Source organism: Lathyrus oleraceus, chromosome 7, assembly GCF_024323335.1.
Source record: "Lathyrus oleraceus cultivar Zhongwan6 chromosome 7, CAAS_Psat_ZW6_1.0, whole genome shotgun sequence".
In the NCBI taxonomy this organism is placed as follows: domain Eukaryota; kingdom Viridiplantae; phylum Streptophyta; class Magnoliopsida; order Fabales; family Fabaceae; genus Lathyrus; species Lathyrus oleraceus.
The window spans coordinates 241,841,892-241,913,980 of record NC_066585.1 but is presented as its reverse complement, the minus strand read 5'-3'; the positions used below and the strand labels follow the sequence as shown (position 1 = coordinate 241,913,980).

Sequence of the window (72,089 nt, the reverse complement as noted above, 5' to 3'; positions counted from 1 at the left end):
GCTCGCCTAGCGAGCAAGCTAGTTTGGGCCATTTTCTGGATTGGGCCCGTTGTGAGCTGGGCTTTTGTTCCTTTAAGATCAGTGCCTTGCAGAATAAGTCGGAGTGCCTTGAAAAATGCCTTGTAATATCAACGGGCAAATTTTGGGGTATGACAGCTGCCCCTGTTCCATATTCTTGAACCGAAAGAGTAGAATGGTATGTGCACCATTCGTGGTCTGGAGGTGGAAGATTATTGAACACTAAAATGCCCCAAAAATTTGCACTTGTTCGTCAGAAGTTATTCCTGATGGAGATGGGCTTAAAGATGCCATCCGGGAAGTTCGATGATGGAAACTTCAGAGTGCGTCGTACATTAGACAATATCTGAAGCCATGGATGTCATACCGGGTCATACGCTAGACCGTATAGTGAGTTATCCATTAGGCTGTTGACTTCGCTGGGGAGTCAGGGTGTGCTACACGCTGCTGGGGATAAAGGATCAGAATGGATCGTACACTAGATCGTATCTGAATTGCAGAATGAAACGTCTACTAGGCTGCCTCTGGAGGGGTAAAGATCAGAATGGGTCGTGCGCTAGATCGTATCTGAATAACCGAATGAATCCTCCATTAAGCGGGTGATTTCACTGGGGATAGAAGATCAGACCGGATCGTATGCTAGATCGTATCTGAGTTGAAGATCCAAATGGGTCTTATGCTAGACCGTATTGGAGTTGCAGGATGAGCCGTCCGTTAGGCTGTGTCTGATGATGAAAGGGGGTAGTCGTACGCTAGACTACACTTCAGAAATGTACCGTACATTAGGTAGCATCTGAGGAGACGAAGGTCTAACTGGGTCGTACATTAGACTGTATCTGAGCAGAATGAGCCGTCCATTAGGCTGAATCTGATGATAAACGGGGGTAGTCATATGCTAGACTACACTTCAGAAATGTACCGTACACTAGGTAGCATCTGAGGAGATGAAGGTCTAACTGGGTCGTACATTAGACTGTATCTGAGCAGAATGAGCCGTCCATTAGGCTGAATCTGATGATAAACGGGGGTAGTCATATGCTAGACTACACTTCAGAAATGTACCGTACACTAGGTAGCATCTGAGGAGATGAAGGTCTAACTGGGTCGTACATTAGACTGCATCTGAGCAGAATGAGCCGTCCATTAGGCTGAATCTGATGATAAACGGGGGTAGTCATATGCTAGACTACACTTCAGAAATGTACCGTACACTAGGTAGCATCTGAGGAGATGAAGGTCTAACTGGGTCGTACATTAGACCGTATCTGAGCAGAATGAGCCGTCCATTAGGCTGAATCTGATGATAAAAGGGGGTAGTCATATGCTAGACTACACTTCAGAAATGTACCGTACACTAGGTAGCATCTGAGGAGATGAAGGTCTAACTGGGTCATACATTAGACCGTATCTGAGTTGTTGAAGGTCAGAATGGATCATACATTAGATCGTCTCTGAGTTGAATGAGTCATATGTTGAGCTGAATCAGAATGAACCGTGCGCTAGGCTATATCTGATAGTATTTGTGTATGCTGTATTTGCGATAAATGTCTGGGATGGGCTTATAGATGCCATCGTTAGGAGGGTGTCAGAATGAATGTTGACATGGAGCATATCTGAAAGATGTATCTGAAGAAGAAAGTAGTCGTATGCTAGACTACACCTCGGAATGTGCCGTACGCTAGGTAGTATCAGAGGATTTGAAGGTCAGAATGGATCATACATTAGATCGTCTCTGAGTTGAAGGGGTCACATGTTAAGCTGAATCAGAATGAACCGTGCGCTAGGCTATATCTGATAGTATTTGTTGTGTTTGCAGCAACTGTCTTGAATGTAATCAATAGGAGTATCTGTTTGACTGGATCTTTACTTTGACTGTATCAGGAGGACGATTAACCTGAAAAATAAAGTCAGCTTCATGCTATGTCATGATGCATGAGATGTTTTATGTTTCTGAAACTAAATGCGAACAATGTATGCAGGCGTATGCTGTGAAATGATGTAATGAGTGAATTATGCGTCTGAAATAAATGCGAACATTGTATGCATGTATATGTTATGCAATGATGTAATGAATGCACTATGTGTCTGAAACGTTCTTCCAGGGGACTCTACTGGGGAAATAAATCTCAGTCTTCTGGTTGGAGATATTTGTATTGATGACCCTGTCTCAGCTGGGGGCATTTGATTTCTGTCTGATGGCAGGGATATTTAACAGAGCCTGGCCGGGGATAGAAGAGATGACCAATTCGTCTAGTGATGCCCATTTCTTCTGGGGAATAACTGGCTTAGCCGGGGAATAGAATTGGCATCAGATTCATTGGAAAGCCTGGTTAGACCTTCTCCTCGATCCTGAAGTCCTTTAGTAATTGTCATTGCTATTTTATGCATGTATTTTGATAAACATTGATCATATTCAAATGCATATATCGATTCAAGTTAAATCAATGGACGTTTACGCAAACAAAACAGAGAAAGTAAAACAAAAGCATCTTTTTGGAAATGAAATTGTATTGATTTTGAAAGAGGGCCTATAAATAGGCAACTTGAGTACAAGGAGACAGAAATCCTAGTAAGAGGAAATTGTCAGGCAAACAAAGAGAAAGCTATGCAGAAAAAAGTCCTATCGATTCTAATTCCACTACTGTCATTATGTCTTCAAGCCTCTCATCTCCTGCTGTCGGATAGAAGTGATTAGCTTGTACAGTCCTTTGAACTTGGGTGAAGCTGACTGGGAACAGGACATAGTCATACGCTTTAATCCCTAATTTTTGCTTGGACCGCCTTTTCAGGTTTTCAGTCCACCAGGATACCCTTTTTTGCCCAAGCCGCCTTTTCAGGTTTTCGACTTGCCGGGTGTACATTTTTTATATGTTTATCCCTAATTTTTGCCTAGGTACGTCGACCTAGCGGGTCTCTTTTACGCGTAGTATTTTTTAACTATGTCTGCGTTAACAGGATGCGGGGAATCTTCGCCGTCCATTGTAGCAAGTATCATGGCTCCACCAGAGAATGCCTTCTTAACTACAAATGGCCCTTCGTATGTGGGAGTCCATTTGCCCCTGGGATCACCTTGTGGTAGAATGATACGCTTGATCACCAAGTCGCCAATTTGATATACCTGTCTCTTGACCTCTTTGTTAAATGCCTGGGTCATGCGCTTCTGATATATCTGCCCATGACAAACAGCCGCAAGTCTCTCTTCATCAATCAAATTTATCTGATCGAGTCGAGTTTGAATCCATTCATCCGCATCTAAGTCTGCATCTTTCATAACTCTTAGAGAGGGCATCTGAATTTCCACTGGTAAAACGGCTTCCGTTCCATAGGCTAAAGAGAAGGGAGTTGCCCCTGTCGAGGTGCGCACTGAAGTGCGATAACCATGGAGAGCAAAGGGTAACCTCTCATACCAGTCTTTGTATGTTACTGCTATCTTTTGTATGAGCTTCTGGACATTGTTAGCAGCCTCCACGGCGCCGTTCATCCTTGGCCGGTACGGAGAAGAGTTATGGTTTTTTATTTTGAACTGCGTGCAGAGTTCAGTTTAGTACCCTTATCAGTGATAACTCTTTCAGGAGACAACAGGTTTCTCGAATAGACATTTGATAGAATCCATCTTAGAAGTCAATAAAGTGGTATGATTCAACATATACTGTCTTAGTCGGCGAGCAGCCCAAGCCAAAGCACAGCAAGCTTTCTCGAGCTGTGAGTATCTTGTTTCGCAGTCGGTACCTCTTGCTAAGGCAGTAAATGGCATGCTCTTTTCGACCAGACTCGTCATGTTGCCCCAGCACACCCTATTGAATTTTCTAACACAGTCAAATACATGATTAGAGGTCTTCCTTCAACTGGTAGCATCAGAATTGGAGGTTCTTGGAGATACTTCTTGATTTTGTCAAAAGCTTCTCGGCATTCATCATTCCATACCATCTCTTGATTTTTTCTCAGTAATTTGAAGATGGGTTTGCAGGTAGCAGTCAAGTGTGGGATGAATCGGGCAATGTAACTCAAGTGTCCCAAGAAACCTCTGACTTCTTTCTTGTCTATTTCAGTACCCAGATTTACAATTTCAATTGATTCCTCATGCGGCTGTATAGTCTTTTCTTCTTGCAGTAGTCTGGCAAGTTCTCCAGGGACTTCACAATCTTCCTCACTTCCATCTTCGGCTTGGTAGATCGGATTTTCAAAGTCATAATGAACAGTAGCAGAGTTATTACCAACAGGATCCAGAGTGGATATGGATCGGCAAATTGTTATGTGAGTGTGTGCAAGAAAACATAGCTTGTTTGAAAAAAAGACAGGAAAGATAAAGAGCGCAATATTTGAATGCAAAAAGTCCATTGATTTATTGAATATGAATATGCTTATGAAATGACAAACCCTTGAAAAATTAGCTATTATGCCCCGGGTATAGACACAATGCTTTGAAACACAAAAATAGCAATAACAATTACTCCTGACTAAAGGAAATCGGGATAGTGTCTTCAGCCTTCCAATTATTGAGTCCGTCACCAATTATTGGGAAAATCCAGCTATCCAAGTTGCAATTGCTATCAGCATCTTCTACAACATTGACAGTCTCGTCATGGTTAGGCAGAGGAGCAGTGATGACCTTAGGAGTCTCAGGCGGATCCAATTCAAATTCTCCGGCGTCGATCATATCCTGAATTTTATTCTTCAACGACCAACAATCATTTGTATTATGCCCGGGGCTGTCGGAGTGATACGCACACCTGGCGTTGGGATTATAACTAGGAGAAGTAGTGTTGGGTTTTGCAGGAGGATCTCTGAGGGTAATTAAATTTGCTTTTAGCATACCCTACAGTGCTTGTGCTAAAGTCATATTGATCTTCGTAAACTGCCTTCTTCCCGGGTTAATGTGCCTCACAGATTTCTTGTCTTTTTTCTTCTCGAGCAAGAGAGCCTTCAGTTCTTCCTGCCCCTTGGATAAGTTCAAGATCATCTCCTGGAGTTGAGCATTCTGAGCATGGAGATCTTTGACAGTTTGTTCAAGGTCCATTTTTCTGCTTGGAGGAAAACCGTGAGAACATTGATCCCTTTAGAGTACCTGTTATGCAATGTTACGTTATGCTATGCGATGTATGAAATGTTTTCAAGGACTTCTGGAATTTAACTTTGCATAAACTACCAAAAAAGGAAATTTGTTTTTTTTTTTTTTTTTTTTTTTTTTTTTTTTACGAAATAGAGCAAAGTTAAATCCCTAAGTCCTCGAAATGGTTAGTACAATGCCATGATGTTATGATGTCATGATGTTAAGTAAATAACAAGCACAAGCAAGTCACACAACAATCATTCCTAAGTTTTAAGGCTTGCATGAGTTCCATAGGTAAGTACCCTCCCCACTGAAGTTTGGTTGGTTCAACCTGTCCTAGAATAGTAACCGGGTTCTAGAAGGATCTCAGATCATCGACCTTTCTTTAAGTCCACTTCAGTGCAACGCCAAGTGGTTGACCAAAGCTTCCCTAAAGTCCAATCTCAAAGAGTGTAGTATCGAGTCTCAACCAACCCCAGTCGGAACCGAAGTCAGTTATCTCACTACTTTCTAATGGCTAGGATGAGTCAATTAGGGTTCTAAAGGTCTGGTTAATGCTTTGATGACACCACACGAATGCCAAATTTTTTCTCAAGTAAACATAAGGAACATCAGGACATCCAAAGTGTCACATTAACCGTAGCCATCATTTTAACCACTCCAGTATACGCCGGATAGTCGCGATGATCTATTGCTACTTACCTAAGGTACACTAGATCCGGGTGTAGGATCTTTCACTCAAAAATACCCTTAAAAGAAGGAACAGTTTAAAACATAAATGATTTTTAAGGTGATCTCTCTTTGTAATTCTCCCCAGCAGAGTCGCCAGTTCTGTCATACGGTGAACTGACTTTGATGTGTTTTTAATCGCAATGTCGCGGTTAGCAAGAGTCGCCACCGACTTTTCTTTTATCCCATAAGGAAAGGTGGAAAAGAACAGGAAAGACCTTAATTTAAATTCTTAGGTTCGGGAGGTACATTATACAAAGGGAAGGTGTTAGCACCCTTTGTATCCATGGTTATCCATGGGCTCTTAATTGCTCAATCATTTATGTTTTTCTAGTTTGAAAAAGTGTTTGAGGAATGTGTAGGAAATGTTTTGAAAAGGAGAATTTAACTTTGTAATGATTCTTGTATGAATGTATACAAAGTGGTTATCTCGTTTAGTTTTGAAAATAGTTTAGAAAAATATAACTCGGCAATGATTCTAGTACGAATGTATGCCAAGTGGTGATTTTCTAAGATGTTTTGAAATGTGTGAGGTGTGAAAAGTATTTTAGGTTATGAATGAGCAATTAAGGGTTATACCTATCCGAGGTCTTTCCGGGCATTTCCTATCCTTATGAGGGTAAAACTGTCCTTACTATTGAGAAATAAGTAGTTTTATCCTTTGGATGTAAAAGGGTCATCGTAGGGTCATCGATTGGTCATTGAAGGCAACAGTTGTGAGGATACCTTAGCATTCGAAGGGACTATCATCATTTAATCGTAGGCTATACCGAAGGGTCATCGAGGGACAAAGGCAACATTCGAGGGACTATGATGATTTAACCGAAGGGTCTTTGCTAAGGGTATCCCCACATTCGCGGGACATGACCGTAATACCGAAATCGTGGGGTAACAAAGAGAGGTCCAAGATCACTTATTTAAAGGCAAAGTTTTACAATTAATTAGATGGCCGTAATCGATTAAGTAATTAGGTCCACATTAAAGTCGATGAAATCAATACATTAAAGTAAGCTAGGTAATTGAGGATGAAACTCCACATTAAAATTAAGTAATTCAGAATCCATCTCCATAAGGGTATCCCACACCTAAAATGGAATACCTAGCCGGCCGTTTCCTCGGGAATAGGTAACCTTTACACAATTCAGCACACGGGTTAGAGCATCAAAGTAAAGTACAATTGAAAATTGCACTACAACACAACAGTCATAATCTCAGGCCAAATGATGCAGAATTATAATAAGTCTTGGTTAGATAGACATAAGGCATAATAGAAAAGAAACAAAGCAGCCACTGTCCCGTTCGCCTCTGCTTCGCCTGGCGAAGGCTCAGCGAATGCTCGCTACAGGCTCGCTTAGCGATGTGCTAGCGAGCGGCCACGGGTTTGGAGTTTGACAGCAGCATGACCTCCGAAAACCTGAACTTGTATGGCACTTGATTACAGGAATAGCATGGACAAACATTCATGATATTCAAGCATATTTAAATTCGCATGTGAAATCAAATTACATATTCGAAACTTCAATCATGATGCTTTATGTATATAGAGATTACCGATTAAAAGCATAAAACAATAGTGATGCGCAAACCTGCTTGCAACTAAGCTGCTATGTTGAAGAGACTGACCGCTTTTGGTATCGGATGGAGTTGGGCGGCGGTAGCTTCGGAACGGAGGAGTGGCCTCCAGGGTTTCTTCACTCGGAACTCTCTAAAGTAGCCTCCAGGGTTTTCGTGCCAGGGTTTCCGTCCGTCTTCCTCTCTGTCCCCTCCCTCGTCTTCCTTTTCGTTACTGAAGCTTGGCTATTTATAATGCTCTTGTTATGACCTAATGGGCTCAGAATGAAGCCCAAAAATTCTGACATTCGCAAGCTTCGCTAGGTGAAGGAGTTGCTCGCCTAGCGAGCAAGCTAGTTTGGGCTTTTACTGGATCTGATGCTTCGCTGGGGCGAGTGTCATAACGAGGGGTTCGCTAGGCGAAGGAATTGCTCGCCTAGCGAGCAAGCTAGTTTGGGCCATTTTCTGGATTGGGCCCGTTGTGAGCTGGGCTTTTGTTCCTTTAAGATCAGTGCCTTGCAGAATAAGTCGGAGTGCCTTGAAAAATGCCTTGTAATATCAACGGGCAAATTTTGGGGTATGACACTTTTCCAGGATTTTCCTTCAAATATCTCAGTATCCTAGAGACTGTCTCAAGATGTTCCTCGAAAGGAGAATGCATAAACTGACTCACTACACTAACTGAGAAAGTAATATCAGGTCGGGTATGTGACAAATAAATCAGTTTTCCAACCTATCTCTGATATCTCCCAGTATCAACAGAAACATTACCTTTTCCCCAAAGTTTAGCATTAGGATCCATAGGGGCATCTGCAGGACGACATCCATTCATTCATGTTTCTTTCAACAAGTCTATAATGTATTTCTGTTGTGAAACTACAATACCATTTTTTGACCGAGCAACCTCCATACCTAGAAAATATCTCATGAATCCCAAGTCCTTGATTTCAAAGTCTACTGCCAATTTCTATTTTACTCTTTCCATTTTCATTGTATCGTCTCCAGTAAGGACAATATCATCAACATAAACAATCAGGACAGTAACTTTCCCATCGTGGGAGAATTTTGTGAACAAGGTGTGATCAGCTTGTCCTTGGATGTACCCTTGTTTCTTCATGGGCTGAGTGAATTTTTCAAACCAAGCTCTAGGGGACTGCTTTAATCCATACAAAGACTTATTTAGTTTGCACACATTTGATCCAAAATTGTTTACAAAGCCAGGAGGAATGTCCATATATACTTTTTCTTCTAGATCGCCATTAAGAAATGAATTCTTAACATCTAACTGATGCAAAGGCCAATCCATGTTAACAGCAAGAGACAAAAGAATTCTGACAGTGTTCAATTTTGCAACAGGAGCAAATGTCTCTGAGTAATCTATACCATAGGTTTGAGTAAAACCTTTAGCCACCAAGTGAGCCTTGTACCTTTCAATTGACCCGTCTGAATTATACTTCACAGTAAACACCCATTTACATCCAACTATCTTCTTGTCATCTGGTAGTGACGCAACACTCCAAGTTTTGTTCTTTTCAAGAGCTTTCATCTCCTCAAGTACAACTTTCCTCCACTTTGGAATTTCTAGAGCAACCTATACACTTTTTAGAATTTCTACACTAGACAATTTTGAAGTGAAGGCAGACATAGATGAAGACAAATTTGAATATGATATAAATTAGACATGGGATGTTTAGTGCAAGATCTGACAGGTTTTCTGATGGCAACAAGACCATCTATATCAGGATACAAAATACGACTCTCAGAAATAGAGATAGACTTACCTTTTCTTATGTTAGGAAATTGATCATTCCTCGATTCAGATTCTTGGAAGTGTTGAGATGTGGACTGATCATTTCCTTTATGGTGCTTTTTCACAAAAACCTTTCCTTTCCAAGTCTTGTTTCCTAATTCAAATTTGTCTTGTTGAAGTGACTCATTATTTTGTGGCATTTCAATTAGATCATCATTATCATCGTTTTAAGGATTCTCATTGTTTTCTACAAGAGAAAATGTAGGCTCGAATTCACAAGGTTCCTTACTCATAACATGAGTAGGATCAGATAAAGAATCATGACCATTTTCTATTGGTGCAGGTGTAAAAATCTCATAATTTTTTGATACTGGCAAAGATAAGTTATTTAAAAAAATCATGTCCTCAATTTGAAATGAGTCTTTGTTTATCTCTCCCCCCCTTGAAGATGAGTGTCATAAAAGAAAGGTTTATTTTCAAAGAATGTAACATCCATAGTGACAAACATTTTCTTATTTTTTGGATCAAAACATTTATATCCTTTTTGGGTTGGGGAGTATCCAACAAAGACACATTTTATAGCATGTGGCTCAAGCTTTCTAACATTTTTATGTTCATGAACAAAGGTTGTACAACCAAAGATTTTTAAAGTCAAATCAGTTAAAACACGAGTACTAGGAAAACATTCTTTGAAGACATTAATAGGAGTATGAAAATTGAGAACTTTGGAGGACATTTTGTTAATTAAATATGCAGTTGTTAAAACAGCTTCGCCCCACAAATAAATTGGTACTTTATTTGAAAAAAGTAGAGCTCTAGAAACCTCTAGTAAATGTCTATTTTTCCTTTTGGCCACTCCATTTTGTTGAGGAGTATTAGGACATGAGCTTTGATGTACAATTCCATTTTTTAGAAAAAAATCATTCAGGATAGTGTTAAAATATCTTTGTCATTATCACTTCTAAAGACTTGGATATTTGTTTGAAATTGGTTATGCACCATTGAAAAAAAAAACTCTTTACAGCCTGACAAACATCTGATTTCCCCTTTAACAAATACACCCAACATACTCTTGTATGGTCATCTATAAATATGATAAACCATTTTTTGATAGAGAGTGTACTTGTACAGTTAGGGCCCCAAACATCACTATGAATAATAGAATTTTTTTTTGATGGTTTATAAGGTTGTATTGAAAACTGGGAACGATGATACTTTGCAAACTCAGATGCTTCACATTTAAACGAAGAAAAGTTTTTATTTTGAAATATCTTAGGAAACACGTGTTTTAAGTAACGAAAACTAGGATGACCTAATCTTAAATGCCATACCATAATGTTGTCATATTTATTATTCAAAACAGAAAAATACTTAAAGCAAGAACTTATTATTTTTTAAGGTAGTTGTGATGCAGATCCAATGTCAAGGTAGTAGAGTCCTCCACTCTCCTTAGCACTGCCAATCATCTTCCCCGAGTTCAAATCCTGAAAGACCTTGTGAGATCGGAAAAAATTAGTTTGACAATTTATATCTTGGGCTAATTTACTGACGAACATTAAATTACAAGATAAATTTGGAACATGGAGGACATTTTTAAGAGTTAGCATTGGAGACAACACAACCGACTCTTTACTTGCAATAGCTGAAAAAGAGCCATCTGCGATTTTTATTTTTTGATTACATGCACATGGACTATATGAAGAGAACATAGTAGATTCACCGGCCATGTGATCGGAGACACCTGAATCTACTATCCAAGTATGACTGAGACTGACATTAAGAAATGCAGACTTACCTTTTGTTGCTATAGAACAAGAAGGGGTTGGAGACTCAAGGAGTTTGTACAGTCTGTCTAGTTGCTCCGTAGTGAGTAGAAACTGAGACAGAGGAGGTTGTTGCCATTGATCAGAATTACTAGCCTAAAATGCACGACCACTTTTCTTCTTCCAGTTAGGAGGTTTTCCTTTGAGCTTCCAGCAAGTTTCACGTGTATGCCATTCGCGTTTTCAGTGATCACACCAAGGAACTTTGTCTGATCTTCTTCCCTCGTCAAGGTTCCTAGTTTGTACGCCGTTTCTGCGGCCACCTCCGTTTCTGTGGCTGACACCCGACTCAAGTTGCGGTTGTTCGCCATGGTTGGATCCAGTGTAGGCCTGTGATGGGGAAGGCCATATGTTGTTGTTATTTTCCATAAGAGGCTAAACGGGTATGTGAATCGGTTTGGGTAAGAAAGTGGGTCGAACAAAAATATGTTGAGGAAAACTTTATGGTAACCGCTAACCCAATGCTTTTACCTCAATACCAATAAGTTCAGGAAAGCTTTACGGTAACCCCTAACCCAGTGCTTTTGATATCATATTGGAAAAAAATAGGTAAAAGCTATTATATTTTATTCGTCAGCCTTAGACTGGTTTATATAGTGAGGATATAATTATTATAATTGATTTTCTCCTTAATGGAGAAGAAATAAAAATAAATGTAGTACCGGAAATAATATATTTTTCAACAAAGTTCATCCCATGTTGCCATGAAACTTTTCTTGAATTTACTTATGAAGTTGTTCTTCTGGAAGTTTTCCTTTTTGCCTCTGTCCTTCTGAAGATCAGGACAATCAGCTATGAAATGATCAGGCTTTTGACAGTTGAAGCAGCCTTTCTGATCATCCTTGTTATCTATGAAGCTTGTTCCTATGAAATCAAATCTTCTTCCAGAGAACCTCTTGTTCTTGTTGGCAAGATACTAAAATATTTTTATGTTGAAAGCGATTTCATCATCATCAAAATATTCATCAAAAGCTTCATTATGGGTGGATTGTTTATGCTCCCAAGTCTCAGAAGATTTATCAGACCTCCTAACAGATTTCAAATCCAGAGACTTTGATTTCTTGATTGGTTATTCATATCCATTGAGTTCTAACTCATGGGTTTGAAGATTACTTATCAGACTTTCAAGACTGATATTGTTCAAGTCTTTAGCTTCTTGAATAGTTGTCACATTTGGTATGTATCTGATAGGAAGACTCCTAAGAATCTTCTTGACATGATCAGAGATGGTGTAACTTTTTTTAAGAACTTGAAACCCAGACATAAGCACTTGAAATCTTGAGAACTTAGTTTCGATGTTTTTATCTTCTTTCGTTTTGAACGGATCATATTGATGAACCAGGAGATTTATTTTGGCTTGTTGAAATTGTTGGTTTCCTTCATATGTAGAACATAAATATTTAAAAATAGTTCTGGCAGTGGATTTGTCAATAATTTTTATGTACTCAGAATGAGGCAAAAAATCTACAAGAATGCTTCTTACTTTGTGGAGTTTTCTGTAGATCTTCTTCTAAGAAGGTGTGAGAGATTATCTGTCAGAGACCACACCCACACTATTGACTTGAATGTAAATTCCATCTTCTAACATATCCCATAACCCATCATCAAGACCTATGATTTTAGTGTACATCTTGCTCTTCCACCATTCAAATTCAGTAGATTTTCCACTGAATGTTGGAGGTTTAGCAATACAATTATTCTTTTAAGATGTAATTTGATCATGATTAACATCACCATTAGGAGTACCCCTAGTAAATTCAGATTCACCTGACATGAAGGAATATGTACTTTTCTCGAGATATGCACCAATGTTTAAGTGTTCATCATATACCTTGCTCTGATGCCAACTAGAGGTGAGAAAAACACAAGAAGTGGGGGGTTGAATTGTGTTGACTTTTTCTTCTTTTAAGCCTTGAGAGATTTTGCTTTTGATGGTTCCTTATCAGAGTTTGAACATAAGGTTCAAAGTTTGACTCAGAAACTATGTCTGACTTCTGAAAGACCTTATCAGATTCTGAACCAGAATCTGATTCGGATGATCATAGTTGACAAACAACGAAATAAGTAAGTACAAAAGCAGGAAAGTAAAATCAAGAACACAAGTAGTTTATCCTGATTCCTCTCACAACATGAGAGTAGTCCAATCCCCTCGTACTTCCAAGGTATTTCCATTATAACCAAATCTGATTAAAAATGCTCAAGCACACAAGAAAGAGATTTATTTTGCTCACACACACAAGTGTAAGACTTCCTTGCTCAAACATACAAGTTTGAGAGTTCTTTGCTCAAACCCACAAGCTCAAGACTTCCCTGCTCTAGCACACAAGCTAAAGACTTCAAATGCTCAAGCACTAAAGCAAGAGACTTATGACTCTATAACAAACTATTTAAGAGGTTTGGATAATAACTTACACTTGATATACAATCATAGGTGTAAATAAAATTCAACTTAGAAAGACTCTAAGACTTAAGAACTTCTAAAAAATAAACACAATGTTAAGATGTTCTAAGTCTAATAGATTTAACAGAGTAGCTTCTCTTTGAATGTCAAGTTCAGAGTCTTGTGATATGGCGTGTTGTTGTGTTGTAGTCTTCTTCTTAGGCATTCAACTCCTTATATAGAGAAGAGAGAGAAAAAAATTGTTGAAGACTTTCACCAAAAGGTTGATTAACCTTTGTAATTGATTATACACATCAAGCAAACACTTTTCTACCAGAGGAATGATCCATTGAGGCTCAGGCATCAAAAAAGAGATTTTTTCTTAAGTCTTCACGTGATTAAAAAGGTTCTGAATCTGTCAAAGTTGCTTTGGTAGAAGAGCTTTTTCTTCAGACATATTATGTGTCTGGATGCCAAACGGGTTGTTGCAAAGGAGGTAGATATTGACAACCATTTTAAAAACAAACAAGAGTTTGAATTTCGTGAGCACGTGCTTCATTGGATTCGTACTGAGGCATCCAAATCGGGGTTTGGTGTTGTAATTGGAAGGTTCGATAATGGTTTTGATAGAAGAGGTACATTTATGACAATGACATGCGAAAGAAGTGGGAAGTATATAACTCATCTCTAGAACATCAAACGAGATGACACCGGTTTAAGAAAATGTGAGTCTCCCTTTAAGTTGCGTGGTTATCTGTTGGCAAATAATAAATGGAGATTTAATGTGATATATGGTTTACATAACCATGACTTGTGTGAAAATTTAGTCAGTTATCCAATTGCATGTCGCCTCATGTCGGGAGAGAAGGAATGTGTTTTAGACATGACATTGAATTTGGTGCAACCGAAAAACATACTTGCAACTTTGAAACGTAAAAGACCTGGAAATATCGCAAATATCAGACAAGTCTACAATATTCTATACTAAAATAACAAGACGTTGAGGGGGGATAGAACTGAAATGCAACAACTATTAAAACTTGTGAATGATAATATATATGTATCTAGGTACCGAACGTGCGAGGATGGAGTAATCGTTAGAGATATATATTGGATTCATCCTGATTCCATTAAGTTTTTCAACATGTTTCCTACTGTACTCATCATTGACTCAACGTATAAGACCAACAAGTACAGGCTTCCACTATTAGAAATTGTTGGTTTTACCTCTATTAAGAAGACTTATTATGTCTGGTTTGCATTTCTGGAGAGCGAAAAAGAGGAAAATGTTACTTGGATTTTAGAGGTGTGTCGGACAATATTAAAGTACAAAGAAGACATGCCAAAAGTAATTGTCACCGACCGCGGTACGCTTTGATGAATTCGTTTGAAAAGGTATTTCCTATTTCTTAAACGTTACTTTATAGGTATCATATCACAAAGAATGTGAAAAGTCGGGTTAAACTCGCGGTAGGGACGAAACAAATTGAGGGGGAAGATGGGAAAATGGTCAAGGAGAGCATGGTAGTGGAAAGAATAATGGATGCATGGATTTTTATAATAAATTCTTCTACAAAGGAGTTATACGTTGATGATGTTATACATTTCAGAAAGGTGTGTGAAAAATATTTAGATTTCTTGAAATATGTTTAAAGTACAATTTTGGACCAGGTGAAGGAGAATATTGTTTTTGCTTGGACCTATCAAGTTATACACACCTTCAAAATACAAGAACAAACTGAGTTTATTCTGCCCATGATACACTGAAGAATTGGTTGGGAAACCGTAAAGGTGATTTCTGTGGAGATTAGGACTATGTGAACCAAATGATCAAAAATCAAGATAATGAGATACAAACATCATTTGGTCGTAGCATCACAGTGTTGGAACACAGATTCAAAGACAACATCATTTATTGTAAGTTGGTCGACAACATATCTCTGGCAGGATTGAATTGTATTTTTCACAAAGTCAAATGAGAAAATAATGTAGGTTCTGATACCTCAAAGTATGGTTGCACACTTACGAAAACCTATGGCCTCCCATGTGTTTGTCTTATATCCAGTGGCGGAGCCAGATAAAAAAATTTGGGATGGCCGCTAACGTAAAATAAAGATTATAAATAAAATGTAAATAGTATTTTAAATAAAACATTAAAGTTAAAATAAATACAAAGCTAATTACTAAAAATTTAAATTACATGACTTAAAACTACCTTAAAGTAATGCTTTACGCGTTCCGAGTGACTTGAAATCGTCAATAATTGACTCCGAACTAATGCTTGCACTAATCTCCCTTTCAATATATACTGTCATGCTATCTCCAAGAAACCCATCATCCATCTTGTTTCTCAACTTAGTCTTAATAATTTTCATTGCTGAAAAAGACCTCTCAGTTGTGACCGTAGAAACGGGAAGAGTCATGATAAGATGAAGTAGTCTATCAATCAAGAAGTAAGTTTCAGTCTGTCCAGATGCAACCAAACATGAACATAGTTCTTGAATAGTTGATAAATTATTCAAGTTTGATGCTTGACGAGCAATAAATAGAAAACGTTGGAGTTGAAATTGCAAATTATTCTTCTCTTGATCACTAAAATCCATAGGATAATATTTTTCAACTAAAGAACAAATAGTATCAATGCTAAAAGCTTTATATTCATCCTTAGGAGATAAAGAACAAGAAAGAGTTAACAAATCCATTGCCTGCTCACTGAATCTGCTATTCAACTCTTGTAACTGTTTGTCAATGGTAGTGAAAAAGATTTCAACTTTAAAGTAATGTTGAATTGTGACTTGATTCTCTTCAAGACGGGAGCGTCCAAATCTTGTTGTTGAATGAACATCATTAAGATCAGGAATCTCAATACCATATATTTCACAAAAAGATACCACTTTAGTAAACAATATATCCCAACCATTTTCTCTCAAACCTTGAATAAGATGTTTTGTTGAACGAACCAAGTTCATAGCATTAACTACATCTTGATTTTTTTTTGTAAGGCTTGACAAAGCATATATGTTATTCCCATGATTTCTTTCATCAAGTGCAAAATAAATATAAAATCAAATGCCTTCAAGTAATTGTAACAACTATCTGCATCCCCACGTGTAGCATAACTCCCTCTATCGTTTGCAAAAAAAAATTTAAAACTAAACAAGTTGCTTCATACATGTTTATCAAGCTAGAAATTGAATCGTAATGTGATCCCCAACGAGTATCTCCAGCTCGTTTCAATGTACCAACTTGATTTGCACCTTTACCAGTTACAATCTCATCAATCTCTAACAAATAAGCAATTTCTTTTAATTGGCCAGCTTGTAACTCATCATGACGCTTTGTAGAAGAACAAACAAATCGGAGGACGCTTTCCAGGATCGCGTTCCAAAGAATTTTCAAAACCATGATGCTCTTCAATTGTTGGATTCTCAAGAACTGTTTCAGATTCGGATGTCGGGATTATAATTTCTTCATCTCTCTCTTCTCTTTCAATTTCACATGCTTTCCTTTTGAAAAAAGAATCAATTTTCATATTATTCATCTTTACTCTTCCTATAATATCATATCAGATCCAAAAATCAATTTAGAGAACATAAAAATTAAAAGAGAAAAAAATTAATAAACTTAATTAATAAACTTTAATCCATTTTCAAATACCGATAACTTCACTATTAGAAATTAGCAACAACAATGATTAAATAAACCTTATTACAGTGTATAACTATATTTGTAAATTACAGTGTTATGAATTGGCTTAATAAACCTCATATAGATTATTTTAACACATCAAGAAAGAAGAACCCTAAAAATCTCAAAAACATAAATCAAGCAATCACTTTAATTTGTTACTTTTTATAAAATAAGAATGAATAAAGTTTTTTATCTGTTAGATGCTGATCACTTTAATCTGTTCCGATTCCGGTGCCGATAGCAAACCCATATGAGAAAGAAAGGAAAGGTATGAACTTTTTACCTTATCTGTATTTTAACCTAACTTTGAATGAAAAATAAAAAATAAAAAATAATTTTAATTTAAAATAAGGATGTTTTAGTAATTTAATATATATGAATTAAAAATAAATAAAAAGTTGAGGGGTGGTCGTGGCCTTCCCACGTCCCCCCTCAGTTTCGCCACTGCTTATATCTAAGACGGTGAAACTTGATAGCCCGATACAAATGGATGAAGTTTGCACTAAGTGGAAAAGGATCAGGTTTGATGATGATGGTGTAATGAAAGACGATAAATCGAATATCTCTATCTTGACCGAATGGGAAGTGATACAAGAGAGATTTTTGAAAGCCGATGACAATATGAAACTCCACATCAAAGAGAAATTGAGGAAGATTGCTTATCAGAAAACTACAGACTTGAAACCACTCTCTCAATTGGTAAAAACAAAAGGTGCTCCTAAGAAGGTCAAACCTACACCAAGTTATAATTCAATAATGCGGTCTCTTTCACATTGTGAACATGTTGACAAAAAAAATTCAAAATTCACCAACTCCAAAATCTCAAAAAAGTGTTTTCAAAGGAGCTCGCATTAACAAACCATCTCCATCACCTCCTCCACAAAAAATTCCACTCATTGACGAGATGTCGATTTTTATGCACAAATACATTGAATGGAATGTCAATGTTAAGGGTGAAGGTAACTGCGGTTTCCGAGTTGTTCCTGCATTGCTCGATAACGGAGAAGAGAATCACACACTTGTCTCCCATCAACTTATCCAATAATTGAGGGCTCATACAGAATCATACACACAGCTATACGGGAATTTTTTTAATGCAATTTATGAATCTCTTGTTCCTTGCATTAGTGGACCGGCACCGGAGGATAAATGAACGTGCTTCTCTGAAATGAGTCATCTCATAGCAAGTGTGTATGATAGAGTGTGTATTGGTCTTACAAGATACAGTTTCTCGGAAACATTTTTCCCCTGTGCGCCACCCCACCTCAATTTCATTATGTTCTAAGGCCATATTTTGTTTCATATATACATTTAGTACATGTTTTGTTTTTTTCCGGAACATAATTTTATTCTGTTTTAAGAGATTTTGGAAATGCATCTTCGAATTAAAATAACATGGTGGTATCGGAGATGCATTTCCGGAACATCCCCTAGTACAAGATAGAATTTCAGAAGTCCATATTTGTCTACAACTACTATAAGTATGGTCTCTTGTGTCATGTTTAATACCAATAGACATTACACGAGAATGAACATCATTTGTCATGTCGCATATGTCTACTTCAACGGTGTGAATCTCTCAATTCAATTTTAAGTTCAATGAGTACACCATGCATGATCTCCTACCTTACAGAGACAATCGAAAAATTGTGAAGCTCAATTAGCGCTCACCGTTGATTGATAACGGGTGAAAGATTGAGTTCAACAATTTTGAGCTGAAGACGGGTGCAGATATAAGGACTGTGTGAAATACTTTTTCCGTTTAGAAACAAAAGTTATGATCGAGGTGGATGTGACGATTTCAAGATCGGTCGAAGATATTATGAAGATGTTGAAACGTCCACCTGAGTATTGAAATGTAATATTTGATTTTTGTTAACATCACCTATGTAATGCTTATTTTATGTTATCAAGGGTAATTTTATTTTGTCAACCTACAACTTGTGTGATTTTTCTGCTTTTCGACTTCTCCTTCAGTATGCTACAAAAATGAAACTCCGTAAGGTTTATGGAGATGCATCTCCGGATGCAAAGTAGTCACAAACCTGGGGCGTGACTCAAAATCAACTTTGATTGTATGTGTTTGGGATGCGCCCAAAAATGCATCTATGTAATCTAGGAGTATTATTCTATTTTCACGAGGTGTGCTAGTAAATCATAGAGTGCATAAAGAGATTCCCCAATTTTAAGAGAATTCTTCCTGTCACCCCCCAAATTATACATGACACCCCCCATACTTTCATATTATCCAAAATGCCCCTGACTGAAAATTGAATGAAATTTTTGATAGTCTTAAAAAAAAATTCGGTAGTACATTTTAAATTTCTGGTATACCGGATATTTCAAAATTTCTGGTTTGTTTCATTAATTTCCAGAAATTTGAAATTTATATATGGCTACCGGAAATTTCAACCTAAATGAAACTTTCGGTATGGTTATTTATTTGATTTTTTGGACGTTCAGTATTTTACTGACAATTTTTATGGCTGTGATTGCACCGACAATTTTGTGTGGTTCAGAGTAAATGCAAAGTTGTATAACTAGGGGATCACATGTTTGATAAAACATCTCAAAAAATGTCTCTCCTTCAATTTTTGATTAAGACAAAAGATTACTTTAACAGAGCTTCAACTCCCGTAGAGTTATGACTTTCGAATGGCACCACATCCCTCGTCAGCCTGACGTCCAAGTTGAATGAATTATTGTCTGATATTGAAACTAGGAAGATGAGAAAGATCGAATTTCGTGAAGATTAACTTGATAATGACGGGAGGGTGAAATACAACCTTATTGAGTTGAAAATCGACGAAGATGTGAACGAAATATGGAGATCATTTCGTCGTAGGATAACAAAGGGGTTGATCGGGTTAGATGCTAGGCTTTTAAGATCTGTTGACAACATAATGGAGATGTTGAAACGTCCAGAATCATCTGGCAGTGTTTAGGTTTTTCTTATTTATTATTGTTTTCTTAAGTTATGTTTAAGTTAATGTTGATGTTGCATATGTATTTCGGTTAAAGTCTAAATAGCATACAAATAATACATAATATACGAAATCCATGATATACAAAAAATGTCTAAATAGGGCCCCTCCACGGGCTATGTTTGCAGCCCGAGATAATCCAGTATAAACCTCACCATCTGGGTTTATCAAACCCATGAGGTTATCCATGATAATTGAAATCATCTGGAGGCGTTGTTGGGCATCGGCATCAGCTACAGGTGGCGGCAATAGCATCCTTGACAGTCCTAGCCTAGTCTACCGCTCGATCAACAACTCTTCCTATAATAGTATCGTTTATGCCTCTGTATTTCACTGCAAAATAAGAGAGGGGGGGGGGGGGGGGGGGGGGGGGGGGGGGGTTGAATTAGGAACTACCAGAAATTTCATAATTTCCGATATAAAATGAAGTTGTGGTACATATCGGAAATTTTAAAATTTTCGATATAAATTCCTATGGTATATATATATATATATATATATATATATATATATATATATATATATATATATATATATATATATATATATATATATATATATATACACCGGAAAGCAATTTCAAAATTTCCGGGATAAATTCCTATGATATCGCCCCAACAATTTCAAATTCACGCCTCTCAACCATAAGTTTCAAAAAAAAATTGAAATGATTTTACAAGAGCAGTATCATCTTTTCATGCGTGATGGGGTGTGTCAGGTCTAAATGGGGATGTCAAGTTAAATACTTCAATTTTGAACAACTTCAGTCTAAACGCTAATGTAAAGCCCACAAATATTTTTGATACTTTACATATTTCAATTTCATTATCTTCCATAGTAAAATAAAATAAAAACAATTAATATTTCAGATTTTTAACCACAATCTAAAATGTTAGTTGGTAGCACTCTTTTTACTTGCATGCAATTTTGGAGAGAAAAAATGCCAAACTAATGTTAACCACAATCAAATTCTATCACATATTTAGTTTGTATTCAACTTTTTCTTTTTAACTTATTGATAGGTTTAGTGAACTTTCGAGGAAATAAAACTAAAAAATTGGAATGATAAATAATAAAAGAAAAAGTATTTGTTTTATTCAAAATTTAGAGATGTCAGACATATCCCTGGAGATTCCTAAGCAAACCATAGCTCGATTTAACTTAACTTATGAGTTGGTCTAGTGTGACCCCAGTGACAAGGTGTAGAACTAGAAGAACAAATATGCAAGTGTATTGTTTTGCAATCGTCCAAAGCCTGAAAATGCTCACAAAACCCCGATCAACGTAATCATGATTTTCATTTAAGAGATTTCAGCATTCAGAATTGCTTTCTTTTCTCTCATTCCATGGTGCTTAAAGGGTGCAAAATTTCTGTTACACAAAACTGGGGAGCCTTTATTTCTGCCTAACGTATACAACACTCAACATATGGATTATTATGCTATATACAAAAAGAATTGTAACCTATATGAATGAAAATACTTAAATCTAATTACAAGAGACGAAGGTCTCAAAGTTGATTCCGTATTTGCGTCAATAAACCTTGCATCAACTCAATGTTTTCACTAAGTTGTTTAACAATGTCATCGTGCTGAAGGGAGGACTCAGACGTACCAATGCCGGTTATCAAAGCATTAATCTTAGCCTGTGAATCAACAACTGCTTCCTCAAGCAAAGTTATTGTTGGTTCCACAGATTTGTGTGGGCTTTCGTTTATTCGATTCGGTAATGGAGAAGGTTCTCTGTTGCTAACACTGCCGTCTATGCTAAGTTTTTCAGGCAAGAGAACATTGTCAATGCCTTCACTGATTTTTTCAGGCGAGAGAACATTGTCAATGCCTTCACTGATTTTTTCAGGCGAGAGAACATTGTCAATGCCTTCGCTGATTTTTTCAGGCGAGAGAACATTGTCAATGCCTTCGCTGATTTTTTCAGTCGAGAGAATATTGTTGCCTTCACTACCTGCAAATCATTGATAACAAATGTTGAAAGAATGACGTCAGACGGAATAGATGAGAGCATCACCCAACCAATCTTTGAAATGGTGCATTAACGATTTCCTATAATTTTTAACTTCAGCAGAACAAAATAACACATTAATATCATTTGGGTTACTATTCTTATGTGCTACCTCGCTTTAATGCTGTGTATACACTTAAATATTGAACCTAACTTAATCCTAGCGATTGTCCGGGTTTTATAACTTTATTTAGGCTATATGTCTAACCAGTGTGAGACTAGCCAGTGAAAAGTATTGCATACATTAAAAACATTACGCCATACCTAGATTGCCTAGCTGATCCATTACAGACTGGCCAACAGAACATTCTAGCTTAAGCAGTCGCAGAATTCCAGCTGTTATACGGCCCATGGATTCAATTTCAGATTTGCATAAAAAAGTGAGGCTCTGGAACTCATCCTTGGTTACAACAGCCTCGAACTGCAATGTAAAATCTTGATCATACAAAATCATATCCTATAAAGAGACAGTGATCACACACTTTAATTAAGAAATTCCCATTACCGGTTGCTTTATAGAGAACTTTAGGTTTTCCACTTCCCAATTAGCCATTTCATCATCGATATTATCTTCCTGTAATATCAAGCCCACTTCAAGGCCGATTCCCCCATCTGCATCAGTCAGTTTTTTAACTTCATTTGCAGTTAACATGGATGACGGAACATCTTCTTGGGCAGTAGGTTTTAAGAACTGCAGCCCTTGAATTCCAACCTACAAGTACCAGCTTAATATGCAAGGGTTACAACAGGACATGTCCTAACAACAAGTGAGGCGCATAAATAACAAGACACGCATAATTCCAATCAATAAGTCTGAGTTTTAGAATATGGCCCTGTTTGGATAAGCAGCATAATCTGCAGCTTATAGCATAAGTGTTTATCATATAGCGCTTATGAATAAGCCATTTCTGTTACACAAGATAAAATAAAGTCAAATTGTTTTCATATAATCTATAAATAGTTTTCAATTTTCATAAACTATCTTGAAGGACTTATGAAAATAATTTGAAAACAGCTTATTAACATGTCATAAGTTATTTTCATAAGTTCAACCATAAAGTCTCACAAGTGTTTATGCCAGTAGATAACCTCAAGTAACTCCATCAAAACATGCCCTATATTTAATATTCCATACAAGTACATCCCCTTTATTATATGTATTCATAGGAATAATAATGATACTCCGAAGAATCTCATTCCTCGGTAAATTCAAAAAATTGTTTTATTATGCTCAATATCTCACATACTTTTTTCAATTTAAATGGTGTGAGGAAGATGCACAAAGGGAGGTTATGTTCATAATATGACTTCCATTCCCATGCCATGGGCGAGATGATAAACACTCATCATGGAAATAAAAACTAAGTAAAACATGTAATGTCATCTCCAGGGAATTAAAAATACTAGAGACAAGAAAATTAAAACTTATATAAAAATGGGAATGCTATTTTCCAAGTTCACATCCCCGGGAATAACTTGCCATACCCTGAAACAAACACTGCAAGAATCTGTCCAACAACCTATTTCTCTCTAGTGGACAGCATGAATGGAATACATTGGAACTTAATGCTTATGATTTTCATATTAAGTATACAAAAAGGAAGCTATAAAGTTGACAAAATCATAACACAATTTTTATCAACTAAAAGGATTGGTGAACAAAATATTAAAGTTCTAACCAGGAGCAAAAACAAAAAAGCTATGTTGAAAAAAATGTCAACTTTAAGCATGAAACTGATAAACCATACTGGTTTTTACAATATGTTATTTATGTTTCAACATATCAGTTGTTCCTAGTCAGTCAAACAAAAATTGTGTAGCACATCCAATGATCCATAGTAGACGATCCAATCATCTACTATTCCATTTTGGTTTGATAAGTTATAGCAGCATTTGAATGATAAAGGTCGTAGATTGGAGTTCGCAAATTAGATTGCTAGGTCTCCCGATATACAATAGACCACCCATACCATGAATGAAGGAATGCAAATTTCTATGGGAAATACTAACTAATGTGCTGCCAAAATAGTTTTAAAATACTTTCATATGGTGTTTCTCCTTATTTCCTAGTGTCATCCAATCAGCCTAAGTATTACTCTTTAAAAACAGAAAGAAATTCCTTAATTATCCAGAGTAACTTATGCACACAAACTGCATTAAATCTTGAAGAAAGAAATATCTATTTACCGTAACCAATTCTAGAGGATATTGTATTCTATTTGAATGCACCTTGCCACCTGAAACCTTCTTTGTGCTACTTTTAGCATTTACTAGTAAACTGTGGAAGGTTGTGTGCCAACACTTCTGTTCTCTTCCTACGTCTCCTTGGCTGGAGAACCACCATCTTTCGGCCATATCTTGTGCACCTTCAAGAGCAAACAACCAGTCCCTCAACTCTATAGTTACATCCACATTATCTGGCTTCTTCAAGGGTGGAAAACTAGTTTCTATCCCTTCTATCATACTTTCTGGTGTAAAACATGGTGAGGAAGAAATTATACTTATGCAACAAATAAGACACGAGGAAACGAACATTGTTAAAAAAATTATATATTAAGCAAATACACCGGCTTTCAGTAAATGAGGTTGTCTCATACCATTTTCTGAGTTGTCAACAATTGGAGGTGATGTCTTAAAAAGTTTTGCCAATGGTCCTTTTGTTAAGTTTTCCAACCCTTTAGAAAGACCCTTCCCTGGACCACCATCAGGCCCAAGTATTCCAGACCGATGCAGGAGGGCTTCGGCATAGTTCATTCCCCCACCAAGACGAACACCAGACATAGAAGCGGAGACATTCAAAATATTGGACTCATTTTCTACGTCACAAAATGGTATGACTTGATTCATACTTAAGTTCAGAAACGGGACTGGGTGAGCATTTACATTCAATACATGATTGTTATCCACCCAGAAAACAGCTCTCAGTTGAGGGTATCCAACACCATTCACTGAAGAAACATTTTCCCCAGAACTAAATGCTGAGCCATTTTCACATGCCAAATACTCCTCAGAATCAACACAATCTATCTCAACACTCTCCCAATGTAAAGTGGATGAAATAACAATAGCACCACCTAGGGTTCTATGAGTGGCACTAATGAACAGATCAGCTCCGATAAACTGTACTAGAGCCATTCCCTCAACATTTACAGACGAAGATTCAAGAAATCGAAGTTGGAGGTTTTTTAAGGCTAAACTTACTGCAGCGTCACTAGGAATTTTTTCCATCAGCTTTCCACTGGAAGACTTATTCCTAACGTCATTTATTTGTTTCCTTTCCCAAGATGTCGCCATTTTTTCACTAACTCTCCCAAAATAATCATAGAGATCAAGGACAAAAAATAATTGTTCAATGGAAGTGTTGGATAGATACTGTTCACAGGAAACCCCGACCCTCACAATACCGGCAGGAGGAGGAACATTTAACAAGGGGCTGCCATCAGCAGTTGCCATAGCTACTTCAATGCAAGCATCTTTCAGATCAACACATCTCCAAAATTCAGCAGTCCATCCAAGAGAATTCTGATGCCCAAGTGTGCCAGTATTTGTTTCCAAAGATAAAGTAAGCTGGGATGCTCTGGCAGCCCACTTCTTCTGGCTAGCATCAATTGGTTGATCTTCCCAGAGACAGAAGCAAGCAGGATCCTCCTCCAGGTTCAGTATTCTTAGTTTCATTAAGGGTGAATCTAAAACGGAAATGTTTTCAATATGTAGCCTTGCTCCAACAAATAAGAATTTATCTGTATCATCTGTATTGCTTACACAAAAATCTAATTGGGCTTTATCCAAAGGAACTGTAGTATCCAATCCCTTGAGAGTGAAAATAAAAGAATTTACAGAGGAGTCTGGTAAAATGTCACCACGATTGACAACAATTCCATCAGCTAAGAAGGATGATATCCTCAAGCAGGACTCTTCGTGGAGGTGGACCTAGAAAATAAATAAATGTCATCCAATAACATATCTGGCAAAACAGTTTGAATAGATACACTGGCAGGCATTTTACTGAAATAACTTGCACGTAGCCACATACCATAAGAGGCTGACAATCAATAACTGTTTGAGAAGCAAGGGATGGTGGAAGTGGAGAAGGCTTGATCTGAAGAGTGTGAATGCATATTAGAGGAGTTCCCACAATCAATTGCCACTGCTGTTCTCCGAGAGGATATATTGGAGGGCAAAAGCTTCTAGCTTCCAAAAGAAAGGATTGAAAAAAATTAATTAAACATATTCTTCTCAAGAAAATGTGCAAATAACTTACAGTCTAATTTTTAATCCAGTGTATGTAAAACATTTACACTACCATGCAATTCTTTTAATGATATTTCCACATCATTGAAAGAATTTGACTTCTTAGATAACAAGTGATAGCTATTAATCATTGTAAAACAATATGAAGTTATCACCTCTGACATGCGAGTGACCGATAGTACAAGAGTTCACTTATCGATGAACCAAAATTAAATGCATACCAAACTCAGGCACTTGGAAAGCATCTTGTGTGGCAGATTGCATCGATGGTTGCACTAATGTGAATGGAGGGCATGAAAATGTATCCCTGTATTTCAAGAAGCACATACTACAATTTAGTTACATTATAACAATTAATACAGTAAACTAGAAAAACGACTGCATTCATATAACTATCAAGAACAACAAAAATAATCAAGTAGGGCATATTGCTCCTCCACACTATTCCATTTCCCTTTCCAAGCATATTTAGTTGCACCAGAGACTACCCAGGAAAAAAGTAGAGGCTGATATATAGGCAACCAACCCCCCACCTATTGCTCAAACTTTCATAACAGTTGACCCCCCAGCTTACTAAGTCAATGAACACAGATATACAGTACGATAGACACGCACACCAACACCCATAAAAACGTGCACTAACAAATCTCTTCATCCTTCCAATAGTAATAATCTAGGCATGGCACAAAGACACAAACCTCAAAAATAGTCCCGCAATTGTAATCCTGGTCAAGTTACTGTCATTATCTCCTTCAGAAAGACTGGCCTGCAAGGATAATATACCAAATAGTCACTCTCCTCTGTTGGAAGCCTGATAGCATGGCATGGCAAAGGGAATACAAACATATGAACTTGACATTGAAGAGATAGTAAAAAGGTGTATATTTGCCAACGGTGTGATGTATTTCGAATGAGTAAATGCACAAAACACAACCCGATAGCATAAATAATCATAGGAAATAAGCTGTAGAAGGAGCTTTTTAATAGATACTTAGCTGATAAGTAAGGACTTGTACTTGTACCAAATTGATAGATATGAAACTAGCTGTTGTTAAAGCCGGGCCCAAAAAGCCTTTTTATGTTTATTTTAACAGACCATAAGAGAGACTCTAAAAGGATCTGTCTTTATAGGAATTTTGAGCTGTAGAGGTAGGGAAGGTTATGTGATTTCTCTCTGTTTTCTGTTTCGAAGTTGGAGCCATACAAATTTTCCTTATCTAGGAGCATTGTTCTTATTGCTTTTATAATTTCACTAGTCATACAATCGACTTTTGTTAGATAGAAATTGTGTCCTATGACAAATTCACATAAACAGCATACATGTACTGTGTACAACTTTATTGCTTGTTTCCTCTTATTTCTAGATCATTCATTTCAAAGGTACTATGCCTAATTCTTGGTGAAAATAGGTGTAGCCGTGTAAGTGCTTTTATATTTTAAACACATACCATATCAAACCTAATATCAAAATATTCAGAACCTCCTTGCTCTCTTTCGTCCTTTCCTATCTAAAACCTAGAATTTCAACTAGACATCCGAAAAAAGAAAATGAGTGCATGGAGGAAGAAAATAAGCGATAATATTATCGAGGAAAATTACCCGAGAAAAAAAGAGGGACTGCATTAATAGCTCAAGCTGGAACCCTGCCAGATAATGCCAATAACTGTAAGATCATTTTGCAAAGTACATATACAGATTAGACTATTATTCATGTGATATTTGGGGATAAATTAGCAATGTCAGAATTTATAGGTCTTAATAAATTAGGAAGTTAAAATTTTAGAATTAATGTAAAGATTAGTCAAATCCTCAATCATGGTTTAGCTGTCCCTTTTCCTTCCTTAGGATTATGATTCACTCTAATTGAGTCATTTGCCTCCCTATGTTTCTTCTATTTGAGCTTGATAGAGATAGTATAGATAGGGACTTGTTAGTTTAATATCTAAGTATGCTGAGTTGTAACGCTGTTAGTTTGTTACAGTTGTCCAACTGTATTTTCTGTTAGTATGTGACAGCTGTATTCAACACTCTATATATATAGAGTGGTTACTGCATAACTGAATACAAGAGACTTTAATAGAATTATAATTGTCATCTCATAACTGCATTATGAGTTTCTATCATGGTATCTAGAGCTTCTTTTTACGATCCATGGATCCTCTGTTTCCGTCTTCGCAAGTGAAGCTTTCACACCTGATTTCAGTCAAGCTTGATGACAAGAACTTCAAGCAGTGGAAGCAACAGATCGACGGAGTTGTGCGTGGTCATCGCCTGCAACGGTTTGTCACCGTGCCGGTGATTCCTCAACGATCACCGTTCGATCCTGATTCAGCACCTCACGGTGCGAATTCTGTGTATCTTGATTGGGAACAACAAGACGCACTCATCTGCACGTGGCTTCTATCCACCATCTCCGATTCGCTTCTACCAAAGCTCGTGGATTGCAAGCATTCATGGCAAGTTTGGACGGAAGTTCATCGGTATTTTAACACGCTTCTCTCCACCAAAGCACGGCAGTTGAGATCAGAATTGTGTCGCCTCACGAAAGGATCACTTACAGTTTCAGAACTCATGGTTCGAGTTCGTGAAATCAGTGAGTCACTGATTTCGATTGGAGATCCTGTTCCCCTTCGTAACCTAATTGAAATCGTCCTTGATGCACTTCCAGAAGAATTCGACTCCATTGTTGCAGCTGTTAACAGCAAAGAAGAACTCGGTTCGCTTGATGAGCTGGAGTCGTCGCTTCTTGCACATGAGTCGCGACTGGAGAAGCATCGTACATTTGTCACTACTGCGCCAGCGACGGTGAATCTCACGCAAGCAGCGCCGCCGTCTACGACGGTTGCCATTGATCCTTCTGTCACTGAAGCGTTTCCTCAAGGTACGAGTCACGTGACAGCGCGCGTGGAGGTCGATCTGGTCGTGGAGGTGGCCGGTATGGCCGTGGCAGTGGTCGTTTTGGTAAAACGCAATGTCAAATTTGTCACAAATCCGGACACGATGCTTCCATCTGCTATCACCGTTATTCCAACTCAGCTGGCGCTATGTATCCACCTCAGAGAGCTTCCTATAATCCTTTTCTAATGCCTGCACGCCCTATGTATCCATCTTCCTTTGGCTATAGCACTCCCAGAGCCACTCCTCCTAGGGTTTCTGCACCACAAGCTTTCTTTGCAGGTTCTGAAGCTACTTTCAACAATCAATGGTGGTATCCTGATTCAGGTGCTTCTCACCATGTCACTCCTGATGCCTCAAATCTGTCTAACTCTACTTCATTGTCTGGATCTGACCAGGTCTTTATGGGAAACGGCCAAGGTTTGTCTATTACTCAGTTGGTTCCATGTCCTTTCCCTCACCAAACTATCCTAACTTGTCTCTCATCCTTCAAAATCTATTACTTGTGCCTAACATCACCAAAAACCTAATTAGTGTAAGCAAATTTGCTTAAGATAACAATGTTTTATGAGTTTCCCCCTAAATTTTGTGTTGTCAAATCACAGGATTCTTCTGAAGCTCTGCTTCGTGGTTTGGTGGGAAATGATGGCCTCTACAAGTTTCCAAATCCAGCCACTCAAGTTTCCAAGTCTACTCCAAGCCTTCACACATGTCTAGCCCAATCTTCTGCTATGAATAATTGTAGTTATACTCCTTTAGCACACAGTGATAATACTTCAAGTTGTATGCTTACATGTAATCCTTCATGTAACACTGCCTTATTAAATAATAATACAATGAGCAATTTTTCCAATTCTTCCCATATCAATGCTGTCACTCACAATACTGAGTTATCCTCTCAGCATGTTAACAACCCTTCCTCAATAGCTACCAATAAATATGTTCTGTGGCATACCAGGTTAGGGCACCCACATCACCATGCTCTTACTGAAATTTTAAAACTATGTCACATACCTATCCCCCCAAAACCTCCTGCTGAACTGTGCATTGCCTGCTGCTTAGGCAAGTCTCACAGGCTTCCAACTACCCTATCCACCACAGTGTACAACCAACCCTTTGAACTAGTGGTTTGTGACCTATGGGGACCAGCTCCAATGAAGTCTTCAGGTGGCTACACTTATTTTTTGTCCTGTGTAGATGCCTTCTCTAGGTTTGTTTAGGTGTTTCCTCTTAGACTCAAATCTGACACCCTAACTCAATTCACTCAATTTAAGAAAATGGTTGAACTTCAATGCAACTGTCAAATCAAATGTGTTCAAAGTGATGGGGGAGGTGAGTTCAGGCCCTTTACTAAGTATCTCACTAAGCTGGGTATTATTCACAGATTTACATGTCCACACACACACCATCAAAATGGTATAGTTGAACGCAAACATCGCCACATTGTTGAAACTGGTCTAACCTTACTAGCTCAGTCTACCCTCCCATTAAGATTCTGGGATCATGCCTTTGTCACAGCTGCTTACCTTATCAACAGACTCCCTAGCCTCACACTTGAGAATCACTCTCCTTACTCCAAGCTACTTAACAAACCACCTGACTACTCCAATCTCAGAGTGTTTGGGTGCTCCTGTTACCCTTTTCTTAGGCCCTATAACTCCCATAAATTAGACTACAGGTCACAAGAGTGTATCTTCCTTGGATATTCCACAGCTCACAAGGGATACAAGTGTCTTGCATCTAATTGACACATTTACATCTCCAAAGATGTTTTGTTCCATGAATCCAAATTCCCTTACTCCACCATATTCCCTACCACTTCTCAATCTATTCCAGCCTCCTCTTCCAATCCTACTGCATCTTCTTGATCTATGCCATTTCTCTCCTCTGTTCCTGTCCCTCTACAGACAGGCGGTCTTTCATCCTCTTCAACCAACTCTCATCAATCAGTTCCATCCAATATTGATCCTGTGGCCTCACCCAGTTCTCTGCCACCTTCTGGTTTGTCTACCACACCTAACACACCCAATTCATCCTCACAAGCTGGTTTGTTCCATAACACACCCAATTCATCCTCCCAGTCCTCCCCTGCTCTTATTATTTCTGACTCAGCAGAAGCCAGTACCATCTCTCCATCTTCACCCCAAAGTCTGTCTCCTAGTTCTACCTCTATTTCTCCCATTCCAAATCACCCTTTCATCAATCCCCTCAATGTTCATCCTAGCAGACTAGGGCCAAAAGAGGTATTACACTACCTAGAATTAACCCTACCTTGAACCTTACTCATATGGAACCAACTTCTGTTGGTCAAGCCTTGGCTGCTCCCCACTGGTTTCAGGCAATGAAAGAAGAGTATCAGGCACTGATGAGAAACCAAACCTGGACATTGGTGGCTCCATCTGATTCCAGAAAGCCCATAGGTTGCAAGTGGGTTTTCAGGACAAAAGAAAATCCTGATGGCTCTATAAACAAGTACAAGGCCAGACTTGTGGCCAAAGGTTTTCATCAAAAGGCTGGATCTGATTTCACTGAAACTTTTTCACCTGTTGTTAAGCCTGTTACAGTCAGGATTGTCTTAACTCTTGCAGTCACAAATAACTGGACCATTCAACAAATTGATGTTAACAATGTCTTTCTTAGTGGCACTCTTGAGGAGGAAGTATTCATGAAACAACCCCCTGGGTTTGAGTTTGCTGATAAGTCACTAGTATGCAAGCTAAATAAGGCCATCTATGGGTTAAAACAGACTCCCAGGACCTGGTTTGACAAACCCAAGAGTGCTCTTCTTCAGCATGGGTTTCAGGCCAGCAGGTGTGATCCTAGCTTGTTTTTGCTTAATCATGACAACCTTCACATCATGATTCTTGTCTATGTGGATGATATTATCATCACAGGCAACTCTGCATCCTTTATAGACTCCTTGATCAAGCATCTTAATGCCAAATTCTCTCTGAAGCAGTTGGGAAAACTAGATTATTTTCTAGGCATTGAAGTAACACACTTGCCTAATGGATCCTTACTTCTCTCTCAAACAAAGTATCTCACTGACTTATTGGCCAAAGTAAATATGCTAAAGACAAATGGCATGCCCACTCCTATGATTTCCAGCAGTAAACTATCAAAAGTGGGCTCTACTGCAGTTAATGATCCTACTGAGTTCGGTCCATTGTTGGTGCTCTGCAGTATGCAACATTAACTAGGCCTGAAATTTCTTTCTCTGTCAATAAGGTTTGCCAGTTTTTGTCAAATCCCTTGGAGGGCCATTGGAAGACTGTCAAGAGAATTTTAAGGTACTTAAGTGGCACACTTCATCATGGTCTCCCCATTCAGCCAACATCCACCAAACAGCCTCTGCAGTTACTAGGATTTTGTGATGCTGACTGGACATCAGACCCTGATGACAGAAGATCTACTTCAGGTGCATGTGTGTTTCTTGGTCCTAATGTGGTGTCATGGTGGTCAAAGAAGCAGCAGCTTGTGGCCAGATCCAGTGCAGAAGCAGAGTATCGCAGCATGGCTCAGCTGGATGCAGAATTGATTTGGGTTCAATCACTACTGCAGGAACTCCATTGTCCTTTCCAAGTGCCTAAAATCTTGTGTGATAATTTGAGCACAGTCACTCTTGCTCACAATCTTGTTCTACACAACAGAACCAAGCATATGGAGCTAGATATCTTTTTTGTGCGTGAGAAAGTTCTCAGCAAAAGCCTAGTTGTGGCGCATGTTCCAGCTCAGGATCAGTGGGCTGATGCCCTAACAAAACCCCTATCTGCAGCAAAGTTCATTCCCTTGCGTGCAAAGCTAAAAGTTTTCAACAAGAATGACTTGACAAGACCCCAACTAGCTTCTAAGGGGGAATGATAGAGATAGTATAGATAGGGACTTGTTAGTTTAATATCTAAGTATGCTGAGCTATAACACTGTTAGTTTGTTACAGCTGTCCAGCTGTATTTTCTGTTAGTATGTGACAGCTGTATTCAACACTCTATATATAGAGAGTGGTTACTGCATAACTGAATACAAGAGACTTTAACAGAATTATAACTGTCATCTCATAACTGCATTATGAGTTTCTATCAGAGCTGTACTACTCAGCCGTAGTTAGTATACCAATAAAGCAAATATTTTCCCATGGTAATAGAGCTGTTCGAGCATGAACTACAGAGATGCCACGGTGGGTTCTAGTTCAGCCGCCTCCAAAATGAGTAACGGTGTTTGACCCAAAAAGGAAAAACATATATCTCCTAGAAGTTGAGAAATTGCCCAGGCTCTTAAGTTTCCAAACAAAAGTCACTAAGTATCTTTAAGGAGATGCCATTTTGACTGCCGCCTACTTAAATAATAGACTTTCTAACAGAACTCAGGAAGTTAAAACTCTATTGCAAATATTTACTACTTGTTTCTTAACCAGTCACATGTCTAATACCAAACATCCCTTAAGAATTTTCGGAAGTGTGGCGTTTATCATAACCATGATTCCAGGCGTTCAAAATTCGACCCCGCAGCACACAAATGCATTGGGTATCCCTCTAACCAAAGAGGATAGAAATCCAATGATCCAATGTTAAAAAAAGCACTTTGTCTATGGATGCCACTTTTTCTAAAGGAACTTCACACTGTAATGAGCCCCATCTTCTGAGGAGCACTATAGTGAAGAAAGTTTCTCAGACACCTCTGATTTATACTTTGAACTTCTCAACATTTCTCTAGAAAATTAAGAACTAGAAAAAGAAAATTCATTGGAAAATGAGGTAGAGAATGAAAACCTTTGGGAAACAAAAGAACAAATGCCATGTCAAATAAAAAAAACTAAACCATCAGAGGAATGTGCGAAAGGGCACAAAGGTCTGGTATATTCAAAATAATCCTGGGCCTAAAAAAAAGGAAGAAAGGCATTAACTTGCACTTAGCTCAAAGTGTCCCATGTCAAACTTTGTCTTAGAATTTGGGTTGGACCTAATTCAACCTTAAAAACCAACTTGTAAGGTGAGGGTTGCCCAAACTTTATAAACACTTCAGATGCCGTATCTCTAAGCAAATATGGGACTACATTCACCCCTCACGCCCAACACAATGAAGTTGTGGAGGGTGCAATGAAGGCAACCCAAATACTATGATTAGACGGCTAGGGGCGGTCCACCATAAAGGCGAAATTTCCAACACTCAGTGTCTTGCAAGAATATCTCACCCTCATATTGTTTTTTATTTCATAAGTCTCTAGTGCTGGTATTCCTAATAATATTCAAGAAGCTCTAAATGTTTCTAAATGGAGCTTTAGAGAATAATACTACTTGGGACAACGGACAAAGTGAACCTACTGAATGGGGGAGAGGATTGGAAAAATGGCTTTCCTTATATTGAAATAAAGTTTCAGTAAATTCCCTTTTGATGTCAAAAAAGGTGCAAAACTAAAATTTGAGATTAAAGCACAAGATTGTCCTCCTGCACAAATTAAGAGAAATATATTTCTTGGCAAATGGCACATAATGTTTTCCTTGATCTTTCTAAAGAGTTGCAGTTTGTGACAGCATAAGCAATACTGTTGTCAATAGCAGATTGCAAGAATTAGCGAAACACCAAAAAAATCATTTTGAGAAAACCGATAGCGTTGAGGGCAAATAAATAACTATTGTAAATAAATAAATAACTATATATTTTATTAGTAGTAAAATATATAGCACTAATCATTATGAAATAAATAACTATATAATTATACATAAACTAAAGTACATTGCATACTCTTGTAAATAATGTATTTTTATTAGTAGTAGTAATTTGTACTCGGCCAATTAGTCAAACTCATTAGGTTAGAAGAGCCTATATAAATTATTTAGTGCTTGTAAATTATTCATGCTAGAAATATATATTATTTAGTTTTCACATGGCATCAGAGCTCCCAGTCTTGGGGGGCCTTGCTTCCGCATAAAGTCAAGTCGCCGTCTTTGCGGCTTCTTTTGATTTCGCACCTTCATTGCGGTTTATTTTGTTTTCCCACCATCATTGCGGCCTCTTTGAGATTCAAAAAATACCATTTATTGAGACACTGTTTATAAAAAAAATAGTCCAATGTGTACATTGTTCATTCCGCACGCACTGCTCAATGCCCAATATTGTTCATTCCATGTCATTGTTCATTGAGCCGACGTTGTTCATAAAAAAAAGTAACTTTTCCCCGAATTGAAGCTTGATGGCCTCTTTACTATTTTCTGTCTTTTTCTTGTTCTATTAAGTAAGACATGGTCGCACGACATCAATCAATATGTCTAAATGAGAATTGGTTCAATTCAACCAAAATAAAGTAGAATGGTTGAGATCCTTCCTTATTGAAGAAACCAACAAGTACCTTTTCTCTGGCATAGTTAGGTACGTTTCTATTTCCACTTCCTCTTGATAAGTCACAAATTTCTTTTAAACTCAATATTTCTGGAAAATCCTATAACCAATATTAGATTTTTGAGCTGCTAACCACCTAACACTTTTACCCGCACATTTTTTCACTTATTCACCTTGTCTTAACAAGAAAATACTAGCAGCAGATGGTACCTTTATAATTGTAGTAGGTCAAGGAAATGTTCAAATAAGTCCATCTATAATCCTAAGAAATGTTCTTCATATTGTCCCTGTACTTAATTTCCATACAAAAACTCACAAAAAGACCTATAATGTAAGAAAATGGACAGAAGTCCAATGCGAGACATAACATGAGGTAACTTCTCTTGAATCTACTCATATCCGATAGTCCAATCCGACATTATGTGAGATAACTAATTCAAGTGATCATCTCATGCACCTGAACCAAAGTCTAAGCCAACATTGCATAAAAAACCTAAATCCATCCCAACTAAACATAAGAAACCAAAATCCAGTTTAATACCACCACTACATTAGGAAGATATACACCTTCCAATTTCCCTTAAAAAAATATACAATAACGTGTCCCAAGAAACCACTCTACCCTTTGTCCAACTTCCTATGTTTTGAACATTTCTCATCAACACCTAAAGTCTTCCTCACAAGCCTAAACATGTGTTGTCAAAAGCGCATTATAACATCGCTACAGCGGAATAGTGTATCAGTGGTAGGATTCGGTCCAAAGTTTTCAGTCTACAAGCAATCGTCAGCAATAGTGGTTGTTATAGCCGCTAATTGAGAAATTGCATGTCTAAACTGTTATCGCGCCTGATAGTATTGGACGGACCAACAAGACTTGCACTTAACTTTTATTGATTTAGAGAAGGCGTACAAAAGTGTCTAGAGAGATTTTGTGGAAAGCTTTAGAGAAGAAAGGGGTTAGGATTGCATATATTTGAACTAACGTAGTATGCGGACACAGGGTGGAGAGACAGACGATCTCCCCCATTACAATAGGTTTGCATTAAGGTCCAACCCTAAGCTTCTACCTTTTTACTTTAATTTTGGATATACTCACAAAACATATCAAAGAGCTAGCATCGAGATGCGTGCTTTTTTTGTAGATGACATAATCCTACTTAGAGAGTCGAAGGAGGATTTAAATGAGAGGTTGGAGAATTGGAGACAAATTTTAAAAATATAGACTTTCGTATAAACAGAAGTAAGACGGAGTATATGAGAAGTAAGTTCAGCAAAAGGAGAAGTGTTTCTAACCTAGATGTGAAAGTTGGAGACCATATCATTCCACAAGTCAAACGGTTTAAATATCTTTGGTCTGTAATATAAAACGATGGAGAAATAGAACGGGATGTAAACCATCAAATTCAAGTTCGGTGGCTGAAATGGATGAGGGTTCAGAGACTTTATGTGACACAAAGGTACTGCTCAAGCTGAAGGGAAAAATTTATCGGACTGCGGTAAGACCTCCGATGTTGTACGGGACAGAATGTTGGGCGGTTAATAATCAACACGAGAATAAAATAAGTGTAGCAAAGATGATGATGTTGCGTTGAATGTGTGGTAAGACTAGACTGGATAAGATTAGAAATGACAATATTAGCGTGTTTGGTAGAACCTATAGTAGAAAAGATAGTGGAAAATAGATCTAGTTAATTTGGGCACGTAGCGGGAAGATTTGTAGATTATGTGGTAAGGAGAGGAAATCAGATGGAAAGGAGACAAACAGCTAGAGGTAGAGGAAGACCTAAAAAAACTATAAGAGAAGTTATTAAGAAAGATCTTGAAATTAACGATTTGAATAGAAGTATGGTCCTGGATATAACATTATGACGGAAGTTGATCCATGTAGGCGACCCCACTTAATAGGATAAGACTTGATTGTTGTTGTCGTCATCTTTTTTTTAATATGAACCCTTATTTTTCTTCCTACTTTTAATTCATTTCTATTATGTTCTTTTCTGTTTAAGTTTTATTACTCTACACTCTAGATTCTTTAACTGTTAAGTACAATGATCTCTTTAATTTTACGTTTTTTTTAGTATTTATGTTTACCATATACACCAATTTTTAGACTTTGCAATAACAGCTTTACTGCTATAGTATTTTATAGGATCGATGTTACACAACTCTGGGATTAACAACATAAACCTAAAACATTAACAATATATATATATATATATATATATATATATTAAAGGCATTGTTTAAAAGGAATGGAAATTGTTGAAAAATGAGCGAGTGAGAGACATTTAAACCGTGTGTCGAATAGCACTATGGAGATTGTATTATATAGTGAGATTTAGTAAGGTCCATTAGGTCAGAATATTCTATTTAAAAATATTAGTGTTTGTCTATTCATTATCATCAATAATATTCAGATTCAAACATTGTATCGCGAGCTCTCGTTTGAGAGGGTTTCGCTTTCGCATAACAAACCCTAGCTGCCTTAATTTTCGACACCCCAGCCACCTTAATTGTGATTCTTTTTTCAATACCCTAGCCGCCTTAATTGCGGTTCTTTTTTTTCAAAACCCTAGCCGTCTTAAATGTGGTCTATTTCATTCTGCATTCATCATAGTCACCTTTAACAAACCCTAGGTCCTATTCACCCGTGTTCACTATTCATACAGATGCACCTATCCCCGTCCTTCTTTTAATCTCACCACACACACCACTGTCGAGATCTTGAAAAAACTGGCAAGACCCCTGAATTTCACCGCCGAAAGACCCTCCATGCGCTGCCACTCTCTGGTTGCACGGAAAAAATAATTTTTTTTAAAAAAATCCACTCTTCATGGCTGGCGTTAAAAATGAAACATATTATTACAAGTCAGAATCAGAATTACCAAACATCCCTCCAGTTTACAAGTTGCAAAAAAAGAATTATTTGAAATGGTCTCAACTCGTGAAAACAACCTTAAAAGGTAAAAGAAAATTAAGACACCTAACAAAAGAACCTCCTAACAAGATAGATCACAAGTTTCAAAAGTGGGATACAAAAGATTTTGTCATCATTTTATAGTTATGACATTCAATGATTCCCAAAATTAATGACACTTTCATGTTCCTAAGTACGAAAAAGGAGATTCGGAAACTATTAGAAAAAAAGATTTACTATTCTAAGGCCAAAAATGTTGCCAAAATATTTGATATGAAGGTGAAAACACTAGCGACTAAACAGAAAAATAAAACAGTTACGAATATGCTAATCATCTCAAAATCTGGTGAATGGAGTTAGACCACTATGTAGTTATCAAAACCAAATGTAGAGAAGATTCGACAACACTTAAGGAGTACAGTGAGCAAGATAGAGTCTATGATTTTCTGGTGGAACTCAACTCTGACTTTGATCAAGTTAGAATACAAATTCTTGATAAAGAAAAAGTACCAAACATTAATCAGGTCGTGGCTATAGTGAGAAGTGAAGAAAGTAGAAGGGGATTAATGCTAACAACAACACCTATGGAGAGCTCGGCAATGCTAGCTGAGAAGAATTCAACATGATGGTTTATCAGAAGAAATGGGGAGGAACCTATGTCAAGAAGAAGGGCGAAGGGGTGTGGTTCAAATACCCCTCCTAACAGAGAGTGGGGACAGAAAGGAGACTTATCAAGAAAGGAAGGACGTGCACAGATGGTTGAAAATACTAGTGGAGACAGTCTAGAAAAACGGATGCAACTTAACCTAAATGAAGTAGAAAAGGTGAGGTCTCTCCTCAGTAAGTTGGAGAAACCAAAAGGTACTTGTTCTTTAACACATTCAGGTATGTTTCTATTTCCTTTTCCTTTTGGAAAATCTCCATTTTCATTTGGACTTGATGCTTCGGATATCTCATTTAAACAATACTGGATACTGGATTCTGGAGCCACTGATCACATAACACCCTTAGCCACACACTTTGCCACTTATTCACCTTGCCCTAGTAACAAAAAAATATTCAGTGCAGATGGTTCTCTTATACCAACAGGGAAAAGGTTCTCTTATACCAACAGGGAAAAGGTTCTCTTATACCATTGTCGTTAGTGTCATCCTTTCTTTAGAGTCATTAAGCAGTTATTTTTTATTTTATTTAAAATATTAGATGTTGAAAGTCTTCATTATGAGGTGTGTGAGCTTGCTAATCGCAAGAGTGTACCTTTTTCCGTTATTAATAAAATGAGTATTTTTCTGTTTTATCTAGTTCATACAAATGTGTGGGTCCATCTAATATTCTAAATATTTCGGGTGCCCGTTGGTTCGTAACCTTTATTGATGCTTGTGTACTCTGGTGACTTGGGTCTACTTAAACAAAAATCTGAAGTTAGTCGCGTGTTTTCTCAATTTCTCTCCATGGTTAAAAATCAATTTGGTATGAGTATTAAGAGGATCCGGTCTCATAATACCAAAGATTACTTTAATCATAATCCTAATTTTGTGTCAAAATGAAGGTATTATCCATGAGTCTTTGTGTTAAAACGCCCCCAACAAAATGGCATTGCTGAGAGAAAAAATGGACATTTGTTTAGACCAAACATGTGCTATGATATTTCAAAATAAAGTTTCCAAGAAATATTGAGGCGAGGCAGTTTTAACGACATCGTATCTCATAATCGTTTGCCTTCTATTGTCCTTGCCTCCAAAAATCCTATGGAAGTCTTATCCTCGTTCTATCCTAATGTGTCCACCTCTAGTAACCTCACTCCTAGAATATTCGGGTGTCCATCGTTCGTCCATATGCATAGTGATGGTAGAGGGAAACTTGATCCTAGAACCTTGAAATGTGTCTTCATAGGATATTCTTCCATCCAAAAGGATTACGAATGTTATCATCGACCATCTCATAAATTCTTTCTCTGGAGATATCACTTTTCATGAACAAGAAAAATATTTCATTGAATCTCATTTTCAAGGGGAGAACGTAAATGAGGAAGATGAGACTCTCCTACTTCCTGACCTTATTCTGGAACCAGAAATTGAGGTTGAAACTAGTAGTGACAATATTGGAATGGAACTTGATTCTGGAAAGATGAAAATGTTGAAACTGATGGAAGATATAGGAAGAATTTAGTATATACAAGAATAAAGATCATTCCTGAATCTAGTCATATCCAAGAGTCTGATCTGACATTACATGAGGTAAATCTCATTAGCCCTCTAAACTCTAATGATTTCAATTTCTGAATTTTCTCAGGAACGTGACCCAAATTCCAACTCAACTTCACCACCACGACCATCACACTATAAAGATTTAAATCTTCCGATTGCCCTTAGAAAAGATACCAAACACATTACCAAAAAGTCACTTTATCCTTTATCCAACTACCTAAGCATTTAACGTGTTTCACCTACCCATAAAGCCTTCCTCACAAATTTGAACACTATAACAATACCCACCTCTCTATCTGAGGCATTGTAGAAAATGGAAACAAGTCATTGATTTGGAAATGAAGGCATTAGATAAGAACAATACTTGGGAATTGGTTTCTCTACCAAATGGAAAGAAACATGTAGGGTGCAAATGGGTATACACGGTTAAATCCAAGGCAAATGGGTCTGTTGATAGGTACAAGGCAAGATTGATAGCCAAAGGATTCACTCAAACCTAAATTATTCAGAGACATTTTCTCCAATTACAAAAATGAATACTATTAGGGTAATATTATCTCTGGCAGCAAATTACAATTGGAACTTAAACCAATTTGATGTGAAAAATGCATTCCTTCATGGTGAACTTGAAGAAGAAATCTACATAGTTGTTTTATATGTTGGTAGCTTCACAAGAATCTGTTTTCTACCTTCTGAAGCAAGCATCAACTTTTTAATGCATGCATACATCCCATTTATCACCTCAAAACCTTATGCAATAGAGGGGTTGGCGTAGAAGAGTTATGACATAGGAAATGGGTGTAAGCATTTGTTTTCTTCCTCAAAGCACAAACATCTCTCAACCCAGGTCTTTCTACATTTCTTTTATAATACACAGCCGAGTCATTGCATGATTGTACAAAACATGTTGAGATTGACAAACATTTTATCAAGGAGAAGCTTGAAGGAGTGAGCTCCATTCCATTTGTTCCAACCATCAAACAGATTGCGGATGTGGGCGTTTTGTTTGAACACCATTTTACCAAGCTGGGTATGATAAATATAACTGCACCAACTTGATGGGTAGTATGGATAAATTAGGAATGTTTGAATTTATGGATTTAAATAAATTAGGGAGTTAAAATCCTAGAAGTAGTGTAAGGATTAGTCAAATCCTTTATCATGGGGTTTATCTTCCCTTTCCCCTTCCTTCTTTATTTCTTAGGATTCTGATTCCTTTAATTAAGAGATATGTCTCCCTCTGTTTCTTGTTCTATTTAAGTTGTACTACTCAGAGCAAAGAAGAAATATATAAATAAATAAAATTGTAATGAACATATCAAGCCACAAAGCAAATATTTCCACAATATTTAATATAATTAAAGGATACTTATATCAATAAAGAATAATGATATACCAGAATCTTTAATGCGGAGAAATATATGATCCACAACAATTGACACACGAGAACGCCCAGCAGCTTCAGTAGATTGCTATCATGATTAATTAAACAACAAATAAAGTCTCAGATGATATAATGGTATTATAGTTTTAACCTTAACAAACTAGTGATAAATGATAAACTCAAAGGAGGAAGAGGCAATATGAAACCTGCTGGGAATCTACATTTCCCCTGTTTAGACAAACATATACTCCTGTCATAAAGCGGAGAAGCGCACGTAGCCCTGTTCATATATGTTGCATCAACCTCTGGTTACAGCTGTGTCTTATCTATCAATTAAATATGGATACTGGAACCCTAACAAGTCCCTTTTACTTACCTGGTTCACTTAATGCAGGGCAAACGACTTCTGTGACATGCAACTGAACCTCGAGCCCAAGTGGACTGTTCAATTCAGTTCTCTGAACGGTGATCTGATAAATATAAAGATGAAGTCATATTTCATGAGTCATGATATTGTACAACAAGTTGAAGGAAATGAATTCTTACGTATGCTTCTCCTGATATTCCTTCTATAAAACGCTCGCCTCCAAAGAATACTCTCTTTGCACCATCATCATCTCTCAGGTTTGAACCTACTTGAGAACTGCCTAAAGTAGCATCCGTGAACATGTCAGGATGAGGCAAAAGATCAATAGATAATGATTCCCATTCCAATTTCTGGAGAAAAAATTTAAATTATTTTGGGCTAATACAAATATAAGCAACATAGAAATGCTCAATTTTAAAAAAAACATATAACAGGAAGGGATACATTCTGATGAAAGGAGAAACATAATATAGAAAAGGCATATATGAAGAAGACCAAATCAACACAATGCATATACAAACAAGAAAATAAAATGAAAGGTGGTATAGTACTTTGAAGACATAAATATACTTCTTATTAGATGAGAAATCCCGTGCCTCCTTAAGATTTACAACCTGAAAAAAAATGGTGACGGAAATAGACTTTATACTCCTGAAGTATCAAAAACTATATCATAAAAATAGTCTCAACACAATTACCTGCCAGCTTTCATTTGTGGTACACAGCAAAAGGTTGTGCATGGTTATAGAAGCCATGGGTGGTGCCCTACAATTAGTGCAAGGATATTTACAAATAAATTTCAGGGAAAACTTATGACACGGTTTGAGTCAAACACATAAGTATAATTCACCACATTTATGCTAAAAGTTATCCCATACAACCACCAACTGTTTCTCAAATGCTTAAAAAATACAAGTTTATACACCGCATCAACTCCAACAGAGAGTGAGATACTAATATTGTAATATTAATTTAAATTCCCTAAGATCCAAATCCATCACAATTGAAAATGATTCTGGTGCATGAATAAACTGAGACAGCAAAACCAGATCACTAGTAAGACGAATTTACCATGTTGCTGCCCCTGTGAGACAAGCACTTCCATGAGTTTCAAGTAACAGATTAACTGTATGGATCTGTATTGTCATTCCATCTGCAATCTGAAGGTTGCCGAGTCAGTAGAAATGAATAATATTAAAACTAAACTTATGTATTGATGGAAAATGACTAGTATATGGACAAAATTACAAATCCTTGTCCTATTCATCCCTGATATTGTTCGATATGGGAAATGACTGGTATACGAAAGGAACTACTAATCTTTATCCTATTCTTCACTAAAGTTGTTCCATAAATTAAAAAGATTGCTTTGGTCATATCTCTAGTCAGTTTGGGATCCCAACATACCTCCTCAAGCCAAAAACTAGACATCTAGAACTTGAATAAATTGCAAGTGGCCCAATAACAACACTCCCTCGAGCCTAGGATTAGAGCTGTGGAATGTGGACGAATACAAACTTGGATTGGAACTCTAGCATGAACAAAGCCAGGTGGCCTAATAACGGATATAGAATAGGCTCTTATACTATCTTTAATTTAGGCTAGGTCTAATGCTACCTCAAAATCAAGCTCCAGAGGTGATGATTGCTCAAGGATTATAAGGACTGGTTTGATTGTATCTCTAGACCTAGGAAATGTCGGATCTCGTCAATCTCCGCCGACATCTTTATTTTCATGTTACTCAAAATAACCGGAAACAACTTTAACAGAAGGAAAAGAGGAGGAGAATGACCAAGTACCGTGACAGGATGAAGCGAATAACTCAGTTCCCACCCCAAAGAAAAGTATAATAAGGAGTTTTTGCTTTTCATTTCCTATTTTCATTTGTTAAATTTTACTACAACCGACATTTTTTTCGCCATACGGTTAGCAGAATATGAATATCACTTACTAATACATATCAATTTGGGCTTATAAAGGATAGTCAAACAACCTTATCAGCGAAACCATACCCGCTACCCTTGGCAGAGGCCCCTGAAGGCGTGGAACTGCATACAACAGTGAAACAAGGATGGTGAAACTTTAATAGTTAGAATCAAAAGCATCCCTCTATAATGAGATCTCTCACATACAATAATCAGCAAGAGACTGATTTCACTACCTGGTTGGAGTCTTTGGATTCTCAGATGGTTTAAAATCAGAATTCTCTTCAAAAACCAAATCGAGCCTATCAATTTGCACAATGATTGGTTCTATCTGTACATTGCTCACGGACGGTAGCTAGAAGGTCAAATTGAACTCAGTCAATCAAAAACCATAAAATCTCCATCAAAAAATAAAAGTAATAGGCCTAACAAGAAAATATTACGATGGAGTTCGATCGATTTTCTTTTGCTAATAACTAGAGTATGTCATCTTGTTCACAATTTGTTTCCAACTTTCTAAGAATTCGTGAAAAATTGCCAAAAACAAAATGTGGCTTTGTACTTGTAAAATTGAAATTATTAGTGGAAAAACAAAAACACCCTATAGAACAAACATAGAATGGGTGGAAAATGTACAAAAACTGTCCTTATTTTTACAAAATGCTTAGATTAGAACATTGTAAATTACATTAGACTAGACGGAAAAGACCAGAAGTTTTTACCCCCATTTTCCTCTTCATTTCTTAAAAGAAATGAACATCTAACATTACTATAGTTTTGGAGTATCAATGTATAATTAATGTCATCAATTTAAAAAATATATGCATTTATATTCTTTGTTCACTTCAAAATTATAGTAACACCTCAGTTTTTTTGAGAAATGGAGAGGATCCTTGCACATTTCAATTGATATTCGTAGAATAACACGAAGAATGAACCAATTAGTGGAAGCAACAAATTGACAAACCTTGATCTCCAATTTTCCAACTTTGGCTGTGGCCACATTGAGTGCCGGCGGCAATCCAACGCTGGAATGCAATGCCTCACCGTTTATATCTGAACTCAAAATTCAAAAATTCAAAATCAACCAATCATCGTAATCATTAACATTAATTTTGAAATTGGAAGAAGAAAATGACCTAAATTAGATAGTTGAACGGTGTGACCCTGCAACTTGAACTGGTCTCGGGTGAAAGATTTGAGCCAGTATTTGAGAGTATACTCCAAAGCTCTTGCCAGGATTGATTCCATTCCTCAGTTTCGTTTGGATGGAAAGAAGAGATTCGAAAAACCGTTTCTCCGACAAGCAACAGCCAATAACTAGCAACAGAACCGTCGCCGATCATATATATCGGATCACGCTGTGTATTAAAAATATCAAAAAAGAAAACGAAGGCATTGATTAATCCGGTTCGGGTCGGACTATTCGGATCGGCGAGAACATTTGGATTTTTTGTGATTGAAATGAGAATCGGGAAACAGAGGGATGACGGGTGATGTGGTTTTTGCGGCAAAATCACGTGCCGGGAGAGCGTGTGGAGGCGGGAAGCGACACGTGCGGCGCGTGTTTGAGACAGTTAGTTTTAGCGGGAGAAAAGAAAGAGCTAACTAAAACCAGAACATACGTGATACACATCCATGTTTTGCGAGATTAGTAAAAGTTGAAAATATTGATTTATTTTTACAATATGAGATTAATCTTAATCAACTCGCCTTCAAAAAAAAATTAGTAACTTGATTTTGAAGATATTTTACGTGGAATTATGAATTTGAACAGAAGGATCGCGATGTACAGATATATAATATTCATATTAATATAATAATATAATTTGTAAATAAAAATTAAACGCAATTTCGAATGGTTGAATGAAATTAAAAAAAAGTTAAATACTATAGAAGAAATTATATAATTTTATATAAATAATCTATTAGCTAACTTTAAACATTCTTGAATATTTCTTTGTAAACTATATTTTCAGTTCCATTTGAATCTTCGTATTTATCGTTAGTTATTAATATCTTTAAGCTTATCCTTGAATTAACTCTAGATAGTGTAACATATAATTGTCAATGAAAGAAAATTGATTGGGTCAGATACACTCCAACATGTTTGAGTGACTGGTCTTGATTTTTGTTGATAGTCATATCGAATGAAACAATCAATGGAAATTATCGATGTTAAAATTTGAAAGAAAGTCTTTTATCTGAAGGAGTCGATAATAACCTTGGAATAAAAATTTTCTCATCAATATTGCTACCAGATATAATTTTTCCTTCAAACACATACCTTCTCATTTGTGTAACTATCAACCCGGTGCCATTGCACAATCCTAAAAACGGGTTTATATTTCTCAATAGCATGACCGAGAATCCAACTTTACATCTTATTTTGTGATTTGGAAGTTCAGAAGAAACAATGATATTTAAATATTTAAGAGTGTGCACATCATCTGATATGTCAACATCTGATCTGGCATTACATGGAGAGTCATAACTCAAATAAGTTTTTTCTTCTCCAAGTACTAGATCCAACATGTAATCATTTATGGCATCCACATTTGTATTCTTAGAAGCCAATGTAGCTCTATTCTGAAAAAATGATGGATCACTCATGTTATTTATATAAAATTAAGATACAATAGCAGACCAATAGGCAGCGGATATAAAGTTCCTCAGACTTGTAGGAACCTTGAGGATTAACAACAAATATAAGACGGAAAATCGAACAAATAAAGGCACAAAAAACACTGATATTTTTAACGTGAAACCCCCTTCAATATGAGAGTAAAAACCACGAGTCATTCAGACCAAAGAAATAACTTCACTATAATCAATTAAGGGTACAAGAGAGTCTTAAATTGATTCACAAACTAGTGCTAACAACCGTAAATCACAAAGCAAACTACCTTACAAATAAAAATAAAAAAGTTGGAAAATTTCTCAAATTTGCAGCTTTAGTGCAAAGCAAATAACTCTCACTTTAGACGTTATTTTAAAATTCTTAATGATCAAAAGTTAAATATATGTGATACGAACCTGTCCTCCAAGTTTGAGCTCGATCCGACGATTAACGAATCAGGGATCGTTGATTTAGTGAGACTGGTTGCAGAAAAACTATAATGAGTTTCTCTCCTCTTTTCTCTCTTTTGAATTCTTATTTTCTCTCTATCTCTCTCAACCCTAAATTGATCATTTATATTTAAATAAGTGAGACAAATGGGCTAATCATATTTGGGCCTTTCTCCACATAGAAATGGAGCCCAAGCCCAAAATAAATATCCCCCTCACAACTATGTGGAGGAAATCGCCAAACCGGCGATATCGCAACAAGCTTCAAATTTTCCTCTTGGTAATGCTTTAGTCATCATATCAAAACCATTGTCATATGTATGAACTTTACCTAACTCTAACAACTTAGCATCCAAAACATCATGTATCTAATGATATCTCACATCAATGTGTTTGGACCTATTATGAAGAGTCTGATTCTTACCAAGATGAATAGCGCTTTGACTATCAAGAAATAACACATATTTATCTTGAACAAAATCAAGCTCCTGCAAAAATTTCTTCAACCATAGTAACTTTGAATGCTTTGGTTTTTGCAATGAACTCAGCCTCTGTAGTAGACAGTGTTACACGCTTTTGCAATCTAGACTGTCAAGCCACAACTCCCCCTGCAAATTTAATCATGTAGACCAAAGTGGACTTTTTAGAAAAATCAATGTCTCCATCCATATCAGAGTCAGAGTACCCCACTAGAGTAGGTTTATCTCCTCCAAAACAAAGCCTCGTAGAAGTAGTACCGCGAAGATACCTAAAAAATGGTAAATAACCACTGGTCTCCAAATTAAGGGTTACTTGTAGGATCAACCAGTGAATCCTAGGACATAGTGTTAGATGGTGGCAACTTCAACCCTAATAAGCAGGACAAAGATAATATCAAGTTTTAAAATAATTATGCTGGCTTCACAATGTATATTAAGGATTATCATGTCGTTGATACCCCTGAAGTCTCCGCTGAAGAACATATTTCCTTTCTGGCTTTGTGGCTTTCTAGATGCGTATTCTGCTATCGATCCCTAAAGGTAGCAAAGAGATATCTGACCCTTGCTAACCAACTTCATGAGGGAAAGGATGTATTTATTAGCCAACTGATCTTAGGATCTTTGTACGCGTCTCTGGGAGAAGCCACAAAATCCCTGAGAAATATCAAACCCAAAGATGGCCTTTTCCTTGTTGGGCCATTTTGGCTACTTCAGTTGTGGCTCAATACCACCTTTGAAGCTTCATTGAAAGTCAAACACCCCAACGACATTGACCCCCTCATTAGCGGCCGAAGCATCAAAGGCATCTGATTGAACCTTCTAACTCCCACCGACAAAAACAGGTCGAATCGAGAAGCTTTCTGCTTCTACTTTATGATGTTCGCAAAATGCTATAGCTTCGCTACAACTATGGCTCCTTTCATAAAAAGGACTTACGGATCAAAATGGTTTACTCGACCACTTCCCAGCATTGGAGAAAAATAAAAGGAATCCAAAAAGATATGGGCATCGTTCCTGATGCCTCGACTCATCTCTGTTCTACTTGAACCTTCCAAGGAGCATGTGAGGATCCTTGGTTATCAACCTAACCTGGTGTCTCGCCAGTTTGGAATCACCCAAACCATTCTCAACCATTCTTTAAAAAGAAAAGTGATTTATGCCTCAGTAGCGTCGTCTATTCTGAGGATGACTATCTCCAACTATTAGCTCGACATGCTGATAGTCAACCTACTCTTACCTTCTTTGGCTTTGAGCCCAATCATTACTGTACTCAAGACTTCGACACCTGGTAGAGAGCCCATCATGCCCAAGAATCTATGGATGATGCGACCATATGCCAACATCTCACTAATGCTTTTTCTTGTTTGCAGCAAAAATTCAAGAAAGGTAAATCTAAACACATCAAGGAGATTCAAGCCTTCTAGAAGTACTTCGAGATTGTATATGACCCCAACGACCTTAGTAGGGATATTTGTGAGGAAGTTATTACTTTAAAGGAAAAATTGGAGGTGAAACTATCCAATTTAAAATTTCCTGGATATGTGAAAGATAAATATGATTTTGCCCTCAGATTTCATCATCACATATTTCCCCCTTTTCCAACCAGTGACATGGCCCTGGATTTCACCCTCCATATTTCCACAATGGTTTATTTGTAGGGAATTCCTGAAAGTTCATAAAAACGAGAGTCTGAAACCCGCCAACGAGTAACTCCGACTAAGTTGGATCTATACTGTTTCAAATATCCTCTTCATGTCGACATTCGTTATGTCAGGGTCGAAACTCCCATACATGAGGGTGAGGAAAGCAGAGAATCTCTTCAAAATATTCTTAAAATTTTACTTTCCATTCTCTAACTTTATATTTCTTTCTATTTGATCTCAACCATCGGACAACAGAAAATGACAATGGATGATGTCAGCGTTCAAGCGGAACTTGCCCAGCATAAGTTCGGTGAAACCTCTTCCAAGTCCGACCAAGTATGTATTTTAATGTTACAATGAAACTCTTCAACATTTTATATTTCGTATCTTATACTTTTTTGTTAATCTTACATCTTCTTACATTCTTTCCATGTAGGTTGCTGATACTACTGCGAGGAGTTGGTCAGTTGCCACAATTGTTGAACCTAATGTCCTGGACGAATCATCCCCAGAACCTCCTCCACATAAGAATAAAACCAGAGGCACTGGTGCAAACAAAATCCCATCCAGTCATAAGGTAGCTCCCACCCCTAAAGCAAAATAGGGAAAGAAAGCATCCACTGGTAAAGTTGCGAAGGCAACTTCTGCAGCTAGGAAATTGGCGTCGAATGAGAGTGCCAATTTTAGCCCCGAAGAAGATGCTTTAAAGGTAATTCTAGATTCTATATACGTTTGTTACTCTTTTCATGTCAAATAACAACGAATATATTTTCTGCATGACAAACCAACAACCCAAACTACACTGCATCAACTGCCAAACTGACACCAACAAATAGCTCGCTTGTGCTTCAACCTTTTATTGCCACGATTGTTGTTGATGAAGTTAATAAGCCTATGGAGGTTGAAGACAACGGTTCTCCCCAACCGAGTGGAAAAGCTTATCTTACTGGATCAATGTCTTCAACATCTGAGGAGGAAGAAAGGGTCCATATGGACATGGAAGACATGTCTCCAGAGACTACTCTTGATAAAGAAGGGCCTGAATATACCACCCCCTCTGGACATCCTCAACCTATTGAAGAGGTTCATCCACAAGAGAAAATTGTTGATACTTCCAAAGGTGTCACGCATCCAATTGCTACGAGTGCCCCTAGTGTAGAAAAAGATGACCTGGATGTCTCGACTATCAAGAAAACTACTTTGTCAGCCATTCCTTTTTTGCAAGAAGAGATGGATGCGCTAAAACGACCAATCCCATGGCCTACATGAAAATGGTGTTGAGTACCAAAGGAAGCTCTAATGACATATGCTTCAGCTCTTCGTCCGTATTTGGAGGTGCGACGGGATTCGAGCCTATTGTCGAGACTCTGAAGCAACTGAAGACTCTTATTATGGACGTTGACCTCTTCGAAGCTTTGGAGAAAGACTTAATATATGGCTACAATATTAAGACCATGTTGAAGAAGTTAGATTTATCAGACGCTCTTGTCGAAGTGGTTGACTTTCTGGTCACTTTCGGACCACTCTTTGACCAGATTCACGCAGATTTTCAGTGCAAGAATGATATTAAGACCAAGATGGCGCCAAAAGCGAATGATAGATCTAAGGCTTAGAACTTAGCTGGTGAATCAGACCAACATGCTGAAGATATTGAGGAGAGACTTCATCAAGAGGACACTATTGTTGCTGCTCTGGACGCCTAGATTGCTGGTTGGACTAAAGACATAGAAGCTTTGCAGAAAAAAGGTGCACGATGCTGACACCGAGAAAAACAATTTTTGGAGAGTCAGTCAAATCCAACTAGAATAAGAGACTCTAACAGGGATCCAGTACTTGGAGACGGTCGATGCACTTGACAACAAGATTTCATCATATGCGTATACTATCTCTCAAACTGATCGTCGACTCCCATTAACCAAGATCCAGTATGAGCGCCTCAAACCAACTTTTCCTTTCTAGGATAGCAGTTTAGTTTTTTTTTTATTTATCTTTCGCCATTTGTGGAAATGTTTTGGTCCTTAAACATGATGTATTCTTTAAATATGCCTTTCACGACATTTTAACAATGTTAAAGGCTATCAGTTCTCTGAAGCCTTCTTGATTTCTTGTAATTTACTGATTACTCTGTATCTATGTGTATTTCCTGCAAAATAGGATGCTACTATTTTAAGTACTTGCCATTTATTCACAGGATTTGACCTTCAGAATTCAACTCTTCAATCTCATATGCATTGTTTGAGAATGTTTGCATAATTTTAAAAGGTCCTTCCCAATTCGGGGACCACTTGCCCAATATCCTATCTTTTCAATCCATATGTAATATGACCTTCCAAACCAGGTCGTCCTCATTGAATATTTTAGATTTGACCCTCTTGTTGTACGCTTTAGCAACCCTCTCTTTTGGTCTCACCAAGATGTCTAGAGCAGTTAGTTTATCCTCATCTAACTGAGCCAGCTTGTCAAACATCATTCCAAAATAGAACTCAATTGGGATCTCAAATTGCCTTTGAATCCTGACTAAATGTAGGTAGATATCTAAAGGCAACATTATTTCGTGCCCATACACAAGTAGAAAAGGTGTATACTTAGTTGAATCTTTGGGAGAACTGCGACATGCCCATAGAACTTGGTTTAGGGTTTTATGACAATTCTTTGACTTCTGCCCCACGCTTTTTTTAATCAAACCGATCAATATCTTATTGGCTGCTTCGACCTGACCTTTGGCTTGAGCATAATATGGTCCCGAGGTTAAAAGTTTGGAACCTGTTACGGAGGAGAACTCCGCCATTGTACGCCCAGTGAAAATTGAGCCTTAGTCGGTTGTAATAGTTTCAGGTATGCCATATATTTACATGATATGGTTTTGGATGAAACTTATCACCTCCTCTTGATCGACATTAGGTAAAGGCATAACATATATCCACTTAGTGAAATAGTTTATTCCCACTAAAATATACATATGCCCTTTTGACGAAGAGGGTTTGACCTCACCAATCATGTCTAAAGTGTAACGCCCCAGTTTTATTTAAACTATTTTTCGTAAATTTATTATGTGATAGTTATGGTTGTGTTGTATTGATTGGTGCTTTGATGTGTTATGGACCCTTTGTGTGGGATAGTTGCCTTAGAAATTAAGGTGTTGAAGAGTTTGTGAGCAAAAATGTAGAAATGGTGGTGTGGTGAGTAAAACTAATTAATCGTATTAGTTATTATTGATTTAATTAATTAATATTATATGAATATTAATTTAATTATTTAATTTGAGTGGACTATTATGAATTTTTTACGAAAATAACCCACTTTTCAAGGAAATTCCCAAAATACCCATGGTTCCAAAAAAAATCCCAAACTACCCAACTTTTAGGAGGAGTCGCCAATTGAATTGGAGACTCCTCTTAAAAATTGAATGGAGGCGCCAATCGGATTGGCTAGGGCAGGTGCCCTAGCCAATCCAATTAGCGCCCCTGTGTAGGGCTTAAGAGGAGGCGTCGATTCAATTGGAGCCTCAATGTAAAATGCTATTTTTTTTGTAAATGGTATACGTGATAGATAAATTTGATATAGGACCAATTGATATTAATAAAAAAATTCGTTTACACAAAGAAACCTAATGGGGATGATCGGGATCACCTAACCGACCTCCGGTCCTGTAACAATCCAATTTTAGTATTTAATTATTATATTATTACTATTATATTTTATTTTATTTATTTGGAGTGTTAATTAATTAATTGGTTGTTAGGAGTATAACAATTAATTATATTAATTAATTTGGTGTGTTAATTAATTATTTAGTTGATATGAGATATAATTGAATAATTAATTATATTAATTTACTTGGTGTATATTGAGTTGGTTTAATTTATTTGAATTAAATTAGAGATATTTAAATATTAGGTCTTATTGGGCCTATTAATTAAATTAGAGATATCACTCTTTAAGCCCAAATATAACACTATAAATAAGAGATAGGAGAGTGAAAATTAGGATTCATTTGATCATTTGAGGCAATAGAGAAAGAGAAGAGGAAAAGTAAGGAGAAGAGGGGAAGAACAAGAGAGGAGCTAGGGTTTCCAGAAAATTGAAGAGGTAAGGGGGGAATCCTTATTATTATGGGTTAGTATGATTGGGTCAATGGGTAGATGTATGTTTAGGTTAAAATCCCTAATTTGCATGATTTTAGGATTGTTAGGTTTTGATGAATATTCTTGATTTGTAATAGTTTAATTGTGTTAAAATTGTACATTAACCTTATATAATTAGAGCATTGTATGAGTTATAATTTTCTGAACGTGTAACTTTTTACGGAATCGAAATCGGAGGTCCGAAAATCCTCCAACAATGAAAAACGCAGAAAATTCTGCATGCTGTCCATCACAATCGCGGCCTTTTTTATGTTTTATTGTCGAAATCGTTTTGGTCATAACTTTTGATCCGTAAGTCCAAATCGAGTGCCGTTTGAAGCGTTGGATAGCTGAAACAGAAGGCTATAACTTTGTTTCAAGAATAAAATAATTTTGGAGATTATTTCATGGACGTTTTTGGGGTTGAAGAAGATGAAAATTATGTTGGAAAATTTAGAAAACAACAACTTTTTAGTAACGCCTTCGTGCACGGTTTTATTCATAAATTTCAACTCGTGAATCATTTTGGGTTGGGGTTTAAAGCATTAGAAAGGTGACTCTAATAGATATTATGCGAATGGTGTATTTGTTATGAATGTGTATATGTACCATTGGTGGATTGTGAATGATATATTGTTATGAATGTGTTTATGTACCATTGGTGGATTGTGAATGATATATTGTTATGAATGTGTGTATGTACCATTGGTGGATTGTGAATGATACATTGTTATGAATGTGTATATGTAACATTTGTGGATTGTGAATGATATATTGTTATGAATGTGTATATGTACCATTGGTGGATTGTGAATGATATATTGTTATGAATGTGTTTATGTACCATTGGTGGATTATGAATGATATATTGTTATGAATGTGTATATGTACCATTGGTGGATTGTGAATGATATATTGTTATGAATGTGTATATGTACCATTGGTGGATAATTCATAGAGTTGAATTATGGTGATATGTGGAATGTTAAGATGGTAGAGATGATCTTAATTGCATATGTATTGGTATTTGTACATTCATTCATGGCATGCATGGTCGGCTTCATAGTGGAAGCGGTGAAACTGTGGGTTCACATGGTAGCACACGTTGATCCTTAATTAGAAATAGGTGTGGTAGATAGACGTTGATCCTTAATTGGAAATAGGCGTAGCAGACGTTGATCCTTAATTGGAAATAGACGTGGTGGCTTGGATTCTAGATGTTGAATCGGAAAGCGGTGGAACGTTGGGTCCATATAGACGTTAATCCTTAATTGGAAATAGGCGTAGCAGACGTTGATCCTTAATTGGAAATAGACGTAGTGGCTTGGATTCTAGATGTTGAATCGGAAAGCGGTGGATCGTTGGGTCCATATAGACGTTGATCCTTAATTGGAAATAGGCGTAGTAGACGTTGATCCTTAATTGGAAATAGACGTGGTGGCTTGGATTCTAGATATTGAATCGGAAAGTAGTGAAACGTTGGGTTCACATTGAGGTACCGCATGCATAGAGTCACATGTCTTGCATTGAGTCACATTAGAGTTATGTGATAATTGAGTGTATGCATTATTGTGATTGTGATGTGTGTATGAGATATGGTAATTGAATTTGATGATGTTTGGATACATAACTTGACAACATATGTGATTATGTGATAATTGTAGTTATGTGTATATTTGAGAATATCATATTGGATTTTAATATTGTACTTCTTGAGTTTGATGGATGTTTGAAACATGTGAAATAGATGTTGATGAATATTATTTACATGGTTATATGAAGTGTGATGAATTCCTTTAATTGTTGATTTAATCATTGTGCTTGATTATACTTCTTCATAATGATTTGAATTCTCACCCTTTCTGTTTGAATGTTACCTTTACATGGGTATCGTGCAGATACTCAGGAGTAGTATTGCTGAAGTAAGTGAACGGTAGCACTCAAGGTTAGCTGGAGAGCTTCGGTGCTTTGTTTTAGAGACTAAGTAGTGAGTCAATGCTCTGATCATATAACACTGGGTAGATTGGTAGTATTGAACTCGTGTCTTATTTGGATACGTTTTATGGTATTACTTGTGAACATGTTTAATTGAAGAGATTATTGAGAGATGATCATGGTATGGGACATGGATCATTTTATGAAATGCATGGATATTCGTTATTTTCCGCTGCAAACGCATATTCTTGAATATTCATGATAATTGGAATGTGTTATTTTAAATGACCAGGTGTATTGTGTATTGATGATGAATGATGTTGGTTTTTGAAAGCTTTTAGTTTTGAAAACGTCGATGTGACGCCCTTTTGTTTATATGCGTGCTTATTTACTCTGATTATATGTTAAGTATTTTGGGGTAGAAAAAGGGGTGTTACAGGTCCCACATCCTCTAGCTACCCTAACCCGTGGCCCTAACCCATGTTGATGATTCGGTACCGGTGTTTGAGCATCTGAGGGGCCAGGAGCGTCACTACCAACTACAGGAGAAGGTATGTTGAGGTAGTCAGACAAGTCGGCATAGTCTTCAGTATGCATCGATGGTGTACCGCCGTAGCTGAGCTCATGACCCATGCCAGAGAAGCTGGGATGTGGTTGACTCATTGATGGGCGACCGAGACGGTTGAAGGGAGACATGGGTGTGAACGATGCATCGAGGAAAGGTTGGAAAGGTTGTTAGGGTGTTTGGTAGAGATAGGGTTGTTGGATGTTTTGGTTTTGTGAGGTTTGGGCTTCTTGGCTACGGTAGGAGAAAGGGCGGTTGGTGTTGAATGATCGTTGGGTGTTCTGGCTTAGGCGACTTTGGTAGGATGATGGGGTAGGTGCGAAGCGATGTTGAGTCTCAAGTTGATGGTCAATTTGTTGGTGGTGGTATGGGGTATGCTCTTGGTACTGGAGTTGGGTGTATGGAATGTTTTGGTTGTATGTTTGTGTGTTGGTTGAACGAAACGTTTGACGGACAGGGGGTTGTGTGTATCCGGTCTGACACTGTTGTTGGGGGTTTGATGTTGAGGTGTCAGGTGTGTAAGTCATCTGGCGTGGGTCGTACAAGTACATATCCTCGGCGATGAACTGAAAACCAACCAATTTGTACCAAGCCATATAAGTACGACTTGGTTTTTCTTCAGTTGGCATGACTACGTCAGTTAACACATGGTCATGACGGTGTTTCCATTTGCGACACTCCGATCTTGTGAAGCTTTGCCATGGATTGAAGTTCCATTGGCAGTTAACTTTGCACAGATGCCATTCTCCTAGGCTAGCTGGGGGATCTGGGATATTTTGGGGCATACAAAAATGCAGCTTCACACGATCACTGTTGTGCATCTCCACAACTGTGAACCGTATTATCGGTGTGCATGCAGTCCATATGGCCGCGTCTTCAGCGTTGACTTAATGGTCATGATCCAAATTAAGGTATGGACGCCAAATAAACTGAAATCTAAAAGAAGATTGGATTATAGTCAAGGTAGAAGAAGTTAACAAAATATAACGAAATAATTAAGTTATTTTCCTTACGTTTGTCAGTCGAAGGTGATCCAACAGGTTGCGATACTGAGTAATACAGTGTCTTGGACATCTGTTGTAACTCATACCACGTGCAGACCATCTACACGATAAAGTCAAAAAATATTAGTTAAAGGTAATAATCTTTAAAGAAGTAAGTAAAGATATAGCAGTTTAAATAACTTACTTTTGTGCATACGAAAATGTGAAAGGGTTGTTGTTGACGGGTGCTAGGGACGGTAGTCTTGACCAACCCCATGCTTGTAGCAAAACAGCACATCCAGAAAATGTATATGTGTCTTTGTGTGAGTTTTTGCACAAGGAGCTATAGAGATAGGCTAGACAAGCAGATCCCCAACTGTAACTTCCTATTCTATCTACATGTCTAAGTAAAGGTAAATACATAATTGCATGCTAGAACCACTACCTTCGGGAAATAAAAACGAGCCAATTAACAACATAATGTAACACCTAGTTTTTATTATTCGAGCATCTTCGGTAGAATGCTCATCTAAGTATAAACTATTATAGTACAACTTAAGGCGTGAAAGTAGTATACCTTGACCTCTTGCGTTATCATCTAATAAATCAGTCTCCAAGAGATCCATGCAAATTGAATTCGCATAGTTGGTTTTACCATTAACAACCTTACCTTCAATGGGTAGTCCCAAAAGCATGTAGACGTCTTCTAACATCACGGTACACTCACCGGTTGGGAACCAAAATGTGTGTGTCTCTGGTCTCCATCTTTTGCATAAAGCTAGAATGAATTTATTATCTATGGACCAAGACAAAATCTTGCTTATATGACCAAAACCGGTGAGTTCAACATAAGGTTGAATCATCGGGTCCATATGGACATATTCGTGGACCCGAGTTCGGAACCTTGATACATCCTATAAAAGAAAGAACAAAAAACTTGACTAAGTTGGTATGTTAAAATAAAAGGGGTTTGGTGAAGATGAAAGATAAAAAGTTAACAAAAGAAAAAACCTACATATGTTGCGATGTTTGCAACCGTTCCTCTATGTGATTCGCCCATTGTGAGGATAGACATTTTGTCGGGGGGTTGGTGTAGATGAAACTACAAGAAGTTGTTGCAGATGAAATTGTAGAAGAAGTATTGTAGAATAAGTAGTGAGAGTGATGATGTGGAAGAAGTGTTGATGGAGTGGATGTATTTATAGGCAAATGGATGAGAGCATGAAAAGTTGTGCTTGCGTGGTGTCTCCACTTGAATTGGCGACCATGTACAACCTTTAAGAAGGGTCACCATTCAAATTGGCGCCTCCATAGGGACATGCATGCAAGACCTAGGTCTTATTGCTTGGTTTCGAGGTCTGAATGCATGCTTTGACAAGGTGTCTCCACTTGAATTGGCGCCCATGTGCAAGGAATGAGTGGGGGCGCCAATTCATTTGGAGTGTGTGTCTGCATGTCTGACACGTGGTTGTCCTCTCTCTTGCATGCTGAACATGTCACTTCTTAGTAGCTTGCATGATTGACACATCATTTGAAGTAGCTTGCATGTGCGACACGTCACTTCAGAGTAGCTTGCATGTGCGACACGTCACTTCGAACTAGCTAGCATGTGAGACACTTAACTCCTCTATTTAAGTGTCTTACTATCAACATCCAAGACACTTCACTCACATTCATCTGCAGTAAGAAAATAGTTTTCATCTACACAATGTCATCTTCATCATTATATAGTGTCAACGTTCACTACAACGGTGAAATATACGAATCTGAGCTATATGGATTTTATTTTCGAAACACCGATACCATTAGACTCACGATCAAGAGAAATGCAACCTTCTTGCATTTGAAAAAAAGAATACAATCATGTATGTGATTGGGTATTGTGTCAAAGATCACATATCAAAATCCAATATTTTTTAAGAATAGTCAATGCAAGTATTTCCCCCTTAAGGTATGAGACGATGAAGATGTTGAATACATGTTTGTTAGTCATGAACATTCAGGCTGCAACTGTATTGAGTTGTACATTACTCTTCAACCATGTATAACATCTCAACAGTCTCAACTGACCAGTTAGGATGAATCTGGTGGATTTGATCCACAATGGTCAGATGATGTCAACCCAGAAGTAGAAGCAGAAGTGGACGTCGTTGATGAAGAAGAAAAGGAGACCGAGATACAGGTTGATCACATGCTGAACAACGACGATGAAGATGATGATCAACCACCACCAATACCTCCTAGTCATGTCTACAACCCGCCTTAGCATATGACAAATATGGATCTGCACGACGATGAAACATCCAACAATGTTTTCTATAATCCGTATCCGAGATCAGAAGGCGAATTAAAGGTGGGAGACATGTTTCGTACCAAAGAAGAATGTGTTCTGGCTATCAAAAAATTCCACATGAACAACTCTGCTGATTTTACAATGAAATGCACTGATTCTAGAAGGTATGTTATCGAATGTCGTAACATGCTTTGTAAGTTTCATTTGGCTGCGTCTTACAAGAAGAAAAACGACTCTTGGGAGATCGCTTCAATAGACCCACCTCACAGTTGCATTGCAACTAATGTTAAACAAGATCACCGTAAACTAAGCGCAGCGTTGATATGTCAAGACATTCTGCCGTTGGTTAATAAAGACCCATCAGTGAAGGTGACTATAATTATATCCCATATCATAACAACATATAATTATACTCCATCTTACAAGAAATCCTGGATTGCAAGGACAAAGGTTGTTGAACAAGTTTTCGGCAACTGAGAGGATTCATACAAGGAATTGCCACGGTTTTTATGGGCACTAAAAACATATGTCCCAAGAACTGTGACAATTATGGAGACATTGCCAGCGATGATGCCAGACGGAACCTGTGCTACAGGTAATAGAATCTTTCACCGTCTCTTTTGGGCATTTGACCCGTGCATCAAAGGTTTCGCATTCTGCAAACCTATTATTCAAATTGATGGCACTTGGTTATATGGAAAATACAAGGGTACTTTGCTCATGGTGGTTGCACAAGACGGAAACAACAATGTCTTTCCCATTGCCTTTGCTCTTGTTGAAGGTGAAACGGTTGGTGGATGGGGTTTCTTTCTTCGACATCTCAGAACGCATGTGGCTCCACAAGCCAATCTCTGTTTGATTTTCGATAGACATGTTGCCATTGAGAGTGCCTACAACAACCATGACAATGGATGGCATGACCCTCCTTCTACCCATATCTATTGCATCAGACACATTGCACAAAACTTCACGTGTGCTATAAAAGATAAGAATCTTCGCAAGAAGGTGGTGAATGCTGGGTATGCTCTAACTCAACCGTCATTTCAATATTATCGTGATGAAATTAGACTGTCTAATGAAGACGCATGGAGATGGCTAAATAACATACCAGTAGAGCAGTGGACAAGGGCATTTGACAGAGGTTGTCGATGGGGCCACATGACAACAAACCTTGTGGAATGCATGAACGGGGTATTCAAAGGAATTCGAAATCTGCCGAAAACCGCCTTGGTAAGATCGACCTATTATAGGTTGGCTTCTATGTTTGCAACCAGAGGTGAAAGATGGAGTGCGGTGTTAATGTCCAGGCAAGTATTCAGTGAGTGTTGCATGAAGGTCATGAAAGTGGAGAGCATCAAAGCTAGTACACACGCTGTAACACTCTTTGACCGTCATAGGCAAAATTTCAGCGTCCAGGAAACAATGGACCACAACGAGGGGAGACCAAATTTAGCCTACGCTGTTAGACTAAACAGAAGTTGGTGCGATTGTGGAAAATTCCAGGCCTTCCGCATACCTTGCTCCCATGTCATTGCAGCATGCGCTTATACTCGTCAAGATGCTTACAGCCATTTATCAGATGTGTACAAGGCCGACACCGTCATGAATGTATATAATCAAAGCTTCTCGGTACTACCAATGGAGGATTACTTGCCTCCTGTCATACGGTGAACTGACTTTGTGTGTTTTTGCTTTGGAAAGCAAATGTCGCGGTTAGCAAGAGTCGCCACCGACTTTTCTTTTATCCAATAAGGAAAGGTGGAAAAGAACAGGAAAGACCTTAGTTAGATTTTGGGTTCGGGAGATACATTATACAAAGGGAAGGTGTTAGCACCCTTTGTATCCATGGTTATCCATGGGCTCTTAATTGCTTGATCACTTATATTATTTTTCTTGTCTGAAAAAGTGTTCGTGAATTGTTTAGAAAATGTTTTGGAAAAGAGAATTTAACTTTGTAATGATTCTCGTATGAATGTATACAAAGTGGTTATCTCGCTTAGTTTTGAAAATGGTTTAGAAAAATATAACTCAGTAATGATTCTAGTATGAATGTATACCAAGTGGTGATTTTCTAGTATTTGTGAAGTGTGAAAAGTATTTTTAAATTGTGAGTAAGCAATTAAGAGTTATACCTACCCAAGGTCTTGATGGGCATTTCCTATCCTTGTGAGGGTAAAACCGTCCTTATTATTGAGAAATAAGTAGTTTTATCCTTTGGATGTAAAAGGATCATCGTAGGGTCATCGATTGGTCATTGAAGGCAACGGTTGTAAGGATACCTTAGCATTCGGAGGGACTATCATCATTTAACCGTAGGCTACACCGAAGGGTCATCGAGGGACAAAATCATATATTCGAAGGCAACATCCGAGGGACTATGATTTATTTTAGAGGGACATGATGATTTAATCGAAGGGTCTTGGCTAAGGGTATCCCCACATTCGCGGGACATGACCGTAATACCGTAGTCGTAGGGTAACAAAGAGAGGTCCAAGATCACTTATTTAAAGGCAAAGTTTTACAATTAATTAGGTAGTTAGGATGAATCTCCACAATGAAATCAATACATTAAAATCAGCTAGGTAATTTAGGATGGGTCTCCACATTAAAATTAATACATTGAAATCAGTTAAGTGATTTAGGGTGAATCTCCACAAGGGTATCCCACAAATAAAGTGGAATACCTACCAAGCTATCCTTTCCGGGGATATGTGAACCTTTACAAAACTCAGCAAACATGTCAGAATACCAAATCAGGGTGCAATCGAGAATTGCACCACAAAAGAAATCACAACAATAATAGGATCAGATCAACAATGCATGGCTATGATAAAACATGTCAGATGGGCAAAAAAATCAGAACAGAAAAGTCAGCCACTGTCACGTTCGCTCCTGCTTCGCCTAGCGAAGGCTTAGCGAATACTCGATGCATGCTCGCTTAGCGATGTGCTAGCGAGTGGCTGCGGATTCCGGTTTTGATAACAGTACAATTTTATGCCTTATGGCTTTCATTACAGCAATTACATGGTTAGTCATTTAATGTATTCAGATACATACTAAAATTCGCATGCCAAACTTAAGATATTTTCATAAATTTACTCATAATGCCACATGCAAATTAAGAACATAAGGCGGTGATAGCGATGCAAACCTGTTTGCAAATTGAATTGCGACCTTGGATTTGGCAAATCGGATTGAATTGGGCGGAGGTAACTTCGGTGCGGATGAGCGGCCCTCAGGGTTTCTTTACTCGGAATTCTCTGAGTTAGCCTCCAGGGTTTCTATGCCAGGGTTTCTGTCCGTCTTCGTCTGTCTATTTTCGTGACTGAAGTGTCGGTATTTATAGTGATTGTGGTGACCTAATGGGCTCAGAATGAAGCCCAAAAATTCTGATATTCGCAAGCTTCGCTAGGCGAGCGTGTAGCGAAGGGTTCGCTAGGCGAAGGAGTTGCTCGCCTAGCGAGCAGGCCAGTTTGGGCCATTTTCTGGATTGGGCCACTCGTGAGTTGGGCCTTTGTTCTTTTAAGGTCAATCCCTTGAAAAATGAGTTGGAGTGCTTCAAAAAATGTTTTGTAAGATTAACGGGCAAATTTTGGGGTATGACAGCTGCCCCTGTTCAATATTCTTGAACCGAGAGAGTTAGGATGGCATGTATGCCATTCGTGGTCTGGAGGTGGAAGATTATTGAACACTAGAATGCCCCAAAAATTTGCACTTGTTAATCGGAAGTTATTCCTGATGGAAATGGGCTTAAAGATGCCATCCAGGAAGTTTGATGATGAAAGACCAGAACGGGTCATACACTGCTGGGGATAAAGGATCAGAATGGACCATATGCTAAATCGTATATGAATAGCAAAGTGAGTTACCCCTTAGGCGGGTGACTTCGCTGGGGATGAAAGATCAGAATGGATCGTACGCTAGATCGTATTTGAGGATTTGAAGGTCCAAATGGGTCGTACGCTAGACCGTATTGGAGTGGCAGAATGAGCCGTACGTTAGGCTGTATCTGAAGAAGAAAGTAGTCGTACGCTAGACTACACCCCGGAATGTACCGTACGCTAGGCAGTATCTGAGGATTTGAAGATCCAAATGGGTCGTACGTTAGACCGTATTGGAGTTGCAGAATGAGCCGTACGTTAGGCTGTATCTGAAAAGGGGTCAGAATGGATCATATGTTAGATCGTATCTGAGTTGAAGATCCACATGGGTCGTATGTTAGACCGTATTGGAGTTGCAGAATGAGCCGTACGTTAGGCTGTATCTGAAAAGGGGTCAGAATGGATCGTATGTTAGATGGAATGTACCGTACGCTAGGCAGTATCTGAGGATTTGAAGATCCAAATGGGTCGTACGTTAGACCGTATTGGAGTTGCAGAATGAGCCGTACGTTAGGCTGTATCTGAAAAGGGGTCAGAATGGATCATATGTTAGATCGTATCTGAGTTGAAGATCCACATGGGTCGTATGTTAGACCGTATTGGAGTTGCAGAATGAGCCGTACGTTAGGCTGTATCTGAAAAGGGGTCAGAATGGATCGTATGTTAGATCGTATCTGAGTTGAAGATCCAAATGGGTCGTACGTTAGACCGTATTGGAGTTGCAGAATGAGCCGTACGTTAGGCTGTATCTGAAAAGGGGTCAGAATGGACCATACGTTAGATCGTATCTGAGTTGAAGATCCAAATGGGCCGTACGTTAGACCGTATTGGAGTTGCAGAATGAGCCGTACGTTAAGCTGTATCTGAAGAAGAAAGTAGTCGTACGCTAGACTACACCCCGGAATGTACCGTACGCTAGGCAGTATCTGAGGATTTGAGGATCAGAATAGATCGTACGTTAGATCGCATCTGAGTTGCGGGAGTCATATGTTGTATATGCAATGAATATTTGGGGTGTATTTGAATCTTGAATGCAATTGATAAAGATGTCCGTCTGAATGGACCTTTGTTTTGACTGTATCAGGAGGATAATTAACCTGAAAAATAAAGTTAGCTTCATGCCATGTCATGATGCATGAGATGTTTTATGCTTATGAAAGTGAATGCGAACAATGTATGCATGCGTATGTTGTGAAATGATGTAATGAATGGATTATGTATCTGAGAAGTTTTTCCTGGCGACTCCCTGGGGAAAATAAATCCCCATCTTCTGGTTGGAGATACTTGTATTGATGACCTTTTCTTAGCTGGGGGTACTTGATTTCTGTCTGATGGTGGAAACACTCAACAGAGCCCGGCTGGGGATGGAAGAGATGACCAGTCTGTCTGGTGATGCCAACCTCTTCTGGGGAATAGCTGGTTTATGCTGGGGAATGGAATTAGCAACCGGATTCATTGGAACGCATGGTTAGACCTTCTCCTCGATCCTGAAGTCTCTTGTAATTGCTATTTCTGTTTTATGCATGTATTTTGATAAACATCGATCATATTCAAATGCATATATCAGTTCAAATTAAATCAATGGACGTTTACGCAAACAAAACAGAAAAAGTAAAACAAAAGCATCTTTTTGGAAATAAAATTGTATTGAGTTTGAAAGAGGGCCTATAAACAGGCAATTTGTGTACAAAGAGACAGAAATCCTAGTAAGAGGAAATTGTCGAGAACATAAAGAAAAAGCTATGAAGGAAAAGTCCTATCGATTTTAATTCTGCTACTGTCATTATGTCTTCAAGCATCTCATCTCCTGCTGTCGGATGGAATTGATTGGCTTGTTCAGTCCCTTGAACTTGGATGAAGCTGTCTGAGAACGAGACATAGTCATACACTTTTAATCCCTAATTTTTGCCTGGACTGCCTTTTCAGGTTTTCAGTCCACCAGGATACCCTTTTTTGCCCAAGCCGCCTTTTCAGGTTTTCGACTTGCCGGGTGTACATTTTTATATGTTTATCCCTAATTTTTGCCCGAACCCTTTTGGTTCGCCGGGATGCCCTTACTTTTGCCTAGGTACGTCGACCTAGCGGGTCTCTTTTATGCGTAGTATTTTTTGACTATGTCTGCGTTCACGGGATGTGGGAAGTCTTCGCCGTCCATCGTAGCAAGTATCATGGCTCCACCAGAGAATACCTTCTTAACTACAAATGGCCCTTCGTATGTGGGAGTCCATTTGCCCCTGGGATCACCTTGTGGTAGAGTGATACGCTTGATAACTAAGTCGCCGATTTGATACACCTGTCTCTTGACCTTTTTGTTGAATGCCCGGGTCATGCGCTTCTGATATATCCGCCCATGACAAACAGCCGCAAGTCTCTTTTTGTCAATCAAATTTATCTGATCGAGTCGAGTCTGAATCCATTCATCTTCATCTAAGCCGGCATCTTTCATAATTCTTAAAGAGGGAATCTGAACTTCCACTGGTAAAACGGCTTCCATTCCGTAGACTAAAGAGAAAGGAGTTGCCCCTGTCGAAGTTCGTACTGAAGTGCGATAACCATGAAGAGCAAGTGGTAACATCTCATACCAGTCTTTGTATGTTACTGTAATCTTTTGTATAATCTTCTTAATATTCTTATTAGCAGCCTCCACTGCGCCGTTCATCTTTGGCCGGTACGGAGAAGAGTTATGGTGTTTTATCTTGAACTGCGTGCAGAGTTCAGTAATCATTTTGTTGTTCAAATTGGTGCCATTGTCAGTGATAACTCTTTCAGGGATGCCATATCGACAAATGAGATTACTCTTGATGAATCGTGCCACCACATTCTTGGTGACAGAAGCAAATGAGGCTGCCTCTACCCACTTTGTAAAGTAATCAATCGCAACAAGAATGAAGCGATGTCCGTTAGAAGCAGTAGGTTTAATCTCCCCAATCATATCAATGCCCCACATTGCAAAGGGCCACGGGGCTGTCAACACGTTCAATGGAGCAGGAGGCACATGTACTTTATCCGCATAGATCTGGCACTTGTGACAAGTTCTGGAGTGATGGTGGCAATCAGCTTCCATGGTAGACCAATAATACCCTGATCTCAGAATCTTCTTGGCCATTGTATGTCCACTAGAGTGAGTCCCAAAAATACCGTCATGCATGTCTTCCATAATCTTTTCTGCTTCCTTTTTATCCACACAACGAAGCAAAGTCGAATCATGATTACGCTTGTATAATATTCCATTACTCAAAAAGAATTTAGCGGAGAACTTCCTCAGGAATTTTCTGTCATTGATGGACGCCCCTTCAGGGTATTCCTGAGCTTCTAAATATCTTTTTACTTCGTGGAACCAAGGTTTCTCTTCTACTTCATCAGCGTTAAGTTCATAACAATATGCTGGTTCATCTAGTCGTTCAATGGTGATCCTGGGAGCTTCATTGTCCCATCTGACTCTGAACATAGATGACATGGTGGCCAAGGCGTCTGCCAACTGATTCTCTTCTCGTGGGATATGTTCGAATGTAATCTCTTCAAAGTATGGGATTAATGTAAACACCCGCTCTCGATAAGGGATGAGATTCGGATGTTTAGTGTCCCATTCTCCTTTGATCTGACTGATTACTAATGCTGAGTCTCCGTACACACTCAAAAACTTGATTCTCAGGTCTATAGCAGCTCTGAGTCCAAAAATACATGCTTCATACTCGACCATATTGTTGGTACAATCGAAACATAGTCTAGCAGTGAAAGGCGTATGACAACCCTTGGGGGAAATGATTACAACACCAACACCATTGCCCAATGCATTAGAAGATCCATCAAAAACCATAGTCCATCGGGATCCCGGTTCGGGTCCTTCATCCGGTCCAGGTTCTTCATAATCAGTAACAAGCATGACATCCTCATCTGGGAACTCAAAATTCATAGATTGGTAATCATCCACTGCTTGATGAGCCAAATGATCAGCTAGCACGCTTCCTTTGATTGCTTTCTGGGTAGTATACTGGATATCATACTCTGTTAAAATCATCTGCCATCTTGCTATTCTTCCGGAGAGGGCAGGTTTCTCAAATATGTATTTGATGGGATCCATCTTAGAAATCAACAAAGTGGTATGATTCAACATATACTGTCTTAGTCGGCGAGCAGCCCAGGCCAAAGCACAGCAAGTTCTCTCGAGCAGTGAGTATCTTGTTTCACAGTCGGTAAACTTTTTGCTAAGGTAGTATATGGCATGCTCTTTTCGACCAGACTCGTCATGTTGCCCCAACACACACCCCATTGAATTTTCTAACACGGTCAAATACATGATTAGAGGTCTTCCCTCAACGGGTGGTACCAGAATTGGAGGTTCCTGGAGATATTTCTTGATTTTGTCAAAAGCTTCTTGGCATTCATCATTCCATATCATCTCTTGATTTTTCCTCAGTAATTTGAAGATGGGTTTGCAGGTGGCGGTCAAATGGGAGATGAATCGGGCAATGTAATTCAACCGTCCCAAGAAACCTCTGACTTCCTTATCTGTACGGGGCACTGGCATTTCTTGGATAGCTCTCACCTTAGCCGGGTCAACCTCAATTCCTTTACCACTGACAATAAATCCCAAGAGTTTACCGGATCTTACTCCAAAGGTGCATTTGTTCGGGTTCAATCTCAGCTTGTATTTCTTCAACCTTTCAAACAATTTGTACAAATGATCGAGATGTTCTTCTTCAGTATGAGATCTGGCTATCATGTCATCCACATATACTTCTATTTCATGATGAATCATATCATGGAACAAAACCACCATAGCACGCTGGTACGTTGCCCCGGCGTTCTTTAAACCGAATGGCATTACTTTGTAACAGAAAGTGCCCCATTGCGTCACAAACGTAGTTTTCTCCATGTCTTCAGGTGCCATCTTAATCTGGTTATAACTCGAGAATCCATCCATGAAGGAGAATACTTTGTGTTGAGCGGTGTTGTCTACCAGAACATCAATGTGCGGGAGTGGAAAGTCATCTTTGGGACTCGCTTTGTTCAAATCTCTGTAATCGACGCACATTCGCACCTTACCATCCTTCTTCGGTACCGGTACCACATTAGCAACCCATTGAGGATAAGCAGTAACAGCTAGGAAACCAGCGTTAAATTGTTTCATAACTTCGGCTTTGATTTTCTCGGACATTTCAGGACGCATGCGACGAACCTTTTGCTTAACAGGACGACAATCTTCCTTCGTTGGCAAACGATGCACTACTATATCAGTATCCAATCCTGGCATGTCTTCATAAGACCAAGCAAAAATCTCTACATAGTCATGTAACATCTGAATCAATCTTTCTTTAATACTGTTTTCCAAGCCTGCTCCTATTTTGACTTCTTTCGTGTCCACTTCAGTACCCAGGTTTACAATTTCGATTGACTCTTCATGCGGCTGTATAGTCTTCTCTTCTTGCAGTACCAGTCTGGCAAGTTCTCCAGGTACTTCACAATCTTCCTCACTTCCATCCTCGGCTTGGTAGATCGGATTTTCAAAGTCATAATGAACAATAGTAGAACTATTATCAACAGGATCCAGAGTGGGTATGGATCTGCAATTCGTTACGTGAGTGTGTGTAAGAAAACATAGCTTTTTCGGGAGATGACAGGAAAGATAAAGAGCGCAATATTTGAATGCAAAAAGTCCATTGATTTATTGAATGTGAATATGCTTATGAAAATGACAAAACCCTTAACAAATTAGCTATTGTGCCCCGGGCATAGACACAATGCTTTAAGAAGTTCAATTGTAAAAATTAAAAAAATGCAACACTAAAACAGACAATAACAATTACTCCTGACTAAAGGAAATCGGGATAGTGTCTTCAGCCTTCCAATTATTGAGTCCGTCACCAATTGTTGGGAAAATCCAGCTATCCAGGTCGCAATCGCTATCAGCATCTACTACCGCATTAATCTGATCTTTGACCACCCTTTCAGAGTTAAATCCCAGACCAGACTTGTCGGACTTGTATGGTACGTTGATCAGTTGACCCTAACCAGTACGACCACCGTTTTCGACCACGGCTTGAGCATCTTTCAGAGAAATCATGGCAGGAGGAGCACGAATAACCTTGGGCACAAGGGGAGTTGGCTTAAGGACAGGGCTAGTCGGAGGAACTACTTCAAATGACTGAGAAGGAGTCTCAAAGAATTCACCATCCATCTCGACGTATCTGAAGGCCTGCACACTACTGACAATATATTCTTCTTCTCCACACACAGTGACAATCTTACCCTCTATGGGATACCTCAGCTTTTGATGGAGAGATGAAGCTACAACACTTGCCCCATGAATCCAAGGGCGTCCCAGCAAGCAGGAATAGGCAGGACGAATGTTCATTACGTGAAAGATAGTGTTGAAGACTTCAGGTCCTATCTTGATGGGGAGAACTACTTCACCATGGACGACACTCTTCGCACCATCGTAAGCACGCACCATAATGTCACTAGGCTTCAGTTCAATGCTTTTACAGTCAAGTTTATCGAGCACGGCTTTCGGTAGTACATTCAAAGAAGAGCCATTATCGATCAACACATGAGACAAAGTGATCCCCTTACACTCAATAGAGATATGCAGAGCTTTATTGTGATTCTTTCCTGCTGGTGTCAGGTCAGCATCCGAAAAGCCTAGGCCATTGTCAACAGCCAGGTGAGCAACATAGTTTTCGAACTGATCGACGGATGTCTCCTGAGGTACATGAGCAGTCTTCAGGAATTTTATCAATGCATTGGCATGAGATTCAGAAGATAATAACAAGGATAACATCGAGATCTTAGACGGAGTATGCCCCAGCTGTTCTACCACATCAAAATCACTCTTGCGGATGATTTTCAGCATTTCTTCCATTTCTTGTTTGGCAACCTCTTCGGTAGTAACTTCGACGGGTGTCCCTGACTGAGAAGAGTTAACTGGTTCCTTTCCTCGGGTTTCAGGGGCGGGAGGTGAGATTTCTGGAGAGAAGATCCTTCCACTTCGAGTAACTTTACTAGTCCCAGCAATGTCATTAGGATTAGCAGAATTACCAACTTGCTTCACGCCATGGATGTAAATATCACCTCCATAATTCCACGGAATGGCTTTGCTTGAGGAATATGGTACTGGGCCAGGTGCAGTGATGATTAGGGGAGCTACCTTGGGCTCAACAGTAATCTTCACAGGTGCTCTGGTAGCGGTAATCTTCACTGGAACTTTGGACCTAGCAATTACAGATATTTCTTCAGTAGGGTTTTCCACCTTAGGAACCTTTTCGAAGAGAATTGTGCGATCATCCATCAGTCGTTGAATACCATTCCTCAACTTCAAGCACTCATTGGGTCGGAGTATACAACGATCGCAATTTTCAGCACAACCTGGAAATAAACCAGCTTGCAATAAATCCTTCTTGATGATCAGGAGAGGAGATGTTAAGTCCGCCACATTAGTAATGTGAGAATTATCATTCACAGAATTAACAGTCTTGTCATAGTTAGGCATAGGAGCAGTGATGACATTAGGAGTCTCCGGAGGATCAAATTCAATTTCTCCCGCGTCGATCATATCCTGGATTTTATTCTTCAACAACCAACAATCGTTTGTATCATGCCCGGGGCTATCGGAGTGATATGCACACCTGGCATTGGGATTATAACGAGGAGAAGTCGTATTGACATTCGCAGGAGGGCCTCTGAGGGTAATTAAATTCGCCTTCAGCATACCCTGCAGTGCCTGTGCTAAAGTCATATTGATCTTGGTAAACTGCCTTCTTGGCCTGTCTTGTCTGTGCTGGAAGTTTTGAGCTGGCGGGGCTGCAATTGTAACTGCTCCGATGGTATGGTCACGATTTTTCTTGTTATGACTCCTTTCACCGTACACAGCATTTGATTCATTCTTTCCCTGATGGGTCTTTCTGGTGCTTGCGGAGGTAGCTGCCTGTATCTTTCCACTTCGAATGCCACTTTCAACACGTTCACCCGTCAATATAAGGTCCGTGAAACCTGTTGAAGAACCTTCCAGTAGATGACTGTAGAATGGACCAGTCAGTGTGCCCATGAACATGTCCACTAATTCTCGATCAGTCATGGGGGGTTTGACTCTGCCAGCCAAATCTCTCCATTTTGAGCATATTCTTTGAAGCTTTCTTTAGATCCCATAGTCATATTCTGCAACTGTAGCCGAGTAGGCGCCAATTCAGAATTGTACTGGTAGTGCTTGTAGAAAGCCGTCGCTAAGTCAGTCCAGGTGCGGATGTTAGAGCTCTCGAGCTGATAATACCACTCCAACTGTGTGCCAGACAGGCTCTCCTGGAAGAAATGGATCCATAGTTTCCTATCAGTGGTATACGGCTGGATCTTTCTCACATAAGCTCTCAAATGCATCTGAGGACAAGTCGCACCATCATACTTAGTGAAAGTGGGGATCTTGAATTTGCGAGGAATGACCACATCAGAGACCAGTCCCAAGCTTTCGAAATCCAGACCGGGCGCCTTCTGACCCTCCATAGCTAGCATGTGTTCTTCCAACAACTTATACTTATCCTCTTTTGGAGAGTACTATTCATCTTCATAATCTTCATCGTCGTCCTCCTGGTTGAGGGGATCAGCATTCTCATCTTCCGAATCATTTTCTGTCTCCTCCTCTTGATCCTTCGGAAGTCTAATCTTGATTCCCGCAGCCTGTCCTTTACGCCTTCTTCCCGGGTTAATGTAACTCACAGGTTTCTGGTCTTTCTTCTTCTCGAGCAAGAGAGCCTTCAGTTCCTCCTGCCCCTTGGATAAACTCATCATCATCTCCTGGAATTGAGCATTCTGAGCCTGGAGATCTTTGACAGTTTGTTCGAGAGCCATTTTTCT

At 38.3% G+C, this 72,089-nt stretch overlaps 2 protein-coding genes and 1 pseudogene across 4 annotated transcripts; all 3 read right to left on the bottom strand.

Moving 5' to 3' along the window:
• Positions 1–21,245: 21,245 nt before the first annotated feature.
• On the bottom strand, positions 21,246–45,903 carry LOC127101966 (uncharacterized). Of its 3 annotated transcripts, XM_051039387.1 has the most exons (20): positions 45,413–45,900; positions 45,241–45,329; positions 44,510–44,628; positions 44,342–44,396; positions 43,420–43,508; positions 43,047–43,113; positions 42,900–42,962; positions 42,528–42,698; positions 42,358–42,451; positions 42,188–42,261; positions 41,994–42,069; positions 27,845–27,888; positions 26,944–27,011; positions 26,467–26,552; positions 26,028–26,185; positions 24,592–25,924; positions 24,182–24,462; positions 22,500–22,706; positions 22,259–22,415; positions 21,246–21,937 (listed from the first exon to the last, which is right to left on the bottom strand). In XM_051039387.1, exons 1-20 carry the CDS (start codon positions 45,522–45,524, stop codon positions 21,486–21,488), a joined length of 3,795 nt encoding a protein of 1,264 aa, XP_050895344.1. In that variant the 5' UTR covers positions 45,525–45,900; the 3' UTR covers positions 21,246–21,485. The 3 variants fall into 3 exon arrangements, 2 of the variants coding, with proteins under 2 accessions (XP_050895344.1, XP_050895345.1); XR_007794700.1 differs by lacking the exon at positions 21,246–21,937 and having other exon boundaries at positions 22,264–22,415; positions 22,500–22,719; positions 45,413–45,902; XM_051039388.1 differs by lacking the exons at positions 21,246–21,937; positions 22,259–22,415 and having other exon boundaries at positions 22,509–22,902; positions 45,413–45,903.
• Positions 45,904–46,211: 308 nt separating this feature from the next.
• LOC127103193 (uncharacterized) lies at positions 46,212–46,895 on the bottom strand (annotated as a pseudogene).
• Positions 46,896–51,769: 4,874 nt separating this feature from the next.
• LOC127103192 (uncharacterized) lies at positions 51,770–52,252 on the bottom strand. Its single transcript, XM_051040467.1, has one exon. It carries the CDS (start codon positions 52,250–52,252, stop codon positions 51,770–51,772), a length of 483 nt encoding a protein of 160 aa, XP_050896424.1.
• Positions 52,253–72,089: the final 19,837 nt, after the last annotated feature.

Coding starts and splice junctions, on each gene's coding strand:
- LOC127101966 (XM_051039387.1), bottom strand. CDS start 45,524: ATGGAATCAATCCTGGCAAGAGCTTTGGAGTATACTCTCAAATACTGG. Junction 42,070..42,187: donor GAAATGTAGATTCCCAGCAG/GTTTCATATTGC, acceptor TAATCATGATAG/CAATCTACTGAAGCTGCTGG. Junction 22,707..24,181: donor ATCCTCTAGAATTGGTTACG/GTAAATAGATAT, acceptor TGGTACTTGTAG/GTTGGAATTCAAGGGCTGCA.
- LOC127103192 (XM_051040467.1), bottom strand. CDS start 52,252: ATGGCGGAGTTCTCCTCCGTAACAGGTTCCAAACTTTTAACCTCGGGA.